The 60,948-nt window shown below is 35.1% G+C and overlaps 4 protein-coding genes across 12 annotated transcripts in view; 3 read left to right on the top strand and 1 right to left on the bottom strand.

Moving 5' to 3' along the window:
• The first annotated feature begins 7,293 nt into the window (after positions 1-7,293).
• Positions 7,294-38,579, top strand: LOC129247303 (sodium-coupled monocarboxylate transporter 2). Of its 3 annotated transcripts, none has more exons than XM_054886377.1 (11): positions 7,294-8,102; positions 21,966-22,078; positions 22,137-22,277; positions 22,342-22,501; positions 27,709-27,774; positions 27,851-27,902; positions 28,035-28,102; positions 32,301-32,455; positions 32,633-32,891; positions 32,968-33,659; positions 37,610-38,578. In XM_054886377.1, the coding sequence occupies exons 1-11, from the start codon at positions 8,091-8,093 to the stop codon at positions 37,734-37,736; spliced, it is 1,845 nt and encodes a 614-aa protein (XP_054742352.1). In that variant the 5' UTR covers positions 7,294-8,090; the 3' UTR covers positions 37,737-38,578. The 3 variants fall into 3 exon arrangements, with proteins under 3 accessions (XP_054742352.1, XP_054742354.1, XP_054742353.1); XM_054886379.1 differs by lacking the exon at positions 7,294-8,102 and adding an exon at positions 18,223-18,288 and having other exon boundaries at positions 22,141-22,277; positions 37,610-38,579; XM_054886378.1 differs by lacking the exon at positions 7,294-8,102 and adding an exon at positions 18,223-18,288 and having other exon boundaries at positions 37,610-38,579.
• Positions 38,580-43,736: 5,157 nt separating this feature from the next.
• Positions 43,737-45,623, bottom strand: LOC129247057 (metallophosphoesterase 1 homolog). 2 transcript variants are annotated; one of them, XM_054885936.1, is made up of 6 exons: positions 45,259-45,623; positions 45,016-45,200; positions 44,800-44,966; positions 44,539-44,745; positions 44,294-44,430; positions 43,737-44,217 (listed from the first exon to the last, which is right to left on the bottom strand). In XM_054885936.1, the coding sequence occupies exons 1-6, from the start codon at positions 45,496-45,498 to the stop codon at positions 44,029-44,031; spliced, it is 1,125 nt and encodes a 374-aa protein (XP_054741911.1). In that variant the 5' UTR covers positions 45,499-45,623; the 3' UTR covers positions 43,737-44,028. The 2 variants fall into 2 exon arrangements, with proteins under 2 accessions (XP_054741911.1, XP_054741912.1); XM_054885937.1 differs by having other exon boundaries at positions 45,016-45,214; positions 45,259-45,405.
• Positions 45,624-45,774: 151 nt separating this feature from the next.
• On the top strand, positions 45,775-50,678 carry LOC129247056 (lamin Dm0). The gene is made up of 4 exons (XM_054885935.1): positions 45,775-45,907; positions 46,780-47,233; positions 47,347-48,050; positions 48,113-50,678. The coding sequence occupies exons 2-4, from the start codon at positions 46,798-46,800 to the stop codon at positions 48,824-48,826; spliced, it is 1,854 nt and encodes a 617-aa protein (XP_054741910.1). The 5' UTR covers positions 45,775-45,907; positions 46,780-46,797; the 3' UTR covers positions 48,827-50,678.
• A 5,999-nt stretch (positions 50,679-56,677) lies between these two features.
• Positions 56,678-60,948, top strand: part of LOC129248130 (glucosamine-6-phosphate isomerase) — a 16,807-nt gene continuing 12,536 nt past the window's right edge. For 3 of the 6 annotated variants that reach the window (XR_008582598.1, XR_008582599.1, XM_054887573.1), the window contains exon 1: positions 56,679-56,897. The gene's annotated coding sequence lies outside the window, so the exon portion shown is untranslated. Of the gene's footprint in view, positions 56,898-58,504; positions 58,708-59,990; positions 60,095-60,948 lie in introns of those variants that run through there. The other 3 variants (XM_054887567.1, XM_054887572.1, XM_054887570.1) reach the window with 3 other exon arrangements.

The following is a 60,948-nucleotide window of genomic DNA, read 5'->3' as shown; positions in this document are numbered from 1 at the left end:
ACGGGGGTTTTGTTTGCGGAAATTCAGCAGGAATGTAACATTCTTACAGTGACCCAAAAGAAATATATTATCACAGCAAATAATATTTTGCCCAAAGCTAAAGTTTTTTCGTACTACGCAGGGTGTACGAATAAATTGTGTGACCACTGTACATAATTGTACACAGTAAAAAATGATGGTTTATATTTAATACCAGTTGCTATTGAATTTATACAATTTTGGAATTAAATTTAATTTTTAATTCTAAAAAGTTTTATTTTAAGACGATGAAATATTCTTGCAATTATTTTAAATCCAAAATGGGTTTAAAACAAAACTTTAATTGGTGCTGAGCGTTGCGTTTTTGAAATTTAATACCTATTAGATTTAACGTAAGACCAAAAAAACATTAAAATGCTCTCTTTAATGTTTCAAGCTATTTTGGTTTCAGTTTAAGTTTCAATTATATTCAATTTAAAATTTATTGGTTTAAAAGTAAAACCAAGAAAGTATTAAAAAATTCTCTCACTCTCTGTCATTCACTCACTCTCAGTGCATTTTTTTCACTATTCTAGAAGCATGTTTTTAAAAGTGAAATACCACGCGGAAGGAAAGCGATGATAGCGAGGTAATTTCTGAAGAAGATCTTCGTTTTTTTCAAAACTGCATCGTTAAAGACGAACTGAATCTGGTGCAGCAGAAATTGCGAGAAACGTTAAAATCGAGACAAAAAATTATCGCAACTGCGTGGAATGTTTTGGAAATATGAAAGCAGAGTGGAACAAATTTTTATTGCTGCGAGTGGCGGTTCTAATTTGGGAAACTGTACAGAATGCACGTCTGAAGTAATACCTTATTTGATTTTCTTAAAGTTGCTGCCATCCACTGCCAGTGGACGCGAACAAAAAAAGCAAAATTCCAAAAATCTGTCGACAGTTTTATTTTTAAAAACGTAATTTACTATAAATTTTTTGTTCTTAATGGGCATAAATAAAAAAATTTGTTTTTACAGCTTAGAAGAATATAAAATAACGTCTGGTCAGCCCACAATCGTTGGACAAGACAAAGCCACAATTTGCCAATATTTTATAACAATTGATGGTAAGAAGATAGCAGTTCCCGAGCATTATGAATTTAGGCAAGTTTTTGACTTGTATTTTAAAGCATTTTACGTATTTAATATACAGTTTGATGTAACTTATATATATGTTGTCGATAACGAAATTTACTTAAGTTTAGAAATCTTTGTCACTAAGGAATTTAATTCCATTTTGCAGTGTTATGAAATTATTTCAACAGATCTTTCAGAACTAATTAAATTTAATAGCCTTAAAAATGTAAAACCATTTGAAGTGTACTTTATAGATTCAAAAATGTTTTTATTAATTCCATGTGAAATTATAGAATAAAATTTAAATATATTATGTATTATTATTTCACTTATGTATATAAATTTATGTCATTTTAAATAAAACCTAAATTTTTATTTAAAAAATTTATTTTGTTTTTTGTTTTGAGGATTCGTCAACAATGTACTAAATCTACTACAATTTTGGTTTGGATTCAATTCCTTTTTGGAATTAAAATATCATTCAAGGGTTTACTTTCAATTCCAAGAAAGTTCTACATTCAATTCAATTTTGGATTAATTTTAATTCTAATTATTATTAAATTTATTTCAATTCTAGTATAAAGTCAAAACCATTTTAGCTTTATTTTTAAACCCTTAAAAGTATATAATTTAGTCTCATTCTTGGTTTTTTGTAGAGAATATTTTAATTAACTTCTCTCTCTCTTTTCTGAAACCGGAATGGTTTTAATCTTATACTTTCTGGAATTGTTATATATAAACACCAAATTGGTATTAATATTAAACTAAAATGTTTACTGTGTAGACAACTGTTTTTGCGGAATTATTTATGTATGTTATATCTGAAGAGATGGCTTGAAATAAATATTCAATGCACTTTAAGTTAGTATTTAAATATATACTTCGTATTTTTAATACACTAGATACCTAATGCTAAGTCAATTTTAGTATTGTTGACTTTTCATTATTGGCACAGTTGTTAGTATTTGTTCCGGTGCTGTTTATTTTAGCTTCCGGTTGGTTTGTTGTGAGAAGTTAGATGGTGTTCACTGAATTTTTGACTTTGAATTTTCTACAAAGTAACCAGGCGGAAAGAGGAACTACTTGAATATCTCGTTAGATGCCGCCATGGGTAAACGGTATTTGGTTGCGTTCAGTGGTACGTTAAATTTGTTTCGTAAAGCGCGGCATACATGAGGCAAATTATTTTAAACCTAAGTTACAAACATGGTTGATAGCTGCCGTAAAATTGTTTTCAACATCACTTTGAACGAAAACACGAACTGTAGGCTTGCATAATTATAATGAGCACAAAAATATTCTTGACAATATTAATTATTGATGAGGATGTTTAGAGGAGGAATATTTACACGATTGCTTCATTCTTTTCCATGACATTTCCAATACAATATGTACATTTTTTCATGTGCATGCATATACAGTGCACTCGCGAAAACTCGAACACACAATAACTCGAACATTCGGAAACTTGAAAATTTTTTTTTCTCCATTGACTACTCTAAAACTCGAACAATTATTTTCTTTTTTCATGGAAAAACATATGAGAAACTGTCGTTTTGCATGTGCTGTAACGGCCAGTATTCAAATTTTTGTCGTTATGTGCGTCTTTTGTTTCATTCTAAGGCGCCGCACTGGCTAGGTTTCTTGCTAATTATGGAACTTTTCTTTTAAATTGATTGATATTTGTCAGTGATACACGGGATTTTGTGCGGTTAAGATCAAATTTATTTGCGTTTAAAATGGGACGAAAACTAAATGTTTTGAGTTTATCAAAAAAGGCTGAAATAATTAACGAGGCCAAGAATGGCCAAGTCCACAATTTGTGGAATTGTGAAAAATGAAAACAAAATTTTGGAATGCGTTAATAACACGCTATCGGGCCCTGGAAAACGTAAAACGCTTCGCGCTTCAGAATTGCCAAAAATGGGAAAAAAGCTTTACATGTGGTTTTTATTACAACGCAGCAAGAATTATCCTATAAATGGATTAATTTTGAAAGAGAATGCTAAGAAGTTACATGCCAAATATGGCGAGAACGGCTCAACCTTCTTTGCCAGCGATGGATGGCTACAAAATTAAAAAAAACGGCATGGCATACGATTGATTTCAATCTCAGCTTGAACTATGCCCAGAACAAATTTACAACGCAGATGAATCCGGGTTATATTGGAAGCTCCTTCCGGGAAAATCATACGTTTCTAGAATGGACAAGCAGGCACCGGGAAACAAATCTGAAAAACAGCGCATCACATTTCTGGCGTGTGCGAATGCTACTGGGAAACACAAGGTTAAAATGCTGGTCATTGGAAAATCCGCGTGCATTTAGGCGTTTTAACTGCCCAGCCTCAAAATCAGCCTGGATGACACCAACTCTGTTCCAAAATTGGTTTCACTTTTCGTTTCTACCACAGGCAAGTTCATATTTGACTACAAATTAAACACCCTTTAAAAAACCTATTTTTTTTATTACATAGGTGAAAACTTCTTTAAAAAATATAGGAAAAGGCATTACTTTTGCTTGACAATGCACCTTCGCATCCAAACGAGGACACGTTAAGATCCGAAGATGGTTTAATTAGGGTGATGTTTATGCCGCCGAATGTAACTCCTTTGACTCAACCAATGGATCAAAACGCAATAAGAATAACAAAGCTACATTACCGAAATTCTCTCTTGGCAGCTATTTTCTCCGATGATTGCGATTTGATCCAATCATTAAAAAAAATTTGCTTGAGAGATGCTGTTACATTTTGGATAGAGCTTGGAATAAATTTAAACAGGAGACGTTGGCGAAATGCTGGAAAAATATTTTAAACTTTGCAAACCTGAAAGACGATGACGACGATGACATTCCACTTAGTGTCTTGAAAACCCAAATAGAAGCTGAAGCTAAAAGTATAGAAAAAGAAGCTGCCGAAATTCTCGAACACTTACATCCTGAGGTAGTTATGGTTTTGATGTAAATAAAAAAACACACGATAACAATAATAAATATTTATTAGGCTACTTTCACAGAAGAAGAAATAAGAGACTGGAATAACGACGACTTGATTGAAGAGGCTGAAGCTATTGAAGAAAGCGAATCCGAAGATGAAGTTGAAGCTACAGGTGGAAATGAACAAAAGCGCATAAGTTCATCCGAAGCCGTAACAATTTTCAACAAAGCTATAACATGGGCAACTGCTGAAAAAATTAACCCGAGGAAAGTTAATGTGCTACAATCACTGCGCGAAAAGGCTGTATTGAATGCGGTAGAAAATAAGAAACATCAAACCAAGATCACTGCTTTTTTTTCTAATAATTTGTAAACAACATTCATATTTCCTAACATTTTTTATTAAATAAACTGGCAATGAATTACAAAACATGAAACCAGATACTCTCTTTGATTAACTATGCCTAAAAATGGCAGGGTATAAAAACTGTTAAAACGAATACATATACATATGTATATTAAAAATACATAACTTTCGAAAACTCGAACATTTCGATAACTCGGACAGGGCTGGTTTTCATTAGTTCGAGTTTTCGCGAGTGCACTGTATGTATGTTTTGTAAAAAAGTTGTTATTTCTACACATATTCCAGTTCTTTACATTGGCGACAAGTCCCTTTGAAAGGTTTTTCTTCATAGAAATTATTTTGGTGGAATATTTTGGAGTTTTTGGTTTGTTTAATTATTATTAACGATATGCAGAAAAGACAAGAAGAAGAAGCAACTTATATTGCTAATAATCTGCCACAGTCGATTGAATTCTCAACCTGCCTCGAAAATTGATGTAGTATTAACACATGGGCTGAGAAGTCCCGGGTATACCAAAGAAAACACTTTTTTTGGTCAAAATGAGCACTAATCATCAAAGTAATTTCCATCAAGAACAACACAATCATTGCAGCGCCGCTCTAAAAACGCCAATTTCAGCGATAACCTCTTTATTCGAGCGAAATTTCTTACCGGCAAGCATTTTCTAGGTCTGCGAACAGCCAGTAGTCGCTGCGAGCCAAATCTGACGAATATAGTGGATGTGGGAGGGATTCGAAGTCCAATTCGTGTAGTTTTGCCAAAGTTTTTTCGGCAGGCAATGGCAAACCTCCGAGTGTAGTTCTGCCATGAAAAAGCTCCTCATAAAAAAATATCTGCCGTTCGGAGTCGGCTAACTCGCGCAACTTCACTTTTCGATCATTCAAAATGGTTTTGGGGATTTTTCGATGTCCACTACGTTATGCATCATCGGTATCTGTACGACCATGTTTAAAGTGAGCAAACCATCGTTCTGATGAAGAGGAGCACCACAACACTTTTCGGGCCATTGCGTTGCTTGAACCATTTTCTTCCCATCAAGAAGCAGTGTAAAATTAAAACACGATCCATTTTTTGATCGACTGTTTTGAAAATAACAAAAGTAGCGTCACTCTTAGCACAATAACTCACGAACTAATGAATAGAATATAATGAAATTTTAACAGCTGTCTTTCTAAGGATAGTACTAACTGAAAAAGAGGTGAATGCAATAAAACTAGTGCCATCTACATATGTGTTAGGCACGGGACTTTCAGCCCATGTGTTATATAATAATAATGGATATGGGTCGTTCTACGTCAAGTGACCCACCTTTCTTTTAAAAATAGGTTATTATTAAAAAAATATATTTCGGATGCCGTGGTACCAAAATTCAAAAAAATTACGGATTAAATATGGCGCACGATTTATTTAAAATTCAGTATCACAGTTTCGTTTAATTCCTAGATTTGGAATACTAAATGTATCGATTTTTATGTCTAAGAATTCTGTAATAAACTGCTAATTTACCTTAAATAAAATAATAATAAATAAATAAAATCGAAAACTAAGCGAGATAATGAACAAGTTTTTCATTAAAAAAGTTGTACCACAAATTTCGCTAAAAGATCCCTTTTTCGATGTCTCGAAAAGAATGCCATAGCAAACAAATTCTTCGAAATTCAGGTGTTTAACACAAAGAAGCGTAATCTTTTTTGTTTGATTCCTATATCGCAAAAACCAAGAAAGATATCGTATTCGATTTTTATATCGGATTTCTGCAACATACTGTAGTTTTATTTAGCCGAATGGATTTGTACGGGACTTCAGTTCAGTAGAGTGTATTTCTGCCATGAAAAAGCTCCTCATAACAAAACATCTTCCCTTTAGAAGAATAGGACCTACACTTTTGGAACAACATCAAAATGCACAACACAAATTGGAGAAGGAGTTACGTCAAGCATTCAACGAATGATATATTTATGGATCTTAGCACTAAAAAAAAAAAAATATAGTTAGCGAGGTTAATGGCAACCCGACATCACTTATCCGCACTTGTCTTCTTTGTTAGTTATGGAAATAAACTCGTATCATTAGTAATTCTTTTTTAAGTTAGCTTTTAATTCCTAATTCTGTTACCGGCCACACTGTATAATAATGAATAACTTAGGTATAAAACTAAGATATACATAGTATATTAGGAACAAGTTTTTCTTCGAACTAGCTAAAAAATGGCATTACCAATATTCTTTATAATTTCGAATATCATGAAAACTAGGCGAGATATCAAAAAATGTAGGCATTCATATTTTTCGCTTTGTCTTCACGCGCTCTGTGAGAATGCATCAAGTTACGACGCTACGTAAGCAAAAATTTGCTTCAACTCAAGCACTTTTTTCGGCTTTTTGATCTTTTTGTGTTAAGTGTGAATAAATTATGATAAATATTTCTATACCAATTTTTCTATTTATACGGCATTTTAAATCTATTTCGTGCATTTATTGACATCTGTATTGTACTTACATACACATTTGTACATATGTACATACTTATATAGTAGCTTTTGTAAAATTTAATTAACGCATGTGTTACAGTGCTTCTCAATTTGTAAACAATTTTTAATTTACTTATTCTACAGAAACTTTACTCTCTCTGAATATACTCTCATATCTACACCCGTATGCTCGTACAATTGAACTTTTTATACACGAGTATGTATTTAAGTACATGACATGTGTAAGTATATCACGCTCCCCACTTGACTCACATGTGGTCCAAAGTTGAAAACCTGCCAACTCAAAATTACTATGCATTTCCCTTTGCTGTTGGTATCGCACGCGCGCTCTTTCTTGCTCTCCCTCTTTTTCTCAATATCTTTCCCGGCTATGGCCTACAATACACTTAGTACAAATTGAATAGCTGATTTGTGTGGTCGGTTGATAGATGTCGGTGAGCTCCTATGATATAACGTCAGTTTTTAGCCATTGGTGCTTACGTGAAAATGCATAGATCGCATTGGTAGTTTCTGCAGTGTTTTCCAAACCTTCACCATATTGACATTATTCTTGCGGCTGACAACGATTTCCTTCACCAACCAATCAACGTATTTATTTGTGGCTTATTCCAAGTACATAAATGTGAGCTGTTTTTTTCGTAGTACAAATTCGCATTATAGGAAACTTTTGAAAATATAATTGCAAAGTGGAAAAATGCACAACAATAATAATAATAAAATCTGTGGTTCCGCGAATGGCTTACGGAAGTGTTGTTAGTGATTAGTGGCTCATCGAAAGCAAAACGACTAAGTTCGTTTGTTGCCTTAAAATAAAAGTTATTTATTTGCGAGATCGTCACCGCCGGTATTTCCATACTAATGCAATAACAAATAGCTTTATAAACTTCGTGGACATTTAAATAGAAACAGAAGAAAGTTTTAAATGGTTATATAAAACTGGTTTATTTGAAAATTATTTATAAACCTTCGCTGACACAAGCAGATTCTTTGAATACATTGCATAAAACTATTTAAAATAAGTCGAACATTACGTTCCCTTTGCTTAACGTTTGGGCGAAACGAAGCGATCAAAAAGTTCAGTGATATTGCAGTGCCTCCTGTTGCCTGCTTGTGTTAAAGGTTGCTCACTTTATAAATACGGAGTAAATACAAAAACAAAAAAAAAAAAAAAAAAAAACCGCGTGTGGTTCATCGTTATCACTTACAATGTCAGACAAGGTAATTTAAAGAAAGAAAATAACAGAAACAAAAATAATAAACCATAAAAAAGGGGGGAAAAATAAAATAAACCAATAAAATTTCACTTTTGTGTTCAAAGTTGCTGGAAGTGCATGTGTTTTTTGAAATAAATTTTATGTTTCACTAGCTCACCCGGCGAACTTTCTTCCGCCCTAAAGGCAATAAAAAAGCAGATTTTTGATTTTATTAAGTTCATTTTTTTAATAATCAAGTATTTCAATGAAGCTTTACTCGTAATAGATTGCACTCTTCAGTTAAGGGGGTCTTCTGGTCTCCAGCGAAAAAAAAATCGATTTTTTTTTTTTGCATAATTTTGTTGTATGTGTATGCGAGAATACGCCACAGAAAGGATTTTTTGAAAATCGCATTTTTTCACATTTTTCTGGGCACCGAAGTGTACCCTCCTCCGGCCGTTTTATCATAAACTTTATCTTTAAACGCGTTTCCCCGAAAATCGTGTTTTTTAAGCATTTTGGTCAGACTTTTCATAGTAGTTATACTCCGATTTCAATGGTTTTGGTCTTAAAAGGTTCGGAAAACTTACCGTTAAGTTTCCCCGTGTACGATTTTTGAAATTTTTTTTCATTCCATTTTTATAACCTTTTAAAGTTCAAAAAATGAGCAAAGAAAATGTTTTTTGCAAATTGTTGCATAACTTTTGAAAAAAATTAAAAAAAAAAAATCTGTCACGGGAAAACTTAACCAGGGCAACTCTGAAGACAACGCATATCTAATTTTTGCTTTCTGATTACCCAGGTGGAAAAACCGTGACCAAAATGGAGACCTGTTTCGTTTGGAGGTGGACGTCTTCAGCGCCATTTCAAGGTCGCGGGTGTTAATTTTTTTCAAAATCAAAACCATTTTTTAAAAGCCAAGACATGTACCTTTAAAATAAAAAATTTTTTTTTTTTAAATATTCCCAGGATTTGTCACAATCAATCCCCAAAAAAACCCTTCATTTCAGGGCCTCGAGACCAGAAGACCCCCTTAAGCACCTTGTGATACACGACATTTTTTGTTTTATTATCAGGTGCAAGAACAAACAACGCAGATGGTATTCCGACCCGTGAACATGCCCCATATAATTGACCATGTGAGAAACATTGATTTTCTAGTTTCAGACCACAAAGTTTCAAGGATTGACCCTGTGATTTGTTAATGGTCATGGCGAATGCAAGATGGATCGGAAATTGAAGTCTTTTAAACTCAAACGGAAGATCGGTTGGGATCATCGGGATCCTCGGAATGAGAATTTCTTCTCCTTCGAATTTTCCTTTGAGTATCGTCGCGTAAATCACATTGTTCATCAATTTATTTACCTCCAAACGCGTACCGTTGCAAAGTTTTGGTGGGCTTATGTTTCGAAGTATGATTACTACGTAGCCAACTTTTAGGCGTAAATTGAGCGGTGGTAAGCCAGGCACATCTAAGGAGTTTAAAAATTCAATTAGATAGTTGGTGGCTTCATCTTCATTTGTTACACAGTCAATGGACTTGAATGAAAGCATTGTTCCAATGATATCATTTTGAATTATGTAGTTTAGGTCATCCACATCTTATTTCTTAGCCGCTAAATTTGCTCACTCACTCAACCATTCATTATTTTTGTAGTTATTAATGATGTTTGGGAATACTTTATTGATAAGTTCGTCTTTCGATGAGACAAAGTTACAGACATTCTGAGGAAATGAAATCAGTCTGCTCGATTCGTCGACAGGTACTCGACCATTACCGATAGTCAGCAATTGCTCAGAGAAATCTTCAGTAGATGTATCATTAAGTAATGCAACTCTCATGTTTGTTGTCAGCTGAAGTTTCTTCACATAGCGCCATAGATTCGATGATTTGAGGCAAGCGTTTATTTCGTCAGCAGCCGTTGATCTTGGAATTACTGGCAGTGTTTGGCGAAAGTCGCCAGACAGTAAAATCATTGCGCCTCCAAAAAAGTCAATAATGGCAATTTCACTCTTCCACTAAGGCAGCACAATCCGGGAGTTTCTCCGGAAAACTTCAATGCGCCACAATACTCGCAAACAACGTTCATTGGCCCAATGCAAACGCTAGGATGCAAGCAGTAATCAGTGTTGCAATCATATCGAAACGCTGCTCGATTCCAATCAGCACTTGATAATTCTCTTCTTGTGCGTCGAAAATGATCTACTTGTTGATCTCTGTTATTCGCTCGACGATTTCGCATTGGCAACCGAGCCGTTTCACGAGCTGCCTCATTTTGCTCTTGTGGTTGAGAAGCACGAAGTCGAGCCATACTAACCCGGCGCTCTTCACGGGCAATTCTTGTGCTTCTTCAGTCGTCTCATTCGCAATGTTTCGTATCCTTGCATTACGGCTTTGTCGGGTAAGATTCAATCGTCTTGGTCGCGGCATTGATAATGATAATTCAAAGAGAATACAAATTACTGTGATTATATATTTCTGGCAAAATTAATATCATCAAATTTTCTACTTAACCATAGACAAAATTACGTTTAGCTGTCATTTGCGTTTTGATATTCCATTTCAGATGCGTTTTTGTTATCCCACATTTTATAGTGACTTCACGGAGACGCGTTCGAATGGGATAAAAAGTATCCTACCTCTGTACCTCTCCACCAATTTTCAGCCAAATCGGTTCAGCCGTTCTCGAGTTATAAATAATGTAACTAACAGGACTTTTTTTTTTTTTTTTAATTTGAAAATTGGAAAAGTAATGAATTACAATCACAATGAATTAAAAAGCATTAGCGACTAGGCCATCAGCTTAATGACTTTCTTTTATATATATAGATTATTACTGTTTTAGGAAAAAAATATGTAAATAAATGTACGAGTATGTAAGTAAATAATTAATAAACACCCTCTATTGAAAAAAACAACCTAACCTTTTCCAAATAAGAGCACAATGACCTTCGAAATGTCTCAACCATATCCACAGCTTGAAGAAACTTTACACCTGTTTTTGAAATGGAATGACTAACGCTATAAAATAATTTGCAAAATTGTTGTGTTATGATTAAAAAAAAATAATTGAATGCAATAAAAAATTTCGCTTTTACCAAAATTTGAATGTACCAACTATTAAATTTAATGCCTTAAATATATATTTTTGTAATAATTTCTAATCAATATCTAAACTAAATTTGGTTTGGGATCCACCACATCAAAAAAATACGGGTGAAGCTTTAACTGACAGAAGTTGATCGACATAACCACATCGAAATATGGCAATTTGAAGCACCAACCTTTAGAAAAAAATTTCCATCTAAAGACAAAATTGTACCTAGTAAGTCATCGTTACTTAGCAGCAATGGCTAAAATGTGCACCGCAAAGATCCCAGTGGTGTGGCCTAGTGTTCACAGTACCCCATACCGTGCCGTCTTATCGATCGGCCGCAGGGGAAACACTTAAGAATGTAAAAATCTTTGACACCTACACAACCTCTGTCACCTTAACAGTGGTGGAAACCGATTGGTAGGTAGTGACTTGAAGTCTCAGTGGAAGCAGTTGTTTTAGCAAACGAACGTGACCCAGTTAGTGTGACGATCCAGTTAGTGTGATCGTCACGTTATTTCCATCCTGCTTTTTAACCTCTATATCCCGAAGCTCACGAAACCAGCAGAGGGGGTTTCCTTGACTTCATACGATGACGATGAATCCGGCAATGACAGTGATTAAAATTAAACCACTATTACTCGAATATTCTCGCTTCTTCACTGCGAAGAACTCACTACTTTCCCCAGAAAATCCATGGCAACCCTTTCTACCAACTGGGTGAAGGAGATCAAAGTCCCATTGAACGTAAAAGCCGTCAACACACCTATTCCGTTTGAAAACAACCGACTTTTCTGGGTGTAACTTTTTATAGTTTGCTCTCCTTCTCGATGTATACAATTGCGATCGCTATTACGGTCCGCAAGCGCAATAAGGTTTTCAAATCGCTAAATGTTAGCCTTGGAGTAAAGATAAAGAAACGTTGCTGGCGACATTTAAGGTCATCGCCTTAAAGAAGAAATAAGTGATACGTGGGGGATACAGCAGCAAACATGCCAAAATATTGCACTCAGGACAGCGATGGGATGTCGGTCTTCTATCCAAGGTTTTCACATTGAGGCTTATAACGAGCATAACGCCATGTTCAGCATGCAGTTCTTGTTAGCTTACCACCGTAGGAATTACCTCAACAACATGACTGAATCATCTCCTAAGCCCGACAGTAAGAACCTCCATCGACTGACTGAAGGGATCCGCTATCAGCGACCTTCATCGACAATTCTTCACTACTTTTATGTACTCTTGCTTCCCGAATACCGTTATTGGAGTCCAATCATCACCCATAGTAGACGAAGAGCTTCAGCTGCCTCGTGTGACTCGCATTATCCTGGCACAATCACGTCCTGGATATTGTATTGTATATAGCAGGTAAACTGCTACTTATTCAGACATACTTAACTTAAGCTCGGAGTGTGAAGTTACCACGCATCTTCTTAACGCATCGTTTTCCTCTGGTTCTACCCTGTCGAAATAGCCTTCTTGGGCTTGCCGTTGGATGAAATAGGTAAGGTTCACCTAGAACTTCTTTGCGCTAGGTAGAGCGCTTTGTTTTCGAACCCAAAGCAACGAGCACAGCGGCATGGCTGTCGGAGTAGATATATCCCTGCTACTTTTAGGGGTCTCGGTGGTCTAGATCTCGAAAATTTAGGGTATTTTTACAATAAAAAAAAATACCAGTCTAACGGTTAGACGCGATAGAAGTGAAACCTTCCGTAAAACAAACTGAGAGAGAATGAGACGAAAGCAGCATTAGGGGCGGGATAATTATAGGTTCATTATAATATTGCTATAAAGTTCATATTTTGTTTTCTTCATTTTATTATTATTCATCCTCAATGTTTTCAATTTCAACAAATGATACGAGTGGCTTATGATAGCTAAAATATGATACAAATGCTTTGGTTTCGATGTTGTCAACATATCTTTGAAATACCGCGTCAAATGTTGTTTTTGATCGTGTTGTTGATTCAGTGCGATTGTTACACATTTTTAAATTGAATGTTGTATTGAGAAAGTCAATTGAAGGAACCGCTGTGTCCAATGCAAAATTTACGTTAAAATCGCCACTTAAAATCATTGGAACTTTATCGTAATCTTTTCTAAGTATCCGCGATACTTCTGGTGTATACTTTATTAAATTTTCGTGAATGAATTCCGTGATGCTATTTATTAATTTTTTTTTTCTGTCGATATTCACGACACTTTTCTGCATTATTTTTCGGCATAATTGCGGTAAATATTTAAAAATGAAAATATTTACGAATATAAAAATACACACGCGGTTGCTATTATGAGCGTCCCCAGCAAAACCTGCGTGACCGAAACTCTAACACAATTACATTTTTTTGAATGTTACAAACACATATGCACGCAGGTTTTGCTGGGGCGTGACCGAAACTCTAACACAATTACACATATGCACTCGTATTTGTTTGAAAATCGACTTTCTTTTTGGTTCTCCGTCACCTTTGGAAAATGTGTAAATAGTAAGCAAACTTTATTCAAATATTTTCCCTCATTTTTGCATCAGTAAAATTAAACAAACGCTGTAGCCGAATGGGTTGGTGCGTGACTACTATTCAGAATTCACAGAGAGAACGTCAGTTCGAATCTCGGTGAAAACACCAAAATTAAGGAAAACTATTTTTCTAATAGCGCTCACCCCTCAGCAGGCAATGGCAAAACACCGAGTGTATTTCTGCCATGAAAAAAAGCTCCTCATAAACATATCATAAAATAAAATAAAATAACTGTATAAAAAAAAATTTTTTCTTGTGATTCGAACCAAGGATTTTGGATCGGAAGCTCACAATGCTAGTCGCTCGGCTACCGCGCCATGCTGTCGGTGCTGGCCTAAAAGTTATTTAGTTCGTCGCTACGTTTATATCAACATATAATATAACGCTTCGTAACTAAATAACTTTTAGGCCAGACCCGACAGCATGGCGCGGTAGCCGAGCGACTAGCAATGTGAGCTTCCGATCCAAAATCCGTGGTTCGAATCACAAGAAAAAATAAAAGTTATTTAGTTCGTCGCTACGTTTATATCAACATATAATATAATGCTTCGTAGCTAAGAGGTCGCTTTTTCGTTTCACTTTTCCTCAAATCACTCCCAACGATTCTAAAGAAGTTTTCACTTCAAAAATTGAAAACGATATTTAAATTTTTAGGCTTTTTATTTAACTTCTTTTACATAAATAATGGAAAAAAAATCACTTTTAAGAATTCCAAAAATGGCGCTGAAGTTGACCCTTCCGAAAAATTGGATCTGGATGGTGTTGTCCCAAATTTCAGACGATTCGGTTGAATAGTTTTTTTTTTTGACAACATCAGGCCGAAAAAAGTAGTTTTGAATAATTGAGTTTAAAGTTTTGAGATGGCAGGGTGCCGCATCGAAATATCAAAAAAAGTATATTTTTTGAAAATTCTACACCACCGGGACACCTTAATTGTGGCTACCTGCGCTTGGAAAACTCTACACTACTCCCCCACCCAACCCTTCCGTCTAACTTCGAGCCATCTGGAAACATGTTGGCCATGACCTGTCTCCAAATGTTGCACGCCACCCATTCCTCCCTTCAGGGAATTTGAATGGGATATCCATAGCTCAAGTCTACCTTGCTGGTCTAGCTAGCCGGCCAGAACACCTCAATTTGATTGCGGCGCATACAGCGGGTGTTGTCCCTGTGATGTTCACGGCTACCACATTCAGCATAGCGTTAAGCGCTAGCGTGGGAGTGGCCCGAAGCGCTCACTGATTCCAGTTACAGGGTCCGGCACGCGAAGTGTAACTAATTTCAGACCGCTCGCGCAGCTGATGCCCGGACATCGGCTGTCTGTTAGTTAACTAAATGACAACTCAGAGTATTGTTAACAAGTGCGCGGAAGCATTTTGGCGAGAGTAAACGCGAAAAAAGAAAATCAGTAATGGATTTCAAACGTAATAGTGCGATTTCATTATATTTGGCTGGAAAATCACAACCTATGTACTATTGTTCGTGAGCTCGAGTACCTTAAATTAAATAAAGTGCCGCCGCATACTGAAAAATGATCTCAAAGCCAAGCCTTACAAGAGCCAAAATACCCATGATCTCACACTAAAGCAGCAACAAGCCAGACTTGAAATAACCAAGGAATTGTTTCGCTTGGACGAAAGTAACAATTTCCGAACATTGTTTTTTTTTGACGAGAAAATTTTTCAATTTGAGCACTTCGTCAACTCCCAAAACGATAGGGTTTATATGACAGACAGTTCATACGAGAATTTAAGATTGGCCATCAGGAGGCAGCACCGGCCAAATGCAATGGTTTGGGCCGCTGTAACCGCATATGGGCTCTCTCCAATCGTTTTCATCGAGTCTGGTGTCAAGGTAAATGCGAAATATTATCGGGAAAGTACTATGGAGGTTTCTTTGAAGCCGTGGGCAGACAAACATTTCGATGGCAGACCACGGACGTTTCAACAGTGAACCACGAATGGCTAAAACACAAAGTTCCGAACTTCATAACATCCACACAATGGCTCTCAAATTCATTAGATGCGAATTCGATGGATTATTCTCTTTGGGCCATATTGGAGAGCAAGGTCTGAACTAAAAGATTCACCGGTCTTAAGGGGTAACACCACTGTACACGCGTAAAATAAACACGATTTTTAAAGAATTTGTTTGTATAGAAGTTATTACTTATATACTAAAATACAAAACTACAAAGTTTGATCGAAAAATTTTACAAAATGGCGGCATTGGAGACATTTTTGTAATGTGGTTTCTCTTGAAGGAGCTTCGCGGCACGCAGCACAGAGGGTGCAAATTTTAATCTGGAACAAAGAAACAATTTTTTTCTAGATAAGAATAGCTAGAGAAGCACGTAGGGGATTTAAAAAATATTTATTTTTGTGGAATTAGCAAGCATTTGAAGGAAAAAACTCTATTTTGGACTAAGAAAACGGCACTTAAATAATTATAACAATCGTTTAAATTAATCTATCGAAAATCCCCTACGCTCTTCTCTTAAGAAGGTTATTATACAGACGTAGTGAAAAATCTGATTAAAAGTATTTAAAATTGTTTGAGTTATGCTGCGTGCCAATTTCAGAAAACGTGTTTTGAGAAAAACGCGTTTAAAGTTTGGAAATTTGGAGGAGTCGTTAGGTAGCAGTCACTAACGCTTGGTTAAAAGCTTAAAATATTTATGAAATAGACTTTGGTAACGTATAAAACTTTTTGTTCTGTATTTTAAAAGGTTCAAAGAATTTTTTAAGCTTATAAAAAAAAATCAATTTTTTGAAATTTTTACAGTGGTGTTACCCCTTAAGGGGGTGGTAGGGTTTAGCGCTAAAAAAAAAGACTTTTTTTTGAATTTTTTACAGAAATATGGCTTAAGATACTTTAATAAAATCAGTTGCATGTTATTGTACATCTTTTCAATAAGTTTTTAAAAAAAATTAATAATAAAATATTGACAAATAAGCCCATGACAGAGTTTTTTTGGAGATATGTTTTTCGAGAGGTGCTCTGCGGTGCCAATCGGCATTCGTCGTAGAATCATCTGAAACTAAAAAAGTCGAATTTTTCAGTTAAAGTATGACGTAATGCTCCCCCCTACATTAATAAAATTTTTTTTTTTTTCATTTTTGTAGTTTTGGTGGCAAAAAAACGTAAAACGAGCATTTTTGGCGAAAAATTTCGCCATATTTGTAAGTGAAAAACAACCTTAAAAAAAAAAATAAAAAAAAACAGTGTGGGGGGAGGTATTTTTGATTTAGAAAACGTGTGCCAAATTTGAAAAGAATCGGTTGAATAGTTTCGGAGTTGTGATAGGCACCGACTTTTAAGAAGTCGTTTCGGGAAAAACGCGTTTGAAAAAATGACTCTGAAAAATCTATGCTCCGCATTCGAGGTAGAGTGCCTACAAAGGCTATAACTTTGAGAGTTCTGCTCCGATCCACTTAAAATTTTGACACAACATTCTTGAAATGATTTACTATAAGATGAGCGAAGAAAAAAAATTTCGACCCTACCCCCCCCCCCCCCCCCCCTTAAGGAGCTGACAAAAGCCATTGTCCGCGAGTGTGCCAAAATACCTGCAAGTCACATTCGGGCATCTGCGATTCGTTCCTGGACGAGCAAAAATAAATTGATTCTTAAGTTTGTATTATTTTCACACATTTTTTACTTTGAATTGAATAAAAGTAATTTTCCAAAATAAATTTATGGCCTTTTTAATTGGTTACATATTGAGTGCCGGACCCTGTAGTTTGCTATTTACTTATAAGCAAATGGTATACTATTCCACTACAATACTATATGTAAATATACATATGCATTGGGTACAAAAAATTTGGTTGAAATCAATCAAGAACTTTATCACAGGTTACAATTATTTTGAAATCTTGCAATTTTTATTTACATCACTATCAATTTCAGAATATTAGAAAAATAAATTGATGATGCGTCCATCGCCATGTCGGTAGTTCAAAGTCCGTTACGCGGCACGCGATGTCAATTAACGTATTGGAGTCAATACATTCTTAGAGAAGAAATTTTATACTTCGGGCGCATACGTTTCCATATCTACATTTGTATGTGTTTATGCATACCGTGGCACGGCGATAAAAGTGTATTTGCAAATGTACTAATTTACAGACATATTTTAATTAGTCTGCGGAAGGTTTTTAAATCGCGATAAGATTTAAGATTGTTTTTACGATGCTTATTATAATGAGCGCTTTATAAAGAGTAAATAGTAACAGCTCGTGCTATGCTCTATGGCATGGTATGGTATGGTAAATAAATGTATTCTAGGCATAAAACAGTTGTGGATACAAATAACAATAAAGTATACCATGCAGTAGTTACAAAGTTCATTACTTAGTAGTATTGGCAGCAAGAAAATCCGGCGTCTGGTTAATGAACAAATGAAAATACTCCAGTCGCGAAATTCCAATGTATAGTTGAGTTTTATTGGACCATAGTGCACTGCGATCTTTGATGTGGTTTATTGTCTATTGTGTTTCACGCGCACCTTTAACTGAAGGCTTCTAATGAATTTGAGTACTTCCTTGAGCTTTCTGTGGCATATTGTCAATTGATCCAGAGTCACACCAACTAGGTGAGTGAGTCTCCGTCGTATCGATATAGTTTTACCGAATTTGCTCTAAAACATATTAGTGTGGAGAAAAAGAAATCTACTATTTTTGCGTAAAATTTTTGCGCAAATGCTTTAAAACTGCTTTATGGTCAATCTTTAGCTCCTGGGCCATACTACGACTACTAACATGTTGGTCAACTTCGATTATTTCTCTGATTTTATCGACATTTTCGACATTATCAACATTTTTTAAATCAAAGACTCCTGAACGGAGTCGACGAAACCAAAATTGCAGGTAATTAGCTGTTCCATTATTGTTATCATAAATACCATTCACAATTTCAGCGGCCAGACTTGCATTTTCGCCTTTATCAAAGAAAAACTGTAAAATGTACCGAATTTGTTAAATTCCATTGTTGGGTGTTTAGCCGAATATTTGTGGATTGAGTTTTGATGTTGTTCCACATATACATATATATACACAAATACATATAATATATAGTCATTACATGATGCTACATACATATATAGTGCCAAAAAACAAAAAATCTAAATCTTTTTTTCGGACATTCTGTTTCTACAGTACAGTTATAGTTCACCAAAACTCTTACGTAGATATTATTTGTCGAGGCAAATTTTAGTGAAATAAATAAGAAAAAGTTTTTCTAATAATGGTCGCCCCGCGGCAAACCTTCGAGTGCATTTCTGCCACGAAAAGGCTCCTCATAAAAACCATTTGCCTTTCGGAGTCGGCTTAAAAACTGTAGGTCACTCCATTTGAGGAACAACATCAACAACGCACACTACAAATAGGAGGATGAGTTCGGCCAAACACCTAACGCGTTGCCAATAGACCTCTTCTATTCGCCATTGCCCCGCTCGCTATCTCTACGCTCGATTAACTTAACGAAAAATTTGAATACGAAAGTAACAACAAAGTTATCGAGTAAGATTCGCAGCTAGCGAGTATGGCTATAGTTACCGCTCTTTAGACTGAGGTACATCTTACAAACACATGCAATTTAAGGCAGCGTTGCCAATATATGTTCATTTGTACCAGTTGCTGCATCTGTTCCCAGAAGAGGCCTTATAAATAAAATTTCTCATTCATAAATGGTAGATCCTCTTCTACACGTGTTCACCCAACAATCGATTTGAAAGCAGCCTGAATTTAAATCCGATCAAGGACTGTTAATTCAGTAGTATGTCCCAAAAACTCAAAGCGAAACTAATCGACCAGGCTGTTTCCAAGTACATTTTTTGACGTGATAACGTCTTATAATTCGATTTAACAGGCTGCACGCACGAAAAAATGTGTCGTTACCTTGCTCATTACTGTTCATTGCCGTTACCTTGCTCATACTAGTGTTACCTTGCTCATTACTGTTCATATGTAGTTACCTTGCTCATTTGTAGTTACCTTGCTCATATGTAGTTACCTTGCTCATATTAGTGTTACCTTGCTCATATGTAGTTACCTTGCTCATATGTAGTTACCTTGCTCATATGTAGTTACCTTGCTCATATGTAGTTACCTTGCTCATATTAGTGTTACCTTGCTCATATGTAGTTACCTTGCTCATATGTACTTACCTTGCTCATATTAGTGTTACCTTGCTCATATGTAGTTACCTTGCTCATATGTAGTTACCTTGCTCATATGTAGTTACCTTGCTCATATGTAGTTACCTTGCTCATTGCATTGAATGAACTGCAAGCGAAAGAGCGGAAGGAACGACAAAGCAAACAAAGCAAACGAACGGCAACGTTCGACATCTTGCTCTCCCCTACTTAAGTGAGCGTATATATGTATGTATGTATATGCGCATATGTACATATATAAATTCACGTATTTGTATTGGCATATGCCTTCTTATTGATTATTATTATTTTGATTTACTTGAGAATTTCAAATAAAACCAAGTTTGTTAATAATACCTGTTGTTTTAATGTTATTATTATTATTTTTTTATTATATCTGAAGGAAAAAATGTATGGTAATATTTACCATATCTATACTAATATTATAAAGAGGAAAACTTTGTTTGTTTGGTTGTAATGAATAGGCTCAAAAACTACTGGACCGATTTTAAAAATTCTTTCACCATTCGAAAGCTACATCACGAGTAACATGGATTATATTTTATTTTGGAAATAGGGCTCGAGATATAGGTCAAAACGTGGACCCGGGTAACCTTCGGATGTGTATGTACAATATGGGTATCAAATGAAAGCTGTTGATAAGTGCTTTAATACGGGGTAATTTTCATACCTATTGATGACTAGGGTCTGGAAATATATGCCAAAACGTGGACCCGCCGTGTCTTTGCACCGAATTAAACCAAACTTACACACATTGTTAAGTAGGTATTGAAGATGATTTCCGTATAGTTTGAATACCTATTGGTAGATAGGGTCTCGAGATATAGGTCAAAACGTTGACCCGGGTAACCTTCGGATGTGTATGTACAATATGGGTATCAAATGGAAGCTGTTGGTGAATGCTTTAGTTCAGAGTATTTCCATCCGCTCCGTGACTAGGGTCTCGAGATAGAGACCAAAACGTGGACCCTAGAATGTGTTTGTACAATATGGATATCAAATGAAAGCTGTTGATAAGTGCTTTAATAGGGGGTAATTTTCATACCTATTGATGACTAGGGTCTGGAAATATATGCCAAAACGTGGACCCGCCGGGTCTTTGCACCGAATTAAACCAAACTTACACACATTGTTAAGGAGGTATTGAAGATGGTTTCCGTATTGTTTGGGTACATATTGGTAGATATGGTCTCGAGATATAGGTCAAAACGTGGACCCGGGTAACCTTTGGTTGTGTATGTACAATATGGGTATCAAATGAAAGCTGTTGATAAGTGCTTTAATACGGGGTAATTTGTTATGTTATGTTATGTTATGTTATGTTATGTTATGTTATGTTATGTTATGTTATGTTATGTTATGTTATGTTATGTTATGTTATGTTATGTTATGTTATGTTATGTTATGTTATGTTATGTTATGTTATGTTATGTTATGTTATGTTATGTTATGTTATGTTATGTTATGTTATGTTATGTTATGTTATGTTATGTTATGTTATGTTATGTTGTGTTGTGTTGTGTTGTGTTGTGTTGTGTTGTGTTGTGTTATGTCATGTTATGTTATGTTATGTTATGTTATGTTATGTTATGTTATGTTATGTTATGTTATGTTATGTTATGTTATGTTATGTTATGTTATGTTATGTTATGTTATGTTATGTTATGTTATGTTATGTTATGTTATGTTATGTTATGTTATGTTATGTTATGTTATGTTATGTTATGTTATGTTATGTTATGTTATGTTATGTTATGTTATGTTATGTTGTTAACACATTTTCGATTTCGGAGTAATAAAAGAGTGAAAAATAAAAGCGGCGAATAACTACATTTTTTCTGAGAGAGGTGAACAATTTATTGTTCGGTAAGTAAGGAAGTGCTCTAAAGCGCTGAAAAGGATTTATGAAATGAAACCCCCTTGAGGCATTTCAAATAAACAGTTAATATTATAGGCAAAATTTGAATAGGTTGAAATACAGCAATTAGTACTATAAATACTCGCATTTTTATTGAATTAATTTTATTAAAGTAATTTAAAATTGTATATTATATATAAAGGATTTTTACAATGTATAATAATTCATTTAATTTCAGACTCTCAAGTATGCGAAATATTCACAATTCCATTTCTCAATTGCCGATTACTGTGTCTTCACGGCGATTCTCTTGTTGTCCACAGGAACGGGTATCTATTTTGGCTACATAAAGTACATAAAATACTAAAAAGTAAATATTTAAATATATAACTGCGTTTGCTTGTTTCAGAAAGAAACCAGTTAAGCCAATCAGCGGTTTGCAGTTGAACAACCACAAAGAACCAGACTTTGGTTCCACAGCAATGAATGAGTACTTGTTGGGCTCGAGACGACTGAAAGTATTCCCGGTGGCAATGAGTCTTGTTGCTAGGTTGGTTTGGTATGTTAATTCATTTTCAATCAAATACTTATAAGATCTTTTCCGATATGAAAAGCTACATTTCCGGTGTCACTATGCTGGGCGTACCAGCGGAAATCTACAGTTATGGCACTCAATATTGGCTAATTATTGTGCCGGTTATTTTGATGGCAATTGTAGTATCAAAAGTTTATTTACCTGTCTTCTCGACCCTCAACGTGGGTTCATCGTATGAGGTACATATAGATTTTATATATTTTTAATTTAATAAAAATTATTTTGTGTTAGCTAATTTATGAAGATGTCATTTTAAATTGATGCTTTCCATTTCAATTCAACCGGGCTATTCGGGTCATGTTCTTCGATTTCGCTGTAACTTAAATATGTTGCTCTCTGGTCAAAAAAATGAGACACGTATTTTTTTGTTCGCCCGAAAAAATTTTTTTTCAAGAGTTATCGGCAATTTTGTTTTTCGGCTCAAACTCGATTTTTTTAAATTATATGAGAAATTTTTTTTTTAAATGCCCATAACTTAGTCAAAAATGAACCGATTTTAATAATTCTGGGTTCAAAATGATCGTAATTACTTACACGAGCGACGTCATGTTGAAACAATTGCAAAAAAGTAGTCGAAAATTTTTTATTTAGCAAAAAAGAAAAAAAAAAAATCAAACTTTTTCGAAATTCAATATTTCAAAAAGTGTATTTTTGTTTTTTTTATAACTTTCTCCAAATCAAAAGAACATCTCAAACTTTAATTGAGCTGAATGCCCAGTAGCTAAAATGCGTTGTTTTCGAGTAATGAATTTTTGAGTAAAAAACCTGTTTCGCACTCTTTGTTTTTTGCAAAATAAAACATTTTTAACTACATTTTTGCAATTGTTTCTGCATGAAGTCGATCGTGTAAGCAATTAGAATTATTTTGAACCCAGAATCATTCAAATCGGCTTATTTTTTACTAAGTTATGAGTAATTAAAAAACTGTTTTCTTATATAGATTCTTTCCATTTCAATTCAAAAGGGCTATTCGGGACATGTTCTTAGATTTCAATGTAACTCAAATATGTTGCTCTCTGGTCAAAATAATGAGACCCGTATTTTTTTGTTCGCCCGAAAAATTTTTTTTTCAAGCTTTATCGGCAATTTTGTTTTTCGGCTCAAAATCGATTTTTTTTAAATAATATAAGAAAATTTTTTTTTAATGCTCATAACTTAGTCAAAACTGAACCGATTTTAATAACTTTGGGTTCAAAATGATCGTCATTACTTACACAAGCGATTTCATGTAGAAACAGCTGCAAAAAAGTAGTTGAAATTTTTTTATTTTGCAAAAAACAAAAAGTGCGAAACAGGGTTTTTAGTCAAAAATTCATTACTCAAAAACAATTCAGGTAAATTGAAGTTTGAGGTGTCCTCTTGATTTGGAAAAAGTTATAAAATAAAAAAAAAATATACACTTTTTGAAATATTGAATTTCGAAAAAATTTCAATTTTTTTTCTTTTTTGCTAAATAAAAAATTTTCAACTACTTTTTTGCAATTATTTCTACATGAAGTCGCTCGTGTAAGTAATTACGATAATTTGAACCCAGAATTATTAAAATCGGTTCATTTTTGACTAAGTTATAGGCATTTAAAAAAAATTTTTCTTATATAATTAAAAAAAGTCGAGTTTGAGCCGAAAAACAAAATTGCCGATAACTCTTGAAAAAAAATTTTTTCAGGCGACCAAAAAAATACGTTTCTCAGTATTTTGGCCAGAGAGCAACATATTTGAGTTACATCGAAATCGAAGAACATGATCCGAATAGCCCGGTTGAATTGAAATGGAAAGCATCAATTACATTTTGCCCCGTTCAATAGAATACATCTTTTCAAACGACTCCAAAAATATTAGTAAAGAAAATATTTTTTTTTTTCTTCTTTATTATTCGTACTATGTTAAACAAAAAGCTCATATCAATTATCTTTGTTATAAACAAAATGGCTCAATATAGATTTAAGTTCTCTCATCAGACGATGGACATTAGTTTTGGTTACGGTATCTGCCACTCTCTCACAATTCATTTCATACTGCTACTCATTTTTAATCTCTTTTTTTGTTTTAACCAAATTTCTTTTGACAATTGCCCAATGTTTTTCAATGGGTCGCAATTATTAGAAAGTTTGGTTAGTTGTGGTCCGCTTGTACAATATTTTCTCCGTGGTTTTCATATCAGTTCATGGCAAGATGGGTATAATGGCACGATTCTAAAGTTTTATGAATGGCGGCAAACATTTTTGCAAATACCCCTTCATATAAATTTCTTAATTTAGAGTGCCCGTAGTAATGAACGTTTAGCTTTTCATACGACACTGGCAGATGTCTTGCCAAACCAAATATTTTTTAGAGCACTTGTCCAACATTTTTAGCTTAAAGGCACCTGGAACTCTTCCTCACTTCGTTGCAGTATAAAACTCAGCGCCCTGAATCCGCTTAAATTCGTCTTTGATGTATGTTTCATCGTCCATAACCACACAACCATATTTATGGATGCATCGACTGTATAATTTTCAGCACGTGCTTTAGCTCTCTTATTTGGTTTATCATTTCGATTGGGTGATCGTAAACCTTCACTTTTGCGCACTTTTTGGACGTAACCTTTCGACCTGTTTTGAAGCATCTCAGCATCTCGAAGTGAAAGGTAAGTTCTTTTTTTCGAAATAAAGACACCACTTCTTTGACTTGTGACTGCGACACAAATCCTTTGTTTCTTCCACTTTTTCAGGCCTTCCTTCAACCGACAAGGTTTCAGTCAATTTTTTTAGCACATAAGTTACCACTCTTTCCCGTGCGCATTGTGCGACAAATGGCCATTTTCTCGCTTTTTGCGCACAATTTTCTCCACAAGCTCTCACTTAAACGAACACATTTTGAAGAATACGTAGAAGTTACGAAAAGTGAATACGCCAATTAATAACAAAAAACACTATGAAATCTCTGGTCAAATAGTTTGCGGATTCATTATCCATGAAAAATCCAGTGCCAATGAACTGACGTCACCCGACTAAAACCCGAAGAAACAAACTGAAGGTGTGCCTTATTGTTTCGGGTGTGCTTACGATCCAAAGACCTTATATCGACCAGGTTCATTACCGTAAAAGCTTGGCCTCTGTGAAAATATTTCCGCGGTGACGATGGGAACACTGTCGTTATTGAAACGTCCGTGTATTGAGAAAGTTGGGCTCAGGGAAATGCTTTGAATTCGTGAAGGGGTCACAATAGCTCTTTCAGATTGCGGCGCTAAAGCCCCTTTTAACAATAATAATAATAGCAGTGAGTAAAGGAGAGAACCGACCGCCGTAGCCGAATGGTTCGTGCGTGACTACCATTGGGAATTGAGAGAGAACGTAGGTTCCTATCTCGGTGAAACACCAAAATTAAAAGTTTTTTCTAATAGCGGTCGCCTCTCGGCAGACAACGGCAAACCTCCGAGTGTATCATACTTCTGCCATGAAAAGGCTTCTCATAAAAAATATCTGAAACTGTAGGTCCCTCCATTTGTGGAGCAACATCAAGGCGCCCACCACAAATAGGAGGAGGAGCTCGGCTAAATACCCAAAAAGGGTGTACGCGCCAATTATATATATACAGCTGTTGTCAGCTAATTAGAAACGCTCTCTTTTGATAAACGCTTGATGAGCATAATATTAAACTGTTTAAATTTACCGTTATTTTTTCTCTTAAAATCATTTGCATTGCTTTTGTTACTCTATTTACTACCCAATGCGCCTAGTTTTGTAGTTGTGTAATTGAAGTACCGTTAATATTATCCAACGCAGTGCATGGGTTACATAGTTCAAGGTAAATAAACTGAGACAAGTAATTAGAAACAGTTGTTCAATGGAAGCATATTCGGCAAGTTGTGTTATTTTAATAGTAATATTATCGACTTTTTGGTGTGTATATATTTTAAATTGGTTGTTTAAAAGCAACTAAAATATTCGTCTTCAAGATGTGTAATGGGAAAAAGCAGCAGCTGTACACCTGCCCTGCGCAGCTCCATTTTTGACCTTCGTAAGGCTTGGAAGTCGTACAGTAAAATTTCTAAGCAAGTCAAATGCTCAAAAAAAATGGTTTTTAACGCCTTAAAGCATATCTAACTTTTTAAGACTGTTAACAATGTTCCACGTAAGAAAAGGCCCCGGAAAACTTCATCAGAAATGGACCGCAAGATAGCAATCATCTCCAAAAGAGACCCAAAAACGACTTCCACTGACATCCAACGGGAAATTCAGGATCAATATAATTTCGAAATATCCAAGAGGACAATTACTCGGCGTCTGGTCGAATCTGGACTGCATAGCAGAGCAGCACGCAAGAAGCCCCTTCTAACCAAGATACAAAGGGGACGGCGAGTAGTCTTTGCGAGATCTCATTGGTCATGGACTCCGAATCAATGGAAATATATCGTTTGGAGCGATGAAACCAAGATAAATCGCATATGCCCAGATGGTAGAAGGTATGTTCGACGGCCAATCAACCAAGAATTCAATCCTCGCTACGTTTCATGGGTAGTGAAGCATTGTGGAGGATCAATCATAGTGTGGGGATGTTTCTGGTGGAATGGTGTTGGCCCAATCCATAGGATTGATGGAATTTTAAATAAGGAGAAATACGTCGATATACTAAAAAATGTAATGTTGCCGTGGACTGAGGAAAATTTGCCTGTTATATGGAAGTTTCAACAGGATAATGATCCAAAGCACACGGCAAAGTTGACGAAACAGTTTTTCGACGAAAATTCCATCAATGTTTTGGAATGGCCATCATCCAGTGCGAACTTAAACCCAATAGAGCATCTCTGGGATGACGTTAAAAAAGCCGTGAGTGGCAAAAATATCCCAAATAAGGATGTCCTTTTTGCCGAAGTAAAAACGGCATGGCAAGCAATACCTGTGGCGCGCTGTCAGAATCTCATTACATCAATGCGCAATCGATGTGAGGCAGTGTTGAAGCAAAAGGGTTATGGAACCAAATACTAACATAATCTTTATGTAGATCTGATAATACATTACTGTTTCTAATTAGTTGCCCTATCCAAATCGTGCATTTCACATGCTTTAAAAATATATATATATATTTAATAAAGAATTGGGATTAAATTATTTTCCACTAGTTTTTAAGTTTATCATATGTTTAAATAAAATGGAAAATTTATTTTGAAATAAGTGTCTTTTCTAATTAGCTGTCAACAGCTGTATATGAAGTAGAGTAATACTATACTCGCAAGGGAATACTCCCGGAGTACTTAAACGAGGATTCTAGTTCTACTTTTTGCTTACGAAATATTTTAGATTTTTCTTTTTCATACACACAACTATATACATATGTATGCACATATCTATATTTATTTTATCGGCTGTTTATTTTCTTTATTGATTTTATTCGCTTTTGCTTTCAGTATTTGGAAATGCGTTTCAGTTCCAGTGTACGAAGCATTGCATCATTTATGTTTGTGATGGACGAGGTTTGTCTAATTGATGACGACTTTGTTCGAATGAGTTGCAATTTAAAATCAATTAATTTTTATGTATTTTCCGCAGATATTTTTCTTGCCTATAATTTTGTACGTACCGGCAATAGCATTTAATCAAGGTAAGTTATATAAAAATTATATTAATTTTCTACTTTAATGAGCTTTAAAAACTCCATTTATTATTATTTTTATTATTCAGCAAACAAAGTTGATAGTGCGAGTTAATTTCCTTTTAAATTTTTATTTTTCAGTCACAGGCGTGAATATATACGTTATAAGTGGAGTCATTTGTGTAGTTTGCGTGATTTACACATTAATTGTAAGTATGGGTACTTATATACACTTACAGTACTTGTAGATATGTATGTAGTAGATGCAATAATATTTGATATATTTGTTCATAGCGATCATTGCACCCACGTGACAACAATTAAGAAAATGGATTATTAAATGCTCTATTTTGATTAATTTATTGGAGGCATCAACTTTTTTTGATTTAGTAATTTTTCATAATAGATTACAACTAATTTCAGTAGCTTATTGCTTATTGCATAGGTAAAGCACACGTTTTTCTTTGAGGTATAATTGCCCGAAAAACTTTATTCAACACCGCTCACCTGCTTCGGAAATAAATTTGCCAAATTTCACACTCTTATCTTTTGTAAAACGCAAAACAATCTGTTGTCTTGTCATACCTTGGTTCTTTCATAATTGAGCAATTTTTGTGTCAAGTGATCTAAGTATTTTGGATATTGAATTTATAGTAGATGTAATTTATATCGATTCTACAAATACAACAACTTGATGGTCTATTGTCAAATTTCACCTGCAGGAAGAAGATACAAGTCCTCTTCTTTTCGCCAAGACTTAGCAAGTGACGAATAGATGAAGCAACTGTTATAAATGAACATATGTTGGCAACGCGAGAATAGAGCTGCCTTAAATTACATGTGTTTGTACGACAATGTGTTTGTACCAGTCTAATGAGCTATAACCATACTCGCTAGCAGCGAATATTACTCGATAACTTTGTTGTTGCTTTCACATGCAAATTTTTCGTTAAGTTAATCGAGCATAGAGATAGCGAACGGGGAAATGGCGAATAGAAGAGGCCTACAAGTTCGATAACACAAAAGTTATTCCTAATTTTTGTAAGTAGGTGTTCGTTACCGCGAAAAAAGTATACATAACTTAGAAATTGAGAGAGTTATGTGACAGTTCGATGCAAGAGAAAATGAGCGTTTTTTGCACTGAAGACATTTTAGCCAGCAAAATTTATTCGGCCAGTTACAAAATGGCTCCTGGATTAGAGATTCGAGTAGACCTATCGGGTACAATAACATAAAAATGAACTACTTAAAATTAATCTACATATACGTACAAGCCAATATAACTAAAGAAACTGCAATGAATTAAAAAAAAAATAATAATAACAAGCGGTCGCCGTAGCCGAATGTGTTGGTGCGTGACTACCATTCGGAATTCACAGAGAGAACGTAGGTTCGAATCTCGGTGAAAGACCAAAATGAAGAAAACATTTTTTTCTAATAGCTGTCGCCCCTCGGCAGACAATGGCAAACCTCCGTGTGTATTTCTGCCATGAAAAAGCTCCTCATAAAAAATATCTGCTTAAAAAGTCGGCTTAAAACTGTAGGTCCCTCCCATTTCTGGAACAACATCAACACGCACACCACAAAAAGGAGGAGGAGCTCGGCCAAACACCCTAAAAATGGTGTACGCGCCAATTATATATATATATATAATAATAACAAGAAAATTCCGCTGAAAATTAAACGAAATTGAATTAACAAATGAAAACGAAATTCACTAAAAGAAATATAATATAAAACCATCGATATAAAACAAAAATGATTAAAAGTAATTTAAAAAATAAGATGATAGAAATCATAAAAAAATAGAAGCTGCCGGTAGTCTGTACAGTACAGTTTTACGCGAAATACCACCTGTATATTCGACTTGATGAAGTAAACTGTACAAATTAAAAAAAAAAATTGTTTATTGAGATTTATTCAATGTAAAAAATAATGGCATCCAGTTCTTTTAAAGTGTATTTCTTTGGTTCTTTTCATCACTTTTATAATTTTTTAAATTTAGCTTTTTAAGATTAAAGTTACACTCCAACTACGGATACTCCTTCCCATATGCCTTGCTTTTGATGCCTTGCGGAAATGTTTAGCTCTATTTCTAATTTGAATTCAATAATCTCTTTATCAATTTGAGCCACCTAAATTAAATTTTTCTCACATGAAAATACAATCTATCGCAAAAAAGAAGGTGAAGAAAAGATCCAAATATTAATATTTTGCGCATTGTTAATGGTACATCCAATAGAAAAGAGAAATTTGGTTCAATTTTGAACAAATTCAAAACTTTCGAATATGTTGGTTTTGTTGGAGTATAACCATTAACGATAACAAAAAATTAACGCAAAAAAATTTGCATAAAAAATCATTGGGAAAATTGTAAAAAAAAACTCACTGAGCCAAAACTTTTCTCAGTCACGGTATATCCTAATGTAGAGTGTGTGGTGTAGTTCAAAAACGGACTTTATATGTTTCAGTATTTTATTAAAAAATTTTGTCGAGCGTAGCACTAATTTTTAAATTTGTTAGTTAATACTGAGCTGGTTTAGAGACCGACTGCCAATCATACCTACCTACCTAGTTGATAGTAAATATTTTTAGTTATAGGTTGCAGCAATTATTTATCACATACTCGTAAAAAATATACATTTTCTAAAATTTTGGGCTTCATTGGATGTTTTGATTGTAATATTCTTTTGACGTGATAACGTCTTATAATTCGATTTAACAGGCTACACGCACGAAAAAATGTGTCGTTACCTTGCTCATTGCCGTTACCTTGAATGAACTGCAAGCGAAAGCGCGGAACGAACGACAAAGCAAACAAAGCAAACGAACGGCAACGTTCGACATCTTGCTCTCTCCTACTTAAGTGAGCGTATATATGTATGTATATGCGCATATGTACATATATAAATTCACGTATTTGTATTTGCATATGCCTTCTTATTGATTATTATTAATTTGATTTACTTGAAGAATTTAAAATAAAACCAAGTTTGTTAATAATACCTGTTGTTTTAATGATATTTTTTGACGTGTTATGTTATGTTATGTTATGTTATGTTGTGTTATGTTATGTTATGTTATGTTGTGTTATTTTATGTTATGTTATGCTATGTTATGTTATGTTATGTTATGTTACGTTATGTTATGTTATGTTATGTTATGTTATGTTATGTTATGTTATGTTATGTTATGTTGTGTTATGTTATGTTATGTTATGTTATGTTATGTTATGTTATGTTATGTTATGTTATGTTATGTTATGTTATGTTAAAGTATATTATGTTATGTTAATGTTAACTCATTCTCTATATCCATACAAAATATCTATCAAACAAATAAAATTAAAATTTTCTTTTGAAAAATGCAACCATTCAATCAGTATTTTCTTATGACGTTATCACGTTAAACTATCGTCAGTAAACCGACTTTACAGACAACCTCTTTTTTTTTTGGCATTCCGATCACTTTTATTCAATCATAAAAACTCTATTCTATTTAATTTCAAGTAATCCATTTCAACATCTCCATTTTATAAATACAATCCTCTTATTGTTAATATTTTTTTATTATTTCTTATTTCTGCTGACTGCACTTAAAATAAAGAATAAAAATTATAATTAAGTTAAGAATAACAAAGTTAAAAAACTAAAACTGGTTTAATATTTAAGTAGAACCAAATAATTTTAGATTATTACAAGCTTCTACAGGCTTATTTATACCAGAATAGGTGTTTTTTAGAGGTATAGGAACTAGTCTTAGGACAATTGTCAAATAAAATGTCCAATTAAATACCTGTTTTTGGCATGTCTATTCAGTATTCCCACAAAAATTACCATAAAAATGCTTACACATCGATCTGTATATTGGTCTATACGTTTTCGAAGTGAATAAATGAGGCTGTGAATTGTCCGCTTTGGCCAAGTGGTTTGATTTCTTAGGACTGATTTTTGTCGTGGTCATCAACCCATGAAAATTCACGTCTTCAAACTCAAATTCGGTCGCCCTACGTTACTTATAAATGCCATATATGACATCAATTTTGGACATTTGATATTATTTTTTTGTAGTTTGTTTAAAAAGCAAATCGATACCTTTAAAAATACGTAACGGGTGGGCCATATATGAAATTGGAGCCCAAACAATCGAAAATGTGCTTAAAAATTGGGTTGATCGAATGGCCTACTGTATGGCCAGTCGTGGCAGTCATTTGAACGATATTATTTTTCATTCATAAATGACAATGTTCAATCTTTAAAATAAAAAAAAAGTTTGAAAAAATATTGATTAGTTTTTGTTTTATAGCCGATTCAAAAAGCAAATTTACATGGCCCACCCTATATATATGTATGTCTGTAATTGCTCTTTCTTCAAAACTTTGATTTTTTATATTTTCCATATTTTTAGGGTGGCATAAAAGCCGTTGTCCACACGGATGCATGGCAAACATTAGTCATGTTCGTGGCGTTATTGGTTGTGGTCATACTAGGAACGATAGTTGCGGGTGGACCTGGACCAGTATTTAAAAATGCCTCCGAAGGTGGACGGCTTATTTTCTTTAAGTAAGTTGAAGATAGTAGCTAAGGGTATCGCAGGTTTCACTTTAAGATGATATATGTACTTTTGCTCGAAACCGCTTGACAGACGGTATCAATGAGTCAGACAAAAGTTCCCTGTTCTTTGTTTTGATTGTAATTTTTGGAATTACCATATAATATTTTCTTTTTCTCTTATTTTAGCATAAATCCATCGTTATATGAAAGACAAACATTTTGGGGTGTTTTGATCGGTGGATTCTTCTATTGGACCGCCTTTAATAGCGTGAACCAGACGATGGTGCAACGTTACATGTCGCTGCCGACATTGAAGAGAGGTCAAACTTCGATTACCATTTTTACCTTGGGTGTTGTGCTATTTCTATCGGTCTGCTGTTTTGCCGGTTTGCTGGTTTTCAATTTTTACCGAAACTGTGATCCATTAACAGCTGGACTTATATCGGTAAATTTCAATCAACCGAATTTAATTGGTACATACATACTAATATCGAGGTAGTTTAAATTTTCCTTAACCACAGAACGACGATCAGTTGCTACCGATATATGTAATGCAAACTGTTGGCCACCTACAAGGCATACCCGGCTTGTTCATTGCTGGCGTTTTCGGTGCAGCTCTAAGTTCACTCTCGGTCGCACTCAATTCAACGGCTTTGGTGTTTCTACAAGACATTGTGCGTGGAAGTTTTAAAGTGAAACTGAGCGAAAGGGCAACAACAGTGCTCGTTAAAAGTGTGATAGTCATCTTGGGCATAGTTGGTATGGCGTTGGTTTGTGTACTTGAAAAGTTGAGTGGTATTCTGAGTGTTGCGACTTCGGCGACTGCCATTGCGGGCGGTACAACTTTTGGTATCTTCACCCTCGGTATGTTGGTGCCATGGAGTAATACGAAGGGAGCTTTAGCAGGCGCTGTGGCAGGAGCACTTATGTCTGGTTGGATATCGTTTGGATCGCAGGCAGTCATAGCTGCCGGCCGTGTGGGGTTACACAAGTTGGAAGTTTCCGTATCGGAATGTTTAAATAATTCCACTATACCCGAAAAGGATTATGGTGATGAATCGGAGGTATTTCCTCTGTATCGTTTATCCTTTCATTGGATTACTGTGATTGGTGTTTTGTCAACGCTGCTGGTCGGCACTGTAGTATCTTTTCTAACCGGACCTACTGTGGTGAAAAAATTGGATGCTGAATTAATATCTCCCGTTATTCATAGGTAAGTGCCATTGTGGTTTGAAATACCTACACTTCACTATTCAGTATGGTCCCCCTGAACGTCATTTATAAATTCTATCCCTGAAGTGAGAATCTGAAGGGCTGCAAAATACGCTTCCACCTCATCATTTGATAAAAAACGACTTCCACGCATGAATCTTTGAGGTCTAGAAATAAATGGAAGTCACTACGGACGAAATCTGGTTAATACGGTGGATGGTCCAACAATTCGAACTTTAATTCATGGATTTCAGGCGGTGCCAAAATGCTCGTGTGACCGATGCATTGTCCTGATAAAAAAATTGGTTGTCTGTAAAGTCGGTTTACTGACGATAGTTTAACGTGATAACGTCATAAGAAAATACTGATTGAATGGTTGCATTTTTCAAAAGAAAATTTTAATTTTATTTGTTTGATAGATATTTTGTATGGATATAGAGAATGAGTTAACATTAACATAACATAACACAACATAACATAACATAACATAACATAACATAACATAACATAACATAACATAACATAACATAACATAACATAACATAACATAACATAACATGGACTAAAGCCTGTTAAATCGAATTATAAGACGTTATCACGTCAAAAATATTTCTTTTCTTTTGCAAACTGGGCCCACGAATTTGTTCCCTTAGCTGGTCTAAAAGGTTACATAATATTCAGAACTTATTGTGTTACCAGTTTGCAAGTAATCCACAAACACAATTCTTTTTAGATCCCAAAATACTGAAGCTAACACCTTTTTGGTCGATTTCTGAACACGAATTCGTTTCGGAGCCGAAGAACCCGGTTCACAACAATCTTTAGCTGCTTTTGACGTGATAACGTCTTATAATTCGATTTAACAGGCTGCACTCACGAAAAAATGTGTCGTTACCTTGCTCATTAGTGTTACCTTGCTCATTTGTCGTTACCTTGCTCATTAGTGTTACCTTGCTCATTGCCGTTACCTTGCTCATTAGTGTTACCTTGCTCATTGCCGTTACCTTGATCATATGTCGTTACCTTGCTTATTGGCGTTACCTTGAATGAACTGCAAGCGAAAGCGCGGAACGAACGACAAAGCAAACAAAGCAAACGAACGGCAACGTTCGACATCTTGCTCTCTCCTACTTAAATGAGCGTATATACATATGTATGTATATGCGCATATGTACATATATAAATTCACGTACAGTAGGTTCTGTTTTTATGCGGTAGATACGTTCCGCAAGAAGCAGCATAAAAAAAAACAGCATAAAAAAAGCTACTAGTTCTATAGTAAAACTATAGATACGTTTCAAATGCTAAAACCGCATAAATCTGAAATAATGTAATAAAATCGCATAAAAAAGGGCACTAGTCCCATATTATTACTATAGATACGTTCCATAGACCGCATGAATCTGAAATAATTAAATAAAATCGCATAAACAAAATATTGTATTTTTGAAAATTATATCTTTATATATCTTCCATACTTGTAGGGTTAGCATTTCTGATGTAATCTGTGATGAGTTTTTGCTTAGCTGGTTTAGAATCTTGTTTATATGTACAATTCCCGATAGGTCGACATGCATTTTGTAATTTAAAAAAAAACCGCACTATTTCAAAACCGCATAAAAAAAAGCCGCATAAAAACAGAACCTACTGTATTTGTATTTGCATATGCCTTCTTATTGATTATTATTAATTTGATTTACTTGAAGAATTTAAAATAAAACCAAGTTTGTTAATAATACCTGTTGTCTTAATGTTATTATTATTAATTTTTTTATTATATATGAAGGAAAAAAAAATGTAAATGAAATATTTACCACATACCTTATAAGATATGTTGTATACTAATATATGTATATAATCATGCATATACATATACAATTTCGCGCAATTTTCAAAAAGAACAAATCTATATGTAAAGCTAAATACACACCAGGCAACTGTCGAAGCAACGGTTGCAGCAACGTGTTGCCTTTGTTTAAGAAACACGTTGCGACCGTTGCTTCAATCTCAGTATTGTGTATAACTGTGGTGCAGGAAAGGTACAAGCGGAAGATACGTAAAATTACATTTTTTAAATGATCGACGAAATGCGTAAAATTACTTCTCTTATTATAATTGACGAACTTTTGTACGAAAATGAGGAAGAAGAGATGCAACAAAAGAAGAGAAAAAAAATCTGGTCCAAAAATTGGCTTTTAAAAAAATCGAATTTTCGAAAGAGAGGCTGCTGAAAGAACTGAAGGAAAATGAGCCAGCGGACTATAAAAATTACATGAGGATGGACGAAGCCCTGTTTAGAAAATTGTTGGACTTTGTAAAGGCCAAAATAACGAAACAAGATACCATAATGAGAGAGGCAATATCAGCAGAAATTAGACTGGCAATAACTTTGCGGTATCTTGCAACAGGAAACGCTTTTACGGACTTGAAATTTTTATCAATTTTATTGTATTCATTTTTTAATTGTTCGTATGCTTTTTTTCTAAAATTTTTATTTTTATATTTTTCACTACTTATATCCCACAGCTCTCTCAAATTTTTATATTCGTTAATAAAATTAACATAATTTTCATTATTTTCAATTGCCATTTTTTCCTTTTTCACTTTATTTTACTCCGCACGAACCTTCTTCTTTGCTTGTGTTCAACGAACTGAACGAGTAAAAGCAGTAAACAATGATACACACGAGGCAACGGTTGCAGCAACCTATCCCAAAAATCAAATTTATTTGATATTTCAGGCAACGGTTGCAGCAACACGAAAATCATTTGGCAACACAGCTACACACGAGGCAACGGTTGCTTCAACATGGCCGAGTTGCTGCAACGGTTGCCTGGTGTGTATTTAGCTTAAAGATGCATACAAATCATATGGACATATCAAATATACGAATCTATTCCGTACGCAAGCAAATGTAAGCTAATGTGCTTGAACTGCAAGCGAGAGCGCGGAACGAACGACAAAGAGCAGAATCGGCCCCCGCGTTCGGTAACGTTCGACATCTGGCTCTGTCCTACTTGAGTGAACATATATATGTATGTATATGCGCATTTGTATATAAATTCACATAATTGTATTTGCATATGCCTTCTTCCTGTGTGCATGGTAATGAACCATTTATCTGTTGAGAATAGGACGATGATAGGAAAAGTAGGAAATGAAAGGGAGTGTTTCGAGTGTAAAGTGTCTTGAAAAAGGCAAATCGATGATGGTGCCTCTTAGTGTTGTTCACTTATTAGTGTAAATGTAACTTGACCTATTCCATTGCAATTCCATTTACCTCCTCCTCTATATCCATACAAAATATCTATCAAACAAATAAAATTAAAATTTTGTTTCGAAAATTGCAACCATTCCATCAATATTTTCTTATGACTTTGTCACGTTAAACTATCGTCAGTAAACCGACTTTACAGACAACCTCTTTTTTTTATTTATTTAGGATCATGCCGATAGACCCAATTCTCGTCCATAGTAATGAAATCGCTCAAAATCCTTTTTATCGTTTTGAAAATCAAATGTGTTTTTGTTCCATTGTCAGCGAATGCGGCACCCATAATACAATTTATTGTTGTAATCAAAAGTTAAAAACATTATCCACACATTTGCAAGAAACAGTGGGCCCTTTGGTAGCCACATTTAAAATTACTTATATTTTAGTGGGCTCTTATACTTTTGGCCAAGGCTGTACATTAACTATGGATTTCAAAATTTGAATTATTTCGTGCGCTATGTAATTTCATCGTCCATAAGTCCACCAAAATCTCTGAATAAATAAATATACCTTTTGCCGGAGTGGTTTAATGGAAAATATTATAAAAAATTAAACACTGAATTAAAGTCCTAAAAAACACCCTATATACGCATATCATATTTCACACATACTATTCATAAAATGTGTTATTCAATGCGATAAAAGTTGTTTATAAAAACTATTATTTCTTTGCACAGATTTTTACCGAAAGAATGCTTCCCACCACCCAACGAAAATGCTGATATAACGCGGGATCACACGGCGCAGACGTTAACACATCTTTTGGCTAACGGAGAGGCTTCAAGTAACGCGGGCAGATATTAGATTACAAATTTGTCGAGCATTCGAATCCCTTATTTTATTACTTAATAGAATTTTACTTGAGAAATGCCAAGCAGAGCACAAGCAGATTGGATGAAAACGAAATCTAAACCATAAAAATGTGTACATATGTACTTTAAGTCCAAGTAAATAACAGTTGCATTTGTAGTTAACAAATTATACATATATTACGTATTTACCAGTTAGTATGTAAATGTATTTGTATTTTCTAAGTAGGTCTGTACTTTGTAATTGAAAAAGTTTAGTAAAAATTCCAGCATCGAATTTTGTTGTATGTAAATCTATGTACATTTATAGTAAATGTAACATTTGTATGTATGCATGTAATTTGCAACTGGAACTCTTATGTACAAAAACTCTATTAACTGTAAAATGTAACATAGTAAAAAGACAAGCATATACATGTGTGTATGTGTGTATGTAGATAACATTTCCAATAGCCAAAAAACACGTGCACAATTCATGAAATGTCCATTAGTTGGTTGATAGCTATTATGTAACACACCTATTAATTTAGTTTGTAAATTTGGTCATTGGATACGAGGGCTGGTTTGTATGTTTTGCGCCTAACAATTTTGTTACCGAACATTTTTTTTCCTTTGTTTTTATAAATGTTTATAAGCAAAATAATTTTTAATTAACATTATATTTTTTCATGGGCTCAAATAGCTTTACAATTTTCCTGAATTTTGAGCGCTTCAATAGTTTTTTCGGGCGTCTGAAATCGTTGCAACAGATGCTTTCCATTTCAATTCAACCGGGCTATTCGGGTCATGTTCTTCGATTTCGATGTAACTCAAATATGTTGCTCTCAGGTCAAAATTATGAGGCACGTATTTTTTTTTCGCCCGAAAAATTTTTTTTCAAGCTTTATCGGCAATTTTGTTTTTCGGCTCAAAATCGATTTTTTTTAATAATATAAGAAAATTTTGTTTTTAAATGCTCATAACTTAGTCAAAAATGAACCGATTTTAATAATTTTGGGTTCAAAATGATCGTAATTACTTACACGACCGACTTCATGTAGAAACAATTGCAAAAAAGTAGTTGAAAATTTTTTATTGGGCATTCAGCTTAATTGAAGTTTGAGGTGTCCTCTTGATTTGGAAAAAATTATAAAAAAAAATACACTTTTTGAAATATTGAATTTCGAAAAAATTTCAATTTTTTTTCTTTTTTGCTAAATAAAAAATTTTCAACTACTTTTTTGCAATTGTTTCTACATTAAGTTGCTCGTGTAAGTAATTACGATCGTTTTGAACCCAGAATTATTAAAATCGGTTCATTTTTGACTAAGTTATGGGCATTAAAAAAAAAATTTTATATAATTTAAAAAAATCGATTTTGAGCCGAAAAACAAAATTGCCGATAACTCTTGAAAAATATTTTTTTCGGGCGAACAAAAAAATACGTGTCTCATTATTTTGACCAGAGAGCAACATATTTGAGTTACATCGAAATCGAAGAACATGACCCGAATAGCCCGGTTGAATTGAAATGGAAAGCATCAACAAGCAATTTTTGCTGTGTGAGAATAAAATGAAGTAATTGAGCTCCAAATCAGGTTGTTGCCTTGTTGTTATTTTAGTAGCATACATTTTCCCCATAAATGTAGGGGAAATGCTGCTGAAGTGACAATCCTTGGCGTAATATAAATGCGAGTCGTTCCGATAACGTAGAACCGACAGTCGTGGGAACGTTCCAAATCAGGTTCCTTTGGCAGATGACTCCTTAATTCGGTGTTTTTGCTAGTGAGGAGTGTTCGCATTGCCGTCTCGATGAGCTATGCTGTCGACGCTTCTTCGACTTTTTTCTACTGTCACCAAAGGCTTATGGCAAGCAAATGGTTGTGCACTACACTGGGTCACGTAAAAATGTTTGCAATTACCCACTAACTTGAAAGCTCACTTTCACAGAATTTCAGTGCCATAAAAACGTTCGTCCTAAAAACAGCAAAATATCTTGTCAACTCTGTATCTATCACACTTTGGAATCGAGTTATAAATAAAAGAGTTATGGAGAGAACTCCATTTTGAGTGTTTTTAAGGCTCGCCAAGGATGAAAATTTGTATGACCCTAAACTTCTCTTAAAGTAAGCTTTCAAACTAGGAGCGGTAATTGCAAAGTTTTTCTTGCCGCATGGGACTGATCTGGTCTATTGTATTTGGAGTCGAAATTAATGCATGGATAAAAATCAAATTTACTTATCTGCTGCTACTGTTCAATGTGGCTTGGTGTATACATAAATAAGGCTGATACAGGGTTTTTCATTTTTAACAATGACCATTGTACCAACTTGAGGAAATTTTGCGGATATACTTATTGAGTATTGACATTTATTAACCATGGAGTGCCGCACGATCCAACCACTGGTTAAGTGGCTTTGTAAATAAGCAAAATTGCCATATTTGGACCGATCAAAATTCACGAGAGTTTTATCAGCTGATTTTCCTTTCCGAAAAAAACACTTTGCTATGGTTTTTCGTCGGATGTAGTTGCGTTCTGTGCTAACGGCCATCGCCATCGTGTGCCTAACACCGCTCGACTCTTTTTGTGGGGCTTACGTGACATTTCTGGCCAATGCACACAAAGCACAGACGATTGACGTCCTGGAGACCAACAAAATTCACATTCTTTAAGAAATTGGAGATGCTATCCAAAAGTGACCCACTAGAATGCGCCAAATACAGCGTAGCCAGGGCAATTGTGGCAAAATCGAGAGCTCTTAACGAAAAGCCTTATAAAGGGTGTTTTTTTAGAGGTTAGGTTTTCAAGATGAAATAAAACGTATATAATTTAATGTTATGGCCAAGAGTTTAGCTTTATTATAAAGATAAGGGTTTGCCATTATGTTTTAAAAATGATTTCGGGCAAGTGGCCGCCGCGGCTGGCTCGAATAAATTCCAGCCGAGAGGCCCAATTTTCGACCACTTTTTGCAGCAATTGGGGCCGTATGTCAGCAATAACGTGCCGAATATTCTCTTCCAAGACGTCAATCGTCTCGGGCTTATCTTCGTAGACAAGCGACTTCACATAGCCCCACAAGAAATAGTCCAGCGGTGTTATATCGCACGATCTTGGAGGCCACGCCACAGGTCCACGGCGCGAGATAATGCGCTCACCAAAAGTTTCCTTCAATAAATCGATTGTTGCGTTGGCTGTATGGCATGTAGCGCCGTCTTGTTGGAACCAAAGGTCGTCCACATCAACATCGTCCAATTCAGGCACGAAAAAGTCATTAATCATGGCTCTATAGCGCTCTCCATTGACTGTAACATTATGGCCGGCTTCATTTTTAAAGAAATATGGACCAATGATTCCCTCTGCCCATAGAGCACACCAAACAGTGACTTTTTGAGGATGTAACGGCGTCTCAGCAATGGCTTGTGAAAAGTGAACTTCATCGCTGAACAAAATTTTCTTGTGATGCGTCGCGTGAACCGAACCATTAGTTTCGCAATAAATTTGCACGATTTGCAAATGTTGTTCAGGTGTAAGTCTATTCATTATGAAATGGCAAACCAAACTGAGCATAAATCAAGTAACAGCTGTCAAAAAGACCATCTACGAAAAAAGTAGTGCGAACTTGAAAACCTAACCTCTAAAAAAAACACCCTTTATCTGGTATATGCATAAAATGATTGCTCAATATTACATAAGATTTGTGATTCCCTTCTATAGTAAAAATAAAACCATCATGTGAACTGTACTATTTTTGTAGCTAATTACTAACTAAATATGTACAATTATCGGCCAATTACGAATGTCTGTGATAATGCTTGGTATCTGCATAAAGGATTTAAAGAAAAACTAGACAATAAAATAGAATTTATTATAAAATTTCAATTACTTTGCTTAATTCAATTTTGATATATAGAGCTTTCCTGTGTAGCACAATCCATAAGGCTATACGCAATTGACATGCATATGAACTTAGGTTCTTGCTTTTGTCAATGTAACGTAAGATCTGGCCATTCTACCATGGACTATATATATTTTATGCATCATACCCTGGAGGACACAAGTAAACAGATTTGTAACACCACCTATCCACAATTTTGGTATGCAACTGAAATGTGAAAAGGCATTTGCCAGAACCGAACACAACTACAACTAGTGGACCAGGCAGTTTATAGAGAGGCATTAAGCGACATTCATCGGGAGTCTCTTACCACCTTACTAAACTATACCGAATGCCGTCATCGAAGTCCGGCCAAGGATTGTCACTCCGGCCAAGGATTGTCACTCCAGCAGCATTCCCCGTATGTAAGTATGGGAAATGTTTATGCTGCTACAACAACAACATGAGCTTTTTCATGGCAGAAGCACACTCGGAGGTTTGTTAGTGGCTACAGAGGGGCCACCGCTATTAGAAAAAAACTGTTTCTATTATTTTACTGCTTCATGTACGAAGATTGGAACCTACGCACTCCCGAGCGGTAATCACGCATCAACCCGTGCCAAATATATTGGCGATTATTTCTTTGAAGACTTGGGAAATTCGCAAAATGTCTCACTCGAGGGACTGGTTACCTTCTTAAAAAAACCTAAGTGGTTTAAGCAACTTAGTTAGTGGACGGAAATCAAATGTAGGTATCACAACTATCTTGTCTTAGACAAGCAACCTGGCTTACCTAAACTCCTTTTTATCCAGAATCGACCCCGATATGTACTTAACATATGTCCGGCATGTGAAGACACCCTACCCGATACTAGCCACCTATTTATGTGCCCCTTAAAACTACTCACCTAGCACCCCTCTCCCTTTGGATCCAATCCTTCGAAAAAGTTTGCTTCCTAGGCCTATTGTTAGACGAGATAGGCGACGACGACTAGTGACTATATTATACTGACAAGGCTTGATGAACTGCTACACCAACAACAACGCCCTGGAGCTTTCTGGCAGTGATTGTCAAGTCAATGTTACACTGTCTCATATTACCATTACCGAAAACAAGTTTGCACTGTATCGTACATATATGTTTCTTGTGAATAAATATATCGCACCCTAAATACAAAAGGGTCACAACTCAAAATTTTCCAAAACTGAGTTTTTTGCATAAATTAATTCAGAGTACACATTTCTAACTGCTGCAAATATGTATTTCGTTCACATAACTATCTTCTTTAACTGGAAAAATACAGTTATGTCTATTTTTAAGTGTGTTGCTTTTGCACGATCAACTAAAGAGAATTATTTTTAGTTGCGTTAATGGGCTCAAGAACAGCTAATTACTTTTATTACACATAAAGAGTTTTATTTTGAGTTCTGCCTCTATAACTGTAAAAAATGATAAATTTCGTGGTATATTATTTTGCATTGTGCCTCTTTAGTTGTGAAAAGTGAGTTCAATTAGGTTAGGGAACTTATAAAATTAAAACATTTTATCAGTTAAAAAGGCACAACTTAAGAAAATATCACTACTTAATCGAAAAAATTTCAGTTAAAGAGTCATAAATCAAAATTTTGTTTTATTTTCGCAAACATAAAATAAAATTGAAAAAAATATAGTAGAACCTTCTTCAATGTTGTATATTTTCATGGTGGAACAATATTTTCTTTAAATATTACAATAATTTTTACATAAAACGTTTTTCGTCTCTCCTGAAAATCTTAGTATTTTGAGTTGTGACCCTTTTGTATTTAGGGTGCGATATGTATATATATATTATATTTTGGTGGATGGGGTAGGGTTGAAAATGTCTTCGTACATGCCTCTAAAACATCTCTACTTTATACTTACTTCCCGGTAATACTTTCTGCATTACTTCGGGAGGGCCCCGAACGGCTTCTATAAAGGACCAATTCTATTCGCCCAAGTCTGGGTCCGCCGTATATTATCTACTTACAACTTTGTTGATGGGCATAATGACGTCTTTATAACTGGCCCAACTTTCATACATTTTCCACATAGGATGTTTAACTCATTTCCCCGTGAAGCACAGGTACCGTTTGTATACTTAAATGTAACGCACAAAATGTATGCTTGTATTTAATTGTGTATTATATTTTATTTACAGATTTCTATAGCCTGAATTTCATGGTCTTACCAGGTCTCTTAGGTGCTATTCAAAAATATTTCACATATAGATTTTCTAAAATAAATTATGTTACTGAAATCCAATAAAACATAATACAATAACAAAAGTGAAATTAGATGAAAGTAAGTTAATATGCATACATATGTACATTAAAAACAAATAAACAACTTAAAACCAACAAATTAAATCTGACGTATGTGTGTTGCATGACTTTGAAAATGCTGCATCGATTTTAATCAAGCTTTAGCGAGTTGGTGGGAATGTGTTTGGATACGTTTGGGTTTTTGAGGAACTTTTGATAAAAATGCCATGCAATCGTTGCTAATATTAATGTCGCAGACGCTATATAAATATCGAAGACATGCTGTTGGGGCAACATATCACATTTTGATACCGAATACGTCGTTGAGCTAAATGAAGCCTATGAAGTGGGAAATATGTATGCAAGTTTAAATAAAATATTAGTCAACTTTTAATATTACACCTTATTTTCATACCAGTAGAAAGCTTGGTTCAATTTTATTCCGCCAACTGAAGGAAGCTACCGTATATTCTTCAATACCAAAACGATTGATACTTAGGCAATAATGATGGCTGTGACCAGCGAAGGAAACACGCGGCATCAGCAGTGCGCCTATTTGCAAATTTTTAAATAATTGTAATAATTATCTTTGATTAAAAATAAATAAATTGCCCATACCATGGACTGACCATAAAATGCATACTATTCTACATTATTTACCTATAAAATCGGTCGATTCTTTTGAGAGTACCTCCCAATTTTCACGAAACAACTCGATAACTGGTGAGTCATGTTCCCTACAAACGGCATCCGATTTTCGATAGGTGGGAAAATGTTGCATTAATATAGGACGACTATAGGTTTTATGCTTTTTTAATGTATAGGAATCGTTACACTTTTTACTGTTTTGCAGGCATTTTAATTGTGCTGCAATAAAGTGGTTATTACTATTATTTTCTTTTACAAACGTTACAAATTTACCTGATATTCTATTTAAATCGCGAAGAGCGGCATTACAAAAGCCGCAACCATCATTTAACATTGCCATCGAGTTGATCAATACAAAATGATTTCCTTTGATGGTGTACATTTCGACACCGGTATTGTTAAAATAATTCGAAAAGCGATTAATGAAACGATTATCCATTCTGCAAGGAACACACAGATATTGAGGAAATTTAATTTTATGTAAATTACTTATAATGGAATCCGACGTCATGATTGCCCACAGCACTAATAAAGGGCACACCGCTTGGCGTGCTAAATATGCGATGGAAACGTTGCACATATTGATCAAATTGACGATTGTTAACAAAGTCACCTTCATCGAAAAGGTCACCCAAAATAAAAACGGCATCGGGGTTGAACAACCGCATTGTGGCCTTTAATAAAATTACTTTAAATTTTTATTACGAATTGTTATACGTCTCCATAGTTTACCTGGAAACTCCGATGCATGTGCCATTCTCTGTATAGTCTATCTAACCAATGACCACGTATTGGACCCACCAAATGCGTATCCGCGATTACCATGGCCTTCAATTCCTCATTTTTATTTTTAACATTTTCCGGCGACAATGTTGGCCACATACAATGCGAAAGCTGAAAAAAATCCGCCAAAAACTCGCAATAAACGAATGCCAAACAGACAATACATGTAATTGTTGCTAAACAATGCATTTCGAGCGTTTTGTTTACATGTGGCTAAAATGATCAGATGCAATTTTTTGTAAACATTGGAAAAACAAGAAAAAAATGCAGCCGTTGAACTTTTCGTTAAAAATTGACGTAAAAAGCGGCAGTCAAACACAAATGCAAAAAAAAAAATATTGTATTTACGAATAGCAGTAGAAGGTAGAATTGAAAGAAAATAGAAAGAGGGCGTATGAAAGTGACTCAAACTAAACGGAGTTGGCATAAATTTGGCAGCCCTGACTTAACGAAACGCCACTTTTATTGTAACTGACAGTTCAGCAGAATAGCTAACCTCCAACTACGAGCGAATATTCCTAACGAATAAAATACTTCTGCTGGTGAAAGTCCGTAAATTTTTTATAAAAACACCTAATTAAATTGTGTTGAATATTTGGTGCGTATTTTAAAAATGTGTACTAAAATACCACGCTTACAAGTGATCTTGCGCGCGTATTTGTACAATACAATTAAGTGAATTAAATTGATGTATTGGCTTTAGAACGAGGTGGCGTGGAGAAAATGGTGCAATATAATGGCGGTTTGACAGAGAAGAAAGTTGAAGTAGTTTATGGCGCAAAACCGGGGTTTGGGAAATAAATGCAATGAAGTATTTACGAAAGTCAGTTGATCTAGTTTGAAATGAGTGGCGGACCGTGAGTTCCGGATTTAGACCAAGAATAGGCCAAGCAGAGCAGAATAGTTGGTAAATGGGTTGAACGCGAGGCGAAGAAAGGGGGATTTAGTACAGTCGCCGTGATGAGAATAGGCAGCAGTGCGCGTATTTTTTAATGGTATTAGGGATCACGTCCGCTAAAAGCTACCAGACTTGACGCAATATTGTGAAATTTTAATATTTTTGTTAAATTTTGAGATACCTTAGTGGAAAGGGTGTTCTAAATTTGTTTACATTATTTTTAAAGTATAAATAGAAACTCAGAAATATTTAAAAAATGTGCATAGAATTCAGAAAAATTGCTAGATAACTCAACTTAGCGGGCATAAATGAATTGAATTTTTAAAATATATGTACTTTTGAAGTAATTTTATGTATTCGGAGTGAGGCGCAATTTTGCGGATGGGCAGCATTTTAATAGATACCTCTTTTTACCCCTTCCACCGTCAGAAATATTTGTATAAGCAATTCTACTATATGCGCCTATAGTAACTTAAATTTTGTTAAGAAAAAGTATAAAACGAAAATTTATATTAATGCCTTAGATTAAATATTCACGTATGTTTTGTGATATTTTCAAATTTTTATTGTAGTTCGCGAAATAGTAAACAATGGCTACAAAATCAAAACGCGCCGGAACTGCCACGCCCCAGCCGCAGCCTGGTGGCACCTCCACGCCAGTAATTAGCGGAAGTAATCGCTCTGCTAGCCCATTGAGTCCAACGCGACATTCGCGTCTTCAAGAAAAGGCTGAGTTGCAAAATCTAAACGATCGTTTGGCCTGCTACATCGATCGTGTACGCAATTTGGAAACTGAAAATGCGCGTTTGTCCATCGAGGTTCAAACTACGCGTGATACTGTAACCCGTGAGGCTACTAACATCAAGTCCATGTATGAAAATGAGTTGAGCGATGCGAGACGTTTGTTGGATGAGACTGCACGTGAAAAGGCTAAATTAGAGATTGATACCAAGCGTCTGTGGGAGGAAAATGAGGAGTTGAAAGCAAAATTGGATAAGAAAACTAAAGATTGCTCATTCGCCGAAGGTAAGTGAAAATCGCACATTTACCCAACTGCTTGCTTAAAGTCGCATATCAAAATGAATGCATGGACCGCTAAATATGAATTATGAATTGCATTTTCACACTTAATTATTTAGGTAATGCCCGTATGTACGAGTCACGCGCTGCTGATTTGAGCAATAAATATAATGCCGCCAATGCTGATCGTAAAAAGGCTGTGGATGAATTAAATGAAGCACTTAAAGAGCTAGAGCGGTTGCGCAAACAATTGGACGAAGCGCGCAAACTACTGGAGGATGAAACATTGGCACGCGTTGACTTGGAGAATAACATACAAAGCTTACGCGAAGAATTGACATTTAAAGATCAGATTCACATACAGGAAATGAATGAAACGCGCTCGCGCCGTCAAGTGGAAATAAGTGAAATCGATGGACGTTTGACCGAACAATACGAAGCCAAATTACAACAATCTTTGCAAGAATTGCGTGACCAATATGAAGGTCAAATGCGTGCCAATCGTGATGAGATCGAATTGTTGTACGAACAAAAGATTAAGAACTTGCAGTCGGCAGCTAATCGTAATTCGAATGCTGCCGCGAATGCTATCGAAGAACTGCGAACTACACGTACACGCATTGATGGGCTCAATGCACGCATTGGCGAACTAGAGTCGACCAACAACGCATTGACCGCACGCATACGTGAGCTGGAGCAGTTTTTGGATCGTGAACGTGCACGTCATAGCGCGGATATTGCGAATTTGGACGCGGAATTACAGCGCTTACGCGACGAAATGGCACAACAGTTGCAGGAATACCAAGACTTAATGGATATTAAGGTATGCAGAGGGTTTTGTTTTTTCATATTTCGACATTTAGCAGACATTTTTTATTATCTTAGGTTTCGTTGGACTTGGAAATTGCGGCCTATGACAAATTGCTGTGCGGTGAGGAGTCGCGTCTAAATATCACACCACATACGTCCACTGCTTCAGGGTCTTTTAGTCAAAGTTTACGCGGCACACGCGCCACACCAATACGTAAAACACCATCACGTGGCGCTTCTTCAGTGCCGCTAAAACGAAAACGCACCGTTGTCGATGAGTCGGAGGATCTGAGTCAATCGGAATACTTTGTCACTGGCAGCGCTAAGGGCGACATTGAAATTTCCGAAGTTAGTTCGGAGGGCAAATTCGTAAAATTGCACAACAAAGGAAACAAGGAGGTACAAATCGGCGGTTGGCAATTGATACGCACTGCTGGTGGCAATGAAACTTCCTTTAAATTCCATCGCTCTGTTAAAATTGATGCAGGCGCGGTGGTGACTGTCTGGTCTTCCGATGCTGGTGCTACACACGAGCCACCATCTAACATAGTGATGAAGACACAAAAGTGGTTTGTTGGTGACAATATGAAGACATCGCTTTTCAATGGAGACGGCGAAGAAGTAGCTGGCTCGGAACGTGTTAAACGCACAATTGTAACTCATTCGTCGCGTCATCGCTCCTATGGCGGCCGGTTAGGCGTATCCACGGTGGATGGGGCTGGGAATGAAGAACTTTACCACCAACAAGGCGATCCACAGCAAGGCGATGAGAAATGTCGTCTGATGTAAACGTGTAGGTTGAGGAGAAATTCAACACTAAATGTTAAATCACTACAAAGGATTACAATAGTTTTCATAATCTTTAATTGTAATATCGTAAATTGAAAGCAAACAATGGTTTTAAGCAATGCTTCAAATGAGTGTAGACCAAGAAACGTCAAGCAATCATCACGATAACAGCAACAACCTCACTATCACCCAACATACCAACTACTAATACTTACATACATATACCTAAATACATTCGGGCTGCATACATACCGTATTACCTTACAAATGACATCGCAGATTTTGTTCGCTATCGCTTAAAATTTTTTCTCTACTTGCCATTTGTTTAGAACTTACATACATATAGTTTAGTTTCTGATATAACTCCTATCATACCTATTTTAATATTATATTTTATGCGACTGTTAACAACAAAATGGGTCTTAGTTCAATTGAGCTAATTAAAACTCATTTTTATATTTAAATGACATTTAAGCATTGTAGTATTCATCTAAAAGTTCTAACTAACAAAATAAGAGTAAAACGCCTACAATACAATCAAACGAGTAAAGGAAAAAAAACATGCTGAGTAAAGAAACAAATTTTTAGCACTCGAGAACAAAAATGGGGTTTAACGGTCGCAAATGTTTGGAATGAATCATACGATTATCAAAGAGTACAAGGAAAGCGTTTGCGCTTTCCTGCCATAATTAACAGTATACATTTAGTTTTTTTCTTGCTTAAACATGTACAAATTTATGGTTTCAGTTTCTGGAAGTTTAGAACTTTGAGGTACAAATAAAAATAGACACAAAAAGACTAGAAAAATTCGTATATTTCTTGTGGCAAAAAAAAAAAAACAAAAACAAAAAAACAAAGTTGGAAAGAGACAGAAACAACGATAACAATAATAATAAGACCTAATTTGGAAATATTTAAAAACGCATTTTAAGGTTGAAATGGAATTAATGTAATAATTTGGTTATTTAAATATTACAATTTAATGGAGCCTGATATATGTAGCTGAAAAGGTTAAGTTGGAGCAATACATTTTTTTTTAACATTTTAGTCCGTATCTTATTGTTAAAATTCTTTTCTGCAGTCGAAGATCCAAAGATTGAGCAGCACTCATGAGAGTGATCAACGTAAAGGTTAACCGCCTCAGCTCCTTTTAAACTTTGCTATGAATATCACCCCCCATTGACATTGATTCGAAAAGTAATACTTTGACGCATATTGACGGCGGAAAAGCTGAGTACTTTTAATCGGACCGGCATATCAAACATGAATAAGCATTCAACGTTCGCGCAACGACGCACTGTGTCGAACAAATGTCAAAATGCAACTACTCTGTATTTTCTTTTATTACGCAAACCAATTTTTTTAAATTAAAGTTAAAATAAAATTTAGAGTTACGTACATAAAAGACTACATTTGAAACTCTTGCTCACTAATATATATATATATACATAAATGTCGTTCACTTCTATATCAACCAAACTACCGATTTCCGAAGATGTACAAATAAAAGACGTTATCGAACGCCCATAAAAAGTGAAGAAAACGGTTTGCACTTTCATTTCGAAAGTTTTACACGATTTTGGCTATTTTCAAACAGTTAAATATTTTGTTGTTTCACAGACAACTTTTATACTAAATATTACGTCTATGTTTTAGAATTAATCGAACATAATTTAATTGTATTCAATTTAAATAAATTTATTTGCCTTTATGGCCATTCACTACTTATGTAAATGAGTTCGACTTGTATTTTTAATGATAAATTTATACACATTTTTTAACGAATAAATTTCTGTTTATCTTTGTGTTCGCAAAAAGTTCTGAATAAATATTTTAAAGAGAAAATATAAAAGTTGTGGTTCTGAGTTACGAGTATTTGGGTTTAGTATAGTACAATAATAGGTGTCACATTAAAGGGGTCTTCTGGTCTCGAGGACCTGAAATGAAGGGGTTTTTTGGGGATTGATTGTGACAAATCCTGTGAATATTTAAAAAAAAATTTTTTTTATTTTAAAGGTACATGTCTTGGCTTTTAAAAAATGGTTTTGACTTTGAAAAAAATTAACACCCGCGACCTTGAAATGGCGCTGAAGACGTCCACCTCCAAACGAAACAGGTCTCCATTTTGGTCATGGTTTTTCCACCTGGGTAATCAGAAAGCAAAAATTAGATATGCGTTGTCTTCAGAGTTGCCCTGGTTAAGTTTTCCCGTGACAGATTTTTTTTTTTAAATTTTTTTCAAAAGTTATGCAACAATTTGCAAAAAAAAATTTTTTTTTGCTCATTTTTTGAACTTTAAAAGGTTATAAAAATGGAATGAAAAAAAATTTCAAAAATTGTATACGGGGAAACTTAGCGGTAAGTTTTCCGAACCTTTTAAGACCAAAACCATTGAAATCGGAGTATAACTACTATGAAAAGTGTGACCAAAATGCTTAAAAAACACGATTTTCGGGGAAACGCGTTTAAAGATAAAGTTTATGATAAAACGGCCGGAGGAGGGTACACTTCGGTGCCCAGAAAAATGTGAAAAAATGCGATTTTCAAAAAATCCTTTCTGTGGCGTATTCTCGCATACACATACAACAAAATTATGCAAAAAAAAAAAATCGATTTTTTTTTTCGCTGGAGACCAGAAGACCCCCTTAAAGCTAGAACTCCATATGAAACGGTGAATAAAGCGTTCCAGACGCTTTGCTCAGCAGCTTACAAATCTTATAGCAGCTGAAAGTCTGTGCCTGAAATGCTTGGTGTGGTGTTCCAGTTTATTACCGCTTGTTTGTGAGAGGAGTGTTAGGTGAGTGAGCTTGATGGGGTATGTGAAAAGGTCGTACGGGGTGCCGTCACGTGCTGGACAAATGTTTTGTGTCAGTTGTTGTTGTTGTAGCAGAATAAATATTCCCCATACATGCACGGGAAATGCTGCTGGAGTGACAGTACAATCTGGTAACGTAGAACAGATTGTCTTGGGAACGATTTTTGTATCGGCCGCAAAGTTTTGTTCATTTGTGCACATTGAGGTTATGTAACGGAGAATCATGGGAGTGCATAACGTATAGAAATTGTGCGAATCTACTATTGAAATGGCAAACATTTTGCATCCAGAGCAGCGGACATTGATGGCATTTGCATGCTGAAGCCAACAAGCGCAAAGGTAATAAACCTGTCAATAACCACTCTTATAATTACAGGAAAACGGAAAGTAGAAAGAGTAATTCTACTACTAAAATTTGTTCCCAGAACTGCTACAGGATGTCTTCCCATGTTCCCAGAATACCATTTACATTGTAAGGCGTGTTGAGAATTGAGAAACATAAAACATTCAGGGGGCCACCCCAGCAAACGCTTTCCATGGCAGCCGGTTCTACGTTACCGGAATGACTCGGGGTTTTTCCCGACCAAGGGCTGCCGCCCCAGTAAACTAGCCCTATCTAACCTAACACCCCCCTCCCAACTTGTCGCAACAGCACGTTTCCTGGGTCTACCGTTAAATGAGTTAGACGAATACGACTGGTACTACATCGACAGGGTTTAGTAAGCTGCTACAAAAACAAAAAAAAAAAAAAAAATCTTTTCGAAAAATAAAAAAAATGAAGCTCTAATTACGTTATGGATATTGGAGCAGGTTAATGTTTTATTATTCTTGATTCACTCACATTCGTCTTCTAAGTCTCATTAGATTTAAAAGCACCACTCCAAAGTTAGGTTGAAGTGGTTGTCCTGTGGGACACATTCAGGCTCATAGCCCATTGTGATGCCGCGTAGGGAGCTTGCCCCTATATCTCCTAAAACCAATGTGTTCTTTTCAAGAATTTTAGAATATCCCTGATTTTTGCAGAACGGAGGTCTTCCAATTCATTGAAAAATTGTCTACCTAGAGTGCTAAACTTACGTCTGGATAGAGCAGGACAATGGCACAGAAGGTGCGCAATATTCTCTTGCTCCTCCTCATTTAGACCACTTCTATGTGTCAATGTTTGCACACCCATCCTTTGGGAGTGCCTCCCTATTAGGCACTGCTACGTGATAACTGAAATTACTATGCTAAGACTCTGCTTATTTTGGCTTAGCGGAGATTCTGCGCGTTTAGCATTGAGTCGAGGACAATAGGCGGGCGATTTTGCAGGTGGCTTCATTACGCCATCTTTCGGACGCTGTTCTTACGATTTCTTCAAGGATAAGTAGCTTACATGTTTGTAAGGGAGTGCCCCTCAGAGAAGCTCAAAATCAGTAAATTTCACTATGATAAGTTGAATATTTGAAAAATTCGGTGCCTTGCCTTAAATAATTTTCAATTACTTGAAAATTTTGAGTCAAAATATTGTTGGTTAGTTTGCGTTTCGCCGTTTTTGTTTCTTTACAACAGCAAGGGCTCAGTAATAATGAAATGTTAGAAATAAAATGAACTACAGTGGTGGTCACGATTTTAGCACACTATAATGCAGTAACATTCATTTTGCGTTTATTGCTTATATTCAAATAATTTAGCGGCAATATTTATACCTGGCGGGTCTTTGTAGAAAGGAGAAAGAGAGGCCTTATAAGGGGGCGTCCATAAATTACGTGAGATGTTTAAGGGGGGGGAGGGGGTCGAGTCAAATCTCATCTAGTCTTACGTCGGAGAGAGGGGAGGTCTCGGCAAATATCACGCAATTTTTTTTCTGATTGAAACAAAAAAAATTATACTATTTTGGTCCATTATCCAGATTGTACATGCTTAAGATTTAATCTTAAGCGTAATCGTAGTATGATTAAGATCATTCACTAATTCTTTCGAAAGAAAATAATTTCATTCATACTTCGACGTTATATGTACATTACTACTGTCAAACCACCATATTTGTTTTATACCAAATAGCTCAATTTAATCTGAATTTACAGTACAGTGTAGCCCGTCGTTTGTTTTCGCGCCACTATCAGCCGAACGCGCGACTCAATGAACAAGAGCGTACGAGCTGAGTGGCAGCGACACACGGACAGGTTCCAACCTTCTTTGTTTATTATTATAAATGTTTTACTCGACTCAGTTGATGCTCTTACTAATTTAAAATGAGTTATCAAGATTTTTATAACGCATACGTCAAAAGATACGTCTATAAGGCGAAGAAGTCCTGCCACGACGATGTGATAAAATTATGAAATACCTCGAAGCAAAAATTCCCGAAGAAAGAAGAGTTAATACATCACATTAAACATGAGATTGAACGGCTTCTCAGGGAATCCACTGAGAGAAAAGTTCGGTCTACTTTAGCATTCCTTCAAAAGGTAGGTTAAATATATATGTTTTTAAGAAAATACTTTTTTTATATAAAGTTTATTGTTACATTTAATAGCATAAAAAAAACTGAAACAGTGAAATTCTTGATAAAATATGCTAAAATCATAACTACAAAATATTAGCGCGGTCATTTCCTTCACTGTTTTCACATAATTCAAAATCAGCTTCTTGTGATCAGCGATGATGTGGATGAAGCTATGTCGAGCACTACACCATCTAACGTACGTCCCACTCCAGCACAAGATACTATGAAGAAACAGATTGCTAAGTTGCATATGGAGCTTGACCTAAGTGCTGCAGCGCACGCCGGAGTGATCTGCATATGATTCTTCACGACCGTTTTCTGCCACCTCAATACCCTATCACTCAGGTTGATGGACGTTTGACAATTTCGGACTTTAAAGAACATGACGACCTAAGCAAGCGCGTATGTTCCGCAAAGATTGTCACAAGACGAGCTAATGAGTTACTGTGCGCAAGCGTCAACGGCTTAGAGTGGCTAGATCAGAAGGAAGTTGAAGGAGCAGATGATTTTACTTAAAATCATATGGACATGTTGGTCCCAATAGTCTCTCTTGAAACCGCGCATGATTCTCCATGGACTGAATTAGAATAGATATTTTTTTTAATCGCAGTAGTTATGATTTAAGTCTTCTATTGTTAAATTTTTATTACACTTATAACTCTCAGTAATATTGATTACTAGTCTTAACTAATTGTAAATAAAAGCACGAAGCAAATTTTTTTTCTTTTTTTACAATAACAATCCAACGCGTTTACATAAGAAACCCACATTTTGAAAAATCTCACGTGAGATTGGGGGATGGGGGAGGGGGTTGAATAAAATCTCACGACATTTCACCAGGGGGGGAGGGAGGTCCAGAAAATATAAAAAAACACCTCACGTAATTTATGGACGCCCCCTAATCAGAACCTTGTTTTTTTCTCCTTACTTATTAAAACTGGTTTAAATACAAGCACCCTATAATAATGGAGGACACGAATTTAGCACACATATGGATATTTCTCATTTATTTTCAAAGAACAACACATTAGTGAAAGAAAAACTTAATATTTAGTTGGATATCCACCACTCTTGAGAACAGCATCGCATGTGCGTGGTAGACTTTCCACTAGGGCAGCACATCTCGTCTGGGGTATTCCATACCAAGCAGTCTTAATCTCCGACCACAAATCGTTCAAATTCCTCGGTTTCACGGCTCGAATATGCTTCTCGACATCATTCCATAAATTCTCAATCGGATTGAGATCCGGTGATTGAGCTAGCCACTTCAAAACACTAATTTTGTGATCCTCCAAGCAACTCTTCACCAATCGTGAAGTGTGCTTAGGATCATTGTCATGCATGAAACGCAATATTAAGGGCATATTTTCCTCCGCATAAGGAATCATGACATCAGTTAGTATGTTTTTGTAAACATATTGATCCATACGCGAATCTATTTTGTGTATGGGTCCAACACCTCGCCAGGAAAATGATGCCCAAACCATGACGCTTCCACCACCATGCTTCACCGTTTTTAATGTGTAGCGAGGATCATGTTCCTTATTTTGCGGTCTCCAAACATATTGTTTCCCGTCAGATCCGAGACGACAGAACTTCGATTCATCGCTCCAGAAAATATTTTTCCAGAAATTTATTGGTTTATGCATATGTTCCCTTGCAAAGTTCAGCCTGGCCTCCAAATTTTTTTTGACACCAAAGGTTTGTGTTGAGCTATGCACCCACGCAACCCATTTTCATTTAAACACCTTCTAATGGTTTTGGAAGAAACATTTATTCCATATTCCGATAAAACTTGCGATTTTATGGCATTAGAACTCTTAAAAGGGTCTGTTCGCGAGGCTTTGCATATTAGTAAATCCTCCCTAGCTGTTGTCTTTCGGCGTCGTGGGCGTTGTTTTACCTTCTTAAATGTCTTATGGCGCTTAATATGAGCAAGAGCATTATAAATCATTTTGCGTGAACACCTTAGAAGTCGGGATATCTCAGACACAGAGCTCCCAGAAGAATTCATACGTTGAATTACTTCCCGCTGCGCTTCGGAGCACCAAGAATCTTTCTCCATGTCTAACACATTTTTTTCACATTAATTACAATCAACATAATAGCTAAAATATAAAAACTTACCATAAAGTTCAAATACTTAGAAAAAATTTAGTGGGAGGAATTATTTATTGATATGTGCTAACTTCGTGTCCAGCTCAAACAAGCAGCTCTTGCACTCAACTGAATTTTAAGAAAAAAATTGCAAAACAAATGCTACGGATTATAACGGTTCTTGTTATTTTAATTGTAAACAACACCCAGAGAAAAATATTCGTAGTGAATTGTCGAAAAGCAAAGAGGAAAGTGGGGCAGTGTCAAGGTTGTGTATAGTGTGCTAAGATCGTGACCACCACTGTATATGCAAATGACCTATACAGATACATACATACATACATATATCAACTTTTTTAAGAATTTGGAAAAATATATTTTGTCACACTGTATAAAAATTATCTATTCAGAGAGTTCAACATCATTTTCGAAAATGGAATTCTGTCATAAATTTGAAAACTAAATTTAAAAATAGCCATATCTTTTAATAACAAAATTAACACATACATATAAATATCTATACAATTAAAAACCTAATGCATTTAAATTAAAAAGTTACTAAATGAAAGTAAAAGCAATAGTTACATACATTAGACAAACTTATGTGCAACATTTTTGAAGAGCAGTGGTGCAAAATATACCACAGTATTGAAAGCAGCTGAGTGATTTTAGTAAGTGCCGTTTTATTTCTATATCAATTGAAAACAATCATCAATTAATATATTGATATGTCGAAGAATTCAGATACTCAACCTAGATGATAGCAGTGCTACAAAAACAAAAAGTACATGTAATTTGTTTTTGCAATTTGGTGGTTTGAATGCCATAATCTAATTCCCAATGCATAGTACTAAAGTACAATAAAAACATTATTCTTCTTCTTCCTATTTTCTGACAGGCACCCTTGGTGTATGTTTGACAGACAGTCAATTATGGGATGGGGTGATTGCTTGGTCTTTTTGCTTGAGCGTTTTGGTGGGGTTGGTATACCAAATTAGACTTTTTATGGTAACATAAAAACAATAGAATGCCCATAACAAAAAAAAAAAAAATAATAATAATACCTTTGACTTTAAAAATTCACAAAAACAAATATTTTATATATTGGGTTGGCAACTAAGTAATTGCGCATTTTTTTTAGAAAATCAAAGACAATTTTTTCATGGAACTAAATAACTTTATTCTGTAATTGCTCATTGAACATAGCCAAGTTGTTTTAAGCGATTTTCAATGCATGTATGTGATACATGAAACTTCTCTGCAAACTTACGTGTTGTACTGTGACGATCCGAATCGATTATTGCTTTGATTAGGGCGTCATCAACTTCAACTGGACGACCAGAACGAAATTTGGCAAACCAATTTTGACACTGCCGTTCTTTTAAAGCTTCGTCACCATAAACAGCACATAACTTTTTATGAGCTTGCGATGCGGTTTTCCCTTTGCGGAAATAAAAAAGCAAAATATGACGAAAATGTTCCTTTTGATTTACCATTTTTTTAACGAACGCCAAACGAAAACTACGCAACCGATCAAAACACTTTTTGACGTGATAACGTCTTATAATTCGATTTAACAGGCTGCCCGCACGAAAAAATGTGTCGTTACCTTGCTCATTAGTGTTACCTTGCTCATTGCCGTTACCTTGCTCATTAGTGTTACCTTGCTTATTGCCGTTACCTTGAATGAACTGCAAGCGAAAACGCGGAGCGAACGACAAAGCAAACGAACGGCAACGTTCGACATCTTGCTCTCTCCTACTTAAGTGAGCGTATATATGTATGTATATGCGCATATGAACATATATAAATTCACGTATTTGTATTTGCATATGCCTTCTTATTGATTATTATTATTTGATTAAAATAAAACCAAGTTTGTTAATAATACCTGTTGTTTTAATGTTATTATTATTTTTTGACGTGATAACGTCTTATAATTCTATGTAGCCGTTATGTTATGTTATGTTATGTTATGTTATGTTATGTTATGTTATGTTATGTTATGTTATGTTATGTTATGTTATGTTATGTTAAAGTATATTATGTTATGTTAATGTTAACTCATTCTCTATATCCATACAAAATATCTATCAAACAAATAAAATTAAAATTTTCTTTTGAAAAATGCAACCATTCAATCAGTATTTTCGTATGACGTTATCACGTTAAACTATCGTCAGTAAACCGACTTTACAGACAACCTCTTTTTTTTTACTGATTGACAGCTGAATTGACAACTATCAAATAACAAAATGTGTTTTACATTCGTACTACGTCTGCAAACCTAAAAATTCAACTGAAGCAATCTGAAGTGCAATCCGCAATTACTTAGTTGCTAACTCAATATTTAATAATGATTTTTTATTGAGGGATATTTGGATTTTTACGTAATTTTTTAAACTTTTTGGTACGATTTTATACGAAATTTAATAATTTTTTATGCAGCCATATTACACTAGAAGAGCGTTTTGGAATCAGGTGAGCTCTCCTGTGGATATTTTTGGACAACCAGCTGAGAATGTTTTTACTTATAAATCTGTACAATGGTCGAATGTACACAAACAACCAAAAACAACAACAAAAAAAAAACAGACCAGTTTGACATTCAAACCACCTCAAAATCACTTTATATGAATTCGCCTTGTATTTAACCTTCTTTGGAGATTGCGTTTATGTAGGACCGTTACTTTTGCTTCTTTATTTTGCCACCCAGCTGCTCAAACGAGTGCGTCATAATATCAATGTTGTGTGAAGTGCATTGGGAGCGGTGCGTTTTCAAGGCTAAATTGTAATCATTAAATTATATTTGTGAATCTTTCTATTATCTATTCTATTTTTCCTTTGAAATCTTCACCACATTTGCTAAGGCCACTTAAAGTGCCTCAGTATTTAGTGGTAATTAGAGAAACCGGAATATTGTTTTATTTGCTTATGAATTGCTTTTCAGTTCCTTTTATACACTGATTTTGTTGATGGCCTATAATATAGTAATGTTGGAACAAAGTTGAAAATAAAGTGCAAAACCTAATTACACTTCCATTCCATATATTCTTTTATACTTGTCTCTTTTTAATCTAACAAATTAAATGTATGCAATGTTTTCTATTTTTATTCAAATATCGTATAAAAGCTTTACAACTCGCCAGTACAATTTTTGACATTGGGTTTGTTCGGTTAGTTTCTCAGAAAATATTTAGTTGTGTTCGATAACAAAATTTGCCATCAATCCAAATCAAGAGCCAATTTCTCTCAGAGAGCAGAAGAAACAAAAAGATTAACGAACGCAGAACTTGCCAATACTTGACAAAACCGGTAAAAGCAGTTAAGATTATCGTGGTCGGAGCAAATGCTTACTGAATTAGAGGTCGGTACTTACTTCGTTTATGCCTATTAATAATGCAACATTTTTTGTTCCACACGTTTCGACTTAGCCATCAAACCGAAAATATTAAGAAAATTTAATTTGCAATTAGTTTATGCCTATTAAAGCATATTTTCCATTTTCTTGGCGTTCTAATTTTCATACAACGCTAATTCTAGCGCTTAAAGTATGAAGTTGGCAACTATGAGCAAGCCTTTCTTAACACAAAAAAAATTGCAGAAGTAGGACAGCTGCTAATTTCGGCTGGCATATGTTTAAGAACCAGCTGTTCAAAGCACATAAAGAAAATTGTGGCATGTTTATTTTAATTTTCAGTTTTAATAAAACAAAATGAGTGCAAAAAATAGTGAAATATTACAGAGTGTAGTATTTGTACGTAAATTTGAAGTATGTATGTATGTAAACTTTGCACTGGTGTCTATATTTAAAGTAAAAATCACCTGCTAAAGAAACTAAATGGAATTGAGTTGGCTATTAGAGAAGGTGTGTTCAGTTTCCTTTTGATTCTTTATAAACAGTGTTTTATTAACTAAATATCTAATCAAGCGGTATTTAGCACTACTGAGTCGATTACATATGTTTATGTGGTTTGATGACCACGAAGAATGCAGTTTTCGGGACGTTGGTGACAGATTTGACCATCGCTACAGTTTCTCGAATAGTTTAGCGGATAACGATGTTTTTCAGCGCTTTGAGACCGCAATACGTAAAGCGGTTGAATGATAAGAAAAACCTGTAGAACAGAATAACGAGAAACTCTTGAAACAATAAATATAAGAGAAAGCTGCAATATGTATGTAGAGATATCCAAAGGCGCCAAAGGCTTTAAAATATAAATAATTTCATAGCCTTTTGTTTACGAACATGAATATTCCTGCAAATGCTACAAGTCTCAATTTTTTTATGCACACTTAATTTTAAATGAATGAATTTTTTAATTCATATATTTAGCTATTCAAGCTAGTAATTAAATAATTTTGGCACAAATTTAAAAATTTCATTTCATATTTCATTTGTCCAACAAATGGCGCCAATTATTTTTATATGTCAAAACAAGACGTATTCATGCAAGGTGATGTCAGCAAACAGCTGACATTTTTTTCTCGATTTGGTGGTTTACTTGCAAATTTCGACTAGTTTTCGTTGCTTTACTTTCTCGCTTTTACGCTCTCTTTGTACGTGAAACTCTACTCTTCGACAATCTGTTGTCGACAATCAGCTGTAAAAAGATTTATTTATTATTTAAATTAATTACAATTAAAATTATAATTAATTAAGCACTAGCTGCCAGGGCTATCGGCTTAGTAAAAAGATATTAAACGCGTCTCTTATCTTTT

The sequence above is a fragment of the Anastrepha obliqua genome, chromosome 5 (assembly GCF_027943255.1).
Source record: "Anastrepha obliqua isolate idAnaObli1 chromosome 5, idAnaObli1_1.0, whole genome shotgun sequence".
NCBI classification, from domain to species: domain Eukaryota; kingdom Metazoa; phylum Arthropoda; class Insecta; order Diptera; family Tephritidae; genus Anastrepha; species Anastrepha obliqua.
The sequence above is the reverse complement of the archived record's forward strand: the minus strand, read 5'-3'. Positions and strand labels throughout refer to the sequence as shown.

Coding starts and splice junctions, on each gene's coding strand:
- LOC129247303 (XM_054886377.1), top strand. Junction 27,775..27,850: donor TTATGTTTGTGATGGACGAG/GTTTGTCTAATT, acceptor TATTTTCCGCAG/ATATTTTTCTTGCCTATAAT. Junction 28,103..32,300: donor GCGTGATTTACACATTAATT/GTAAGTATGGGT, acceptor CCATATTTTTAG/GGTGGCATAAAAGCCGTTGT.
- LOC129247057 (XM_054885936.1), bottom strand. CDS start 45,498: ATGCATTGTTTAGCAACAATTACATGTATTGTCTGTTTGGCATTCGTT. Junction 45,201..45,258: donor ACATGCATCGGAGTTTCCAG/GTAAACTATGGA, acceptor ATTTTATTAAAG/GCCACAATGCGGTTGTTCAA. Junction 44,967..45,015: donor GACGTCGGATTCCATTATAA/GTAATTTACATA, acceptor TGTTCCTTGCAG/AATGGATAATCGTTTCATTA.
- LOC129247056 (XM_054885935.1), top strand. CDS start 46,798: ATGGCTACAAAATCAAAACGCGCCGGAACTGCCACGCCCCAGCCGCAG. Junction 47,234..47,346: donor AGATTGCTCATTCGCCGAAG/GTAAGTGAAAAT, acceptor TTAATTATTTAG/GTAATGCCCGTATGTACGAG. Junction 48,051..48,112: donor AAGACTTAATGGATATTAAG/GTATGCAGAGGG, acceptor TTATTATCTTAG/GTTTCGTTGGACTTGGAAAT.